Here is a 72,089-nt window from a genome sequence, read left to right on the forward strand (position 1 = left end):
CTTACATGTCTTGTTAGTGTTCTACAGCTTTGCGTTTTGGTCTATTAAGGTATTTTTAGATTAAAGCCATAAAGGGACATGGTTTAGACAGAATCCATAGTGAATGCTATCAAGAAATATTTAAAGTTCCCATGTCCCTTATGGTTACACATTTCTCTCCCACACCTTAGGGTTTGGATTAATACAATGGATTCCTTGGACCCCATAATTCGACATGGATATCACATTTTAAAAATATACCCATGCTTGAACACATAAACCAAGTCCAAACTTTTATTGTTTTCTTTGTTTTTTACGTTTTCAATTCTCCCTCAACTTTATGTTTATTTGTTTAACAATGTGCCTCATTTCCTGTACACCTTCCCCGCTGCCTTATTAAAAACCAGTCTTTCAATAAGGATAAAAAATAAAACCATAAATAAAAGAGTAGATAGACGAGCACGTTGTAGGATAGGTATACCTTTTGCACGGTCTTTACTTCCACCGATAGAGTTAAGAGCGTAGTTTTACGTAGGCATGGTGTTATGAAAAACTTTTGGGGTTGTTCATTAATAGAGGAGAATTACTCTAAAAGAGACTAAAAGCTGCAACTACACTATTCTATCAGACTAATTCTTCATTCATTCATTCATTCATTCATTCATTTGATAATAATTACAATGACCAGCCCATTATTTATAGCATTGACATTCCAATGACTCATCACAAATGATCTTTCTAGATCCTTCTAGAAAACCCTGACTCATACCCTAAAATGGACTTGAACCTAATAATCATACTATTGGACTCATCTTAATCATTCGTTACACATGGGGTAACTTTGACTATCCCAAACAATATTTTTTATTTAGCTACCTTAATGATATCATGCTTAGCTACCCAAATAAATTTGTTTATCAACAATTAGTAGAAAAAATGTAAAAGATTGCAACTTGTTTTACATATTAACTTTTTCTTATTTTGACACTTTTGGTGTCTCAATTAATTATATATAAAAAATAAAGCTCTGTTAGCAATAAAAATTGTCAAGACAATACTCAAAAATAAATTGGATGAGAAGTTTCTTGCAAATGTCCTAATTTTTTACATTGAAGGCCACAAAGTTATAGATAAATTTGACTCTTTAAAGGATCATAGAACTCAATTTATTAAATAGCTACTGTGAGTTTTCTTTTAATGTCGTTATAATTTACACTTTATTTAAGTAAAATTATTGTAAATTATATCTTGATAAACTAAATTTAATATACTAATTTTCAAATTTTACTATTTTTCTTGTCAAAAATAAGTTTACTTCATTTTATTTCTTTATATTTAGTCCTTTTATACAAAATTTGCTAGCTTCGCCGTTGGATAGAACGGAAGATAAAACTTTATTTTTTTTAAGGAAGATTAGAAGGTAAAACTTATATTTATGTTTTCTGAAAGAAGATAATTTTTAGGGTTAATTATGTTTCTAGTCCCTATAAAATAGCGACCTTGTAAGTTTAGTCCATACTTAATTTTAATAGCATTTTTAGTCCCTATAAAAAAAAAATTACTTATAATTTTAGTCCCTGCTAAAACAAAGTTTGATTAATTATCCTTAAACTCTTAAATTTTTGAACGATTTTTTTGAGACAAGATTAGAACACTATGAAAGGTTCGTTTACTAAAATTTAGAATTTTCTGACATGAAATGAATTAAATATGAATTTTTTAAAACGACAAAAGTTAAAGATAAAAAGTAATAAAATCTGGATGTAGAAATCAAATTTTGCGATAATTTTTTGCGGACGAACTTTTAGTAATGTTCTAAACATGTCTGCAAAAAATTGTTCAAAAATTTAAGAGTTTAAGCATAAATTAAACAAATTTGAATTGAGTAGGGACTAATACTCAGTGCAAAAAAACAAAATTAGGGACTAAAAATGCTATTAAAATTAAGTAGGGACTAAACTTACAAGGTCGCTATTTTATAGGGACTAGAAACATAATTAACCCTAATTTTTATATATAAGAAAGAAGATGAATTAGACAAACAGAAGCTGCTATTCTGAGTGACATGGGTGGAGCACAAGACACAACATATTGAGATTGTGATTGTCGTTAAAGTTGCGATAAGCCTTAATTAAATATTATAATAAGCAATGGCCGGGTTTAAAGAAGTCACTAAGAATGAATTCGCAGCAAGTATTCTATCCCTTTCATACACTAAGCCATAATCTGGAAGCAGGGGAAAATAGGGTAAGAGATGCAAATATGAATGACAAAATAAATTAGAACGATAGAAAGAACAAAATATGAATGACAAAATACTTGTTTTTTTTAAACCAGATATCATCTACGCGCAACTTGCATAGACTAATCATCAAGTTTTGTAGGACCTAAATAGATGGCAAACTCTCTCTGAGAGTTTTAACACTGCTGCATGCATAAGACTGGATTCGAACCCATGACCTTGTTTAAGCTAAAAGAAACATGTATAAATCTTTTTTTTTTTGAGAGAAAACATGTAGGTGTATAAATCTAAGCGCTATTGGGTAATAACAAAATAAATTAGAACAATAGAAAGAAAAAAAAATCATTAAATTTATTAGATTTCTCCTATAAAAATTGACATAGATGATTTGATATTTGAACAATTTTTGCATAGGCACAACACTAAATAAAATTTGGTTGGACACTCATACATGAATGATAAAATTTAGGGTTAATTAAGTTTAAGGTCCCTACAAATAAGCGAGCTTCCAACATTGGTCCCTATTTAAATTTTATTAAATTTTTCATCCCCAACGTTTTTTTCCGTTTGTAAGTTTGGTCCTTGCCGTCAAACTATGCTGACTGGGCTAACAGAATGCTGACTCAGACATGCCACATGGACATTTCAAGTGACATGGCTGCCATGTGGTAAATGACTTCATATGTTTTTGGTCCCTATAAAATTGGGACCTTTTAATTTTAGTCCTTACTTAATTTTAATAGTGCTTTTAGTCCATATAAAAAATTATGCACTTAGTTTTAGTCCCTACTATATCTAAATTTGTTTAATTATGTTTAAACTTTTTAGATTTTGAACAATTTTTTGCACAAGTGTTAAGAACATCACGAAAAGTTTATCTACAAAAAATTATCTCAAAATTTTATTTATGCGTCCGGATTTTTGTTACTTTTATTTTGAACTTTTGTCTTTTAAAAAAATTCATATTTAATTTATTTCATGTTAAAAAATTCTAAATTTTAGTAAACGAACCTTTTGTAATGTTCTACTTGTATCAAAAAAATCATTGAAAAATTTAAGAGTTTTTAGAAGAGTGTCGTCGGCGTGAACGAGGTGGTGAAAAATCCAAACTCTTTCCTCCTACTCTTTTCACCACCTCGTTCACGCCGACGACGCTCTTCTAACCTTCGCTTGCAAATTCATCTAAGACATCAATTTCAACAATTTAATCTCACGTCAACTTCAACATACAAAAACTCAACAATCTTCACTATTGAAAAATTCAGCAACAACCTTTTCGAGAGAGAAGCGGAACCAGTCGATTTTCAAGGTTCGGATCGGGAAACAAAGAGTGGGAGCGTTTACTATTAAATTTTTCAATGATTTTTTTTTTATACAAGTTTAGAACATTACAAACGGCTCGTTTACTAAATTTACAATTTTTTAATATGAAATAAATTAAATATGAATTTTTTTTAAAAGATAAAAGTTCAAAATAAAAGTAACAAAATCTGGACGCAGAAATAAAATTCTGAGATAATTTTTTGCAGATAAACTTTTTGTGATGTTCTTAACACTTGTGCAAAAAATTCAAAATCTTAAAAGTTTAAACATAATTAAACAAATTTAGATATAGTAGGGACTAAAACTAAGTGCATAATTTTTTTATATGGACTAAAAGCACTATTAAAATTAAGTAAGGACTAAACTTAAAAGGTCCCAATTTTATAGGGACCAAAAACATATGAAGTCATTTACCACATGGCAGCCATGTCACTTGAAATGTCCATGTGGCATGTCTGAGTCAACATTCTGTTAACCTAGTCAGCATAGTTTGACGGCAAGGACCAAACTTACGAACGGAAAAAAACGTTGGGGATGAAAAATTTAATAAAATTTAAATAGGGACCAATGTTGGAAGCTCGCTTATTTGTAGGGACCTTAAACATAATTAACCCTAAAATTTAAAAGAGAAATAATTTAGTCACATTACTTAATATCATTTCCATTTTAAATTTTATCAATCATGTATGTGCGTCTAAATATTTTTGATTTGGGGTTGTGTTCAACGGAGTATTTCTCTTGATATTCAGCTTGCATCCTTTATAACCTAGGTTTAAGTTTGAATTCTCATGTTATATGCATTATGTTTTTTTAAGAGGAAGATGTATGTAGGGTCATGCTAACTAGTGTCATTGAGACATTAGTTAAAAAAAAAACAAAATATGTAAGTTTTGTATTGAAAACAACATTTTCTATACTTCTAAATATTTGATTATACAAGTTCTAAAAAATTCTTACTATACCTGTTTCTTTAACTAGTGCCCAAAAACAAGTTAACATTTTCTTGGCTGTATATTTTCACTAGCTTGTAAATCTTTCTATTCTAACATAAATATGAATCTCTCTCTTAACATAAATTGACTTTTATGCGTAAAAAATATACCTTACATTTCCCCATCTTAAAATGTTATGGATTTACTTAATTATAAACAAAATTTTACAAATGTTTTTGACCATATTTTAAATATTTTAACATTAATTTTTTTGATGTAATCACAACTACATCATAGTTACTTAAAAAAAAAATCATAGTAATTACTTTTGAGATTACATGGGTACAAAATGAAAAATGACATTGTCAGAAATTATTTTCTTCTTCACAATGAAAAATGAAATTGTCAGAATGTAGTCATTGGCACACGATTAAGCACATTAAGCCATAACTCGTGGAGCCAGAAACCATACATTTTACATTTATACTCTAATGTCCTTTAAGATAACCTTATCTGACACACACATGTCTGTATATCACATATTAGAAATCACATGCCTAACTTTGACTATTAGCCTGTGTTACAGTTTTGGGACAATCTATAATGCATCATAGAAGAAAGTTGGCATATGTTAATTTTGCCATGGAAGCCTAAGAAATTTTAATTTTAGGGTAGGAAAATGGGTGAGACCAAAGCAACACATCGATTCAGCTTTTCACCTAACATTTGTACTAACACTATCCGGTGTAAAAAACTAACAACTAAGCTAAGCATACATCAAAAACTTTAACCTAATCTGAAGGGGAAATTGCACATGAGATTGGTGTGAATTAAATTGGTAAACCTATATAGTTAAACAACGTGATAATTATGATAAGATTGCTAAAATGTATTCTTTTGATAATTTTGTTTTAGAATTTCACATGTGAAGTAAATTAGAGAGGAAATTTATTATTTTCATCATTGATTTTAGTTATTCTAGTACTGTTACACATGTTTATAGAGAAAATGAGAGATGCATTGACAATGTAAATAGTTTTACATTGACGTTTAATAAGAACTCAATATTTGTTTGTTTAATAAGAACTCAAATTTACAAGAGTATATATGTGTCATTAATTTTGTTTCAAAGAAACTAACAGCAAAATTCACGCATATTAAATGACGAGAAAAAGGTATTGCAAATTCAAACTTATATTTCAACATATCAATCTTTTATCATATGAGTTGTACTTATAAGATGTGTGTTATTAAAGAATTAGTTATATAAATTTAACAATGTCAATCAATTAATCGTTTCTATTTTCAAATTTAACAACATAATAATAGGTTTTATGTTTATCTATATACATCATGATATAATGAGACAATTCAAATCAATATAAGTTTTTCTTTGATTTTGATGGATATTCACTAAAGAGATATGTTAATTGAGCGACTAAATTGATTGGTGTTGTTGAACTTGAGTGACTAATTTACTAACTCTATAATTAATGGATCAAATTGTTCAACCCTTATAATTTTTGAAGATCGAAATGTTGATTTGCTAAATTAAGTTGATATAGAACTTTAATTTGAAAATTTAGTACATATTAGGAAGCTTCATCATGTCTAGCTCAAATTATGGGTTCTTATAACATGGTCAAGAAACCATGGAAAGCCCAAATATCAAGGATAACAATGGCTTTTTATTAAGGTCACACTAATTAGTAATTAACTTAAACATTGTTGTTTAGCTCAATGGCCGACCACTTATCTTGGTGGTTGATGTCACATAAATGTTGGTGCAGAGAGAATGGGGCTTGGAATCTGCATTGGGGGGCCCTATAGACATTTTATTTTGTACCATGGACCACATTTCTTTTCTCTATATAAGAACCCCTTTTGGAGCCCCCATCAACAACACTTCTTCAAGGAGTTCCAACTTTTCAACAATATTCAACACACACTCACACATTGGTCCATCACTCTCTAGTCTCTCCAAACTACAAAAAAGAGTTTGAAGTCTTTTCTTTTTGCTATAATATTCAAAGATGAGGAGGAGTAGTGATTCAAACATGAGAGGTTCAAAGAAGAAGGTGTCATCCAAAAAGCTAGGAGGCTATCTCAAAGAGCAAAAAGGAAGATTATACATAATTAGAAGATGTGTTGTTATGCTTCTTTGTTGGCATGACTAAATCATTGTTGATAGAGCAAATGCACTCAAGGATCCTCATGAGCATGGAGTCTTAGGGATTATGTAATATTCCTAGCTAGTTCAAGCTTATGCTGATGATGAGAAATTAAGGGCTATGCATTTTGCTTTGTCACTACTCCCTTTTGTAAATAGCATAGAAAGAAATGTTTGAGACAATTTTCCTTCACATCAGCCTCAACAGTTAATGTACGGTTTCTTAGTTTAAATCAATTAAAGTTTGTTAGACAATTTTGTTTGTACTTTTTTTTTTTCCAATAGGAATTGAACTTGCCTTCATCAAGTTCTGACTCACACCAAGCATTTGCTCAAAACTTCCTTGGTTATCTTGTTTTTGAATGGTTTTGTTATTTAAGTGTATAAGAAGATTGAACTTCCATTAAGAACGATTATCTAATATGCATAAATAAATTAGTTTTGTAACATGTACCAATTTATTTTCTACCATTAGATCAATAAATCACTTCGTATCATACCAGCATTTAGAGCACCTCAGCCTCAAATAAAATTCTAATAATAAAATTTATTGATGCAATAATAAAAACAAGTTCGATAGTGTAAAACTTGTTTCACATGTGGACCACAAAATTAACCATTAAGAAATAATTTTTCTATCGATAAAGATCAAACTCGGTAACTCTAGATTTACAATACACATAATTAACCATTTGTGCTAGCATTCAAAATTTTCTAATGATAATATTCTACAGTTTTTTAATTAAGCTAAGGTTAAATTTTAGATTTGTTGTGATGTAGTAAAGCAGAAAAAAGTCAAAGAATTGAAAATTTGTTCACCGATTAGATAGAGGAGAATGTTACCTTTAAAGGGCTAAAGTGAAAGTTAAAAATGAAAAGCAAAAATTCATAAGGCCTATATGTATAAACCTACAAAAGGACATAAATGGGTGCTTATGAGCTCACAAGTATGTTGTGTCTTTTACGTATAGGCTTTCTGTGTTGAGGTCTTGTCAACTCAAAATTTCATTATATTGCATTTGAAAAAAGTTTTATGAATCACATGTGTGTGCCCCGAGTGATATGACCCTTCCCATTTTTTCCACTGTTTCTTGCACACATGGTTTGTATGTCTTACTCTCTCTCTGTTTTTTTTTCTTTTTCTTTTGCACTTCTTTGATTTTGCTGCCTTCACTATTTCACAAGAACTCCATGTTATTTACAAATTTTTTGTTTTTCATTTTTATAATTTAATTTTTTTTAGTATTAGTTCCATATTATGTTTTATTGACAATTTTAGCCCCTACAAAGTCAAAACAAATCGAGGCCTTATTAGAATTTTATTTGTTGTGAATTCGAACAAAACACATCAAGACAATGTATGGGACGAACAATCAATGACAAATAAACTAAACAGTCCAAATAATAAATATTTACCTTACATCAAATCTAGCAACATATATTTTTTTTTGATAGGCAAAGAGATAAGTTAGACATCAAGGCGATCTGAAGGACAGATACCCCCATCGTATGCCGCCTACTCATCTATACTATATATCTATACTATATACAAAGAAAACTCCCCCTTTCAGCACACTTTTGGGTTGGACTTTTCTTTCCAAAAATACCCTTAATTTTAATTTAAATTTTATTTTAAATACAAGTAACACATGTAACAAATAGATAAGAATAAATTTAATTTAAGAAGAAAACTTACGCACAATTTCTTATGAACTATTCTTACTGTCAGCCAATTATAAAATAACACGTGGATTACTAATTCATGTCACAAATCGTCCTCCTTAACCCTCTTTTACCTCCGTTAACCACAGATCAAACTCTTAAAAAACTAGCACAAAACAAAAACTCACGTTACTTTTTTATCAGCCGATTTTATGTTGTACATCTGTGTTGTTCCCTTCAATACAACCGACAAAGATTGCCAAGTATTTTCATATCCCTTCCACAAAAAATAATATTTCCATATTATTTTATTACTTCCACAAAAAACAGTATTTCCATATTATTTTATTATTTTATTAATATAAGTTACTCTTTCTTAGCCTTTGATCAATTGTAACAAACGTGAGCAAAAAATGTCCTCGTGAGCTTAGCTCAGTTGGTATGGACAATGCATAAAATATGCAAGGTCCGGGGTTCGAACCCCGGCCACCACCAAAAAAAACATGAGCAAAAAATAATGGTAAAGATTAGACTTTAAATCCTCTAAAAAAAGATTAGTAACAAACGTGAGGAAACAATAATGTTAAAGATTGGACTTTAAATCCTCTAAAAAAAATATTAGTAACAAACGTGAGCAAAAAATAATGTTAAAGATTGGACTTTAAATCCTCTAAAAAAAGATTAGTAACAAACGCGAGCAAAAAATATTGATAAAGATTGGACTTTAAATCCTCTAAAAAAATATTAGTAACAAACATGACCAAAAAATAATGTTAAAGATTGGACTTTAAATCCTCTAAAAAAATATTAGTAAAAAACGTGAGCAAAAAATAATAATGTTAAAGATTGGACTTTAAATACTCTAAAAAAATATTAGTAACAAACGTGAGCAAAAAATAATGTTAAAGATTAGACTTTAAATCTTCTGATAAAAAGATTAGTAACAAATGTGAGCAAAATATAATGTTAAAGATTAGACTTTAAATCAAAAAGATTAGTAACAAATGTGAGCAAAAAATAATGTTAAAGATTGAACTTTAAATCCTCTAAAAAAATATTAGGACTCAAAATATTTTAGAAAAAGTTTTGTTAGCACTATAATAAATATTAATAAGTAGGGTTTTCACAGTTAATAGTTCGTTCCCACATTGTTTAGTTTTTCTCAACCACTCTCAACCCTCTGCATCAAAATTCAGAATTAACATGTTTAGTTTTTTTCTTTTTCTTTCATGTTACAGTAAATCAAAGTCCATTAATTTTTTGGATTATATATTTGACTTTGCTGGTTTATAACAGATTATGATTTAAATTGTTTATGATTAATTCTAAGAATTATTTGACTTTGCTGGTTTATAATTGCTTATACAAACTATGATAGTGTGACTTTTTTTATATAAAGAGAACCGTGGTTTTTTTTAATTATTAAATAAATGGAAAATAAGCAATAACATCCCCTGTCGTTAAGCTCCTTCCACAGCCGTTTAAAGGAATAAAAACATTGCTTTTTTCTTTGTGATTTCAAACGTTCTGCATGTATACAATTGATAAACTGCTCCCATGGCCCCCATCCAATACCCAACAAAATATAGTGAAATCAAAGTGTTAAAACCATTTAAACAATTCAAAATTGTTAAACGATAATCACACTCATGTTACCAACAACTAAAAACAGAAACACTAGAAAGCTTCAAACCACCATCTTTTGTTTTTGGTTACATTCAAACACCATTTGAAAGGCCATAAAAAGAGAGGATCGCTAAGAAGTATGGATATGAACACCGACACCAGATACAACACAGATACTGACACGCCAATAGCGTTGATAATTTGAGAAAATCACATAATTTAGGGTAATTAAATTTGTGGATGCGGATGCAACACGTGTTCAGACACATCTAATATGAGGAGTGCATGTGATTCATAGGCGAGGAGTAATATCATAATTCATATATGGTTGAAAGAGCCATAATTATACCTACAAATGATGATGTTCAAAAATTGAATGACATAATTATCAATTAGTTTCCAAGAGAATAACATAATTTGTTGTCATTTAATGAGGTTGAAGGGGATACTCATAACTTATATCAACAAGAATTCCTAAACTCAACTGCTCAAGGAAGTATCCCACCACATATTTTAAAGGTAAAAAAAGGTGCACCTTTGATGTTGTTGCGAAACATAGATCCTAAATATGGCCTGTGTAATGGAACACAATTGTTATGTCATGGTTTATTTAAGAATATGTTGAATGTGGAAATCCTAACAGGAAGCAATGCTGGAAAAAGAGCATTCTTGCACAGAATTAAATTAAAAACAAATGCAAGTTCATGACTTCTCTTTGTGCTTAGTAGAAAACAGTTTTCCGTTAGACTAAGTTTTGCTATTACCATAAATAAGTCACAAGGGAAGACCATTTCCAATGTCGGAATCTTTCTTCCACAGCATGTTTTCAGCCATGGTCAATTATATGTAGCTTTATCAAGAGCAGTTTCTCAAAATTCAACAAAAGTTCTCATTAAAGAATGGAAAATAGAAGGAGAAGATACAAACTTTACGAAAAATGTGATTTTTAATGATATTCTTTTATTGCAATCATATACAATGTTTCTTTTACATAACATGTCATTTATACATTTATGTTATGATGTTACTAATTACTATTAGAATAAACAATAAATGATCATTATTTTACCTTAATTTTATATGCAGGTAAACTAAAATATGTTGAGTTCAAAAATAATTTTGTTATATGTCTTGACAATATTTGGTTTATAAATCAATATATCAATAATTTTCATAATATTTTAAAATTTAAAATTTTTAATCAAAATTATACAAACAAACATAATAAAATAATCACATGCGTTAGTGCAGTAGAAAGAGTGGACAGACAGGCACAATAGTGTCCGTCTTTCCGCTAGTAATAATTATTAAAAAAAAGGGAAAATATATATACAAGAGGGGGGGCCAAACCAAAACCCTCAAAAATCAAGAAAAAAACGAAATTAAAATTAAATAAGAAAAAAATGGCCCAAAAAGAGAAGGTGCTGCTCAACCGCCCTTAAGTTCACACTTTGAACGAGTGTTGTAGGAATTGAGTTTACTTATATTTTTCTTCTGCTTCTTCGTCAGATAAGGTGTAAAGGGGACGTCAGCATCTTTGCCTTGAATAAGATATTCGCTAACAATATCGATTTCCTTCTGAAGTTGTGGATCAATATGCGTAGCTACCTTTATCTGTGCAGCCATAGTACGTGGAGTTAGTTGAACATCCTTTGTCAAAGGCAGTGGATTTGTTGCCAAAGTGAGAACCGGTTGCTGCAATTCAACCACCTCATCATTTGCAATATGCTATAAAACTGTGCTATTCAGTGGTGACTGTGACTGTGACACCCTATTTTTTTATGCATTATTTAGTGTGTTTTTGCGGTATTTTACTCTGAATTAACTGATAATTAAATTCTTTTCTAGAGAGTGAATTTAGGAAAAATAATGTTATATATTAGTACTATAATATCATAACAAGCTATGATAAAAATTGCAGCTTAAAATTCTACCGAATTTTGGACAGCGATTTGCTCGACTGTATAAATTTTATTACCGAAATAAATAAATAAATATATTTTTGAAACCAGAAAAAGATATATGATAGAATTATATGATTAGTATATTATTTATAATTTTTTTAAAATAACAATATTGGATAAGAATGTACAGTAATATTGATAAGAATTAGTAACGTGGTGAAATGGCGTGGCACTATATGCATGAATTTTACTGAATTTGAAACATGAGTATATCTCTTACATTCATTTAACCAGAAAACGTGGCACTCTTTGCACCACAAAAGACTTCACTTGTTTTGCTATAAATAGGCACCTTGCACTCTTTGTTAATCACAAGCCTGCAAACACACAACTATCATTATCTATCATTATCAGAGAAGTGAAAACTCAAGGTTTATACTCTCTTTCCTTCTCTTTCTATTCTTTGTTTTTGTTTTTGTTTTTACTAGTTTATTCCTTGTCAAACCTTTGACTACTTAGAAGACTACAAGTCCTATTCAATATCACATTCAATAACTTATTTTAGTTTGGTTTGCTTTTATTAGATCTAAAACAAGAACTTTCACCAACTTAAGTCCTTTATTTGTTCCTGAAAAATGATTTCATAGGCACATATACACTGTTGAATACCAATCTGTACCTTACATGAGTAATCTCTACATAAACCAGTTTTATTTTTTAGCGTGAAAAACCCATGTAAAAAGAGGGCTATCTATAAAATGATGTTTTGGAACTCCAAAAGATTAGTGATCATGTTTGACATACTAATTTCTATTAAAATGAAAACATACAGTGCATGTTAATATATATAGAAGAGTAGTTATTTTCTGCATGGCTATAAATGAAATGAAATAAAATAAGATATTTCCTTATAGCTACAACAACACAGTAGAGTATTATCACTTGATTCACTAATTTAGTCAAGTTAAGATGCCTATATTTCTAGTAATAAATTGGAGCTACAGATATGACTTATATATATTTAATTTTTCTTTTAACTAGGAGGTACTCATGTGTTTGTAAAACAAGATTAATAAATCTAAGTTAGAAATAAGTTTAAACTGTTTAGAATATTTGTTAACATAGTAGTAGCTATTAGAAGTTATTTTTTTAAAAGTTTTATTAACTCATAATTATTTATGGAAGTTTTGGTTAAAACTAGTAGAAATTCATCATGTTAAAATTTCTAAAGTTATTCTTTTAGAATAAGAAAGAAAGAATAAACTGATATCACCACTTGTATTAACTAGTTCATTGTAGCTATTGGAAAAATTGTCTTTAGAATTTTTTTCAATGTTCATGCTGTTACGTTCCAAATATATAGTTAACTCTATAATTCTTAAATATTTAGCATTTAATAATTAGTGTTTATTACAATGATAGCTAGTTAAGAGATAGTTATTTTGATGAGTAATTAGGTGTTGAAGAAGGTGATTATTCAAGATTTGAAAAGCTCAAAGGTAAGGGGATATACTTTAGAGAACGCCCAAGATATATATGTATATTATCACATGAGATTAAGAAAATTTGTGTATTTAATTGTAGTATTAATCTGTTTTAAATATATATTATTAATGAGCAAATTTGATTATTTATATTATTTATTGAAATGGACAGTAAGTAGAAAGAAGAAATTCTAGAAAACATTCTAAATATTATGCATACATATATATATGATAAGTAATCAGTTAAATGTGGTATTGTAAGTATATATAATATAAGTATATATAATATATTTTTCTTAATTTATTTATCTTATAACTAACTCACAGTTATTATTATTAATTTTATTTGAAGAAATTTCTCTTAAGGTACATTTATGACTTTTGACAATTAAATTGTTAAGTTGATTGTTGATGAAAACAGTTGTGTTGAAGATTTACAAAAATAATAATTTTTGTAAAGAGTAATACAGGTTGTTTCTTATAATACGATAACGTATATAAGACTGAGGATAGGTTCGGTTGGGTCGACTACAGACCTTCTGGGGATCACAGGCGTTTTGAACTCCTACCAATAGTTAGTGATAGCTTCTCTAACTGGAGGAAATCATAATACCCGACGTAGTGATACCTGACTGTGCAGGACTATCTATAATAAGGTGCAGCGATCAGGCCAGAATGATTGGAGTAGAGATTATATATCTACTCATTGCAAACAATCATGTTATGGCAGTTGAGACGGCCTTACACTCATAATAGAGGTCTCCATGGAGTAGGTTTAGCCAAGATGCTACTAACAAGTCAAAACTATAACCTTTGTATTGATTATGATAAAGTGTTAAGTGATCTTTGTTTTGACTAACTTTGATGTGTGTGGTTGCCATAAATTTTTGTGTTCTCAATTGATTTATATTTTCTTGTGATTATTTAATTTCTATGTGGTTATATTAATTTTTGAAGGATTTTATAGTGAAAGAAATTACATGTATAATTTTGTTATATATTTCTTTATTTGAAAAACATTACATGTAACTATAAAATATTATATATCATCATGTAATATTATTAGCATTTAGTTAACCTTGTGTGCGAGTATTTCACCCTTACAATTTGCAGATGATGCCGGGAGAGTCACTGAATCACTCGGGAACCCGCAAGATTGAGTGTTTGGAGGAACAGGGTGACGCGGTTTGGGAGTTAGATATGTCATCCCAAACACTGACTTTCACAGGGCTGGTTAGGACAACCGAAGGAATAGGAGGTTTATTAGTGTCATCTGTCATTCATCATATTACCTTGGAGATAGTATTGCCATTAGAGAGGATGATTAGTACTTTGGGTCTTGATAGAGCTAGGGAGGATTCGACCTCTGAGAGGGCTAGGGGACCAAGGCCTCGTTTTCGCCATACCGCTCGCATTAGTGTGCGTCCCCCGGTTGTTTATCATTTTGAGGATGATCCCGAGGAGGATGGAGCAGACATGACCGTGACTGATGTGGGTGTGAGTGGACGTGGTGAAGATGAAACGGATCCCTCCGAAGACCTTGGTGTTGGTGGTGCTAATGGAGATCTCCCAAATGGTCGTTAGAAGATTTTGTCCAAATATGTAAATATTAACTTTTAGTGGGTTAGAGTTGTGGAGCTAATTCTAGTACTTAGTAAACTAAATAACTCTACGTTCATGTGACCTCCTCTTTTATGGTAGTGGCTTCTAGGTGTCAAGAAGTATGACAGATGATTATGTTTAATTAGGTTGACTTAAGTAGGAAGTACTAACTTGCAGGTGTTGTAAAATATTTAACTACCTTGACAAGCCTGAGTATGTAAGCCTAAGGGCAAGATAATTAACGTCGTGTAGAATATATTGATGCATATTTTATATCCTTGTGTTTTATTTATTTTTATGTAATATGATCAAGAGCTAAGATTTTTATTTAAAAAAAAAATGCAAGAAAGATATTTATTTAAATTAAATTTTTAGTAACCAAATTAATTTACTAGTAAAAGTAAGATTTATGAACTTAATATCTTTTTAGACACTCAAGTATTAAGACGTAACACCATTTTCTATCGTTACGGAAAATGGGGCGTTACATTAGTGGTATCAGAGCACGGTTGATTCTTTCGGGAACGTTAGAGGATGTCTGTACTAATTACGTTTGTTTGTACTAACTTTGTATAGATTATTATATTATTTAATAATTAGGTTCTAACCAATCATGACTTTTAGGAACCCAATGACTCGTAGAAATAATCATATAGAAGCCGAAAATGGAGAAGCAAGCAATACCGAAGGAGGTATGGGAAGAGCTATTCAAGCTATGGCAGAAATGGCAGCAACCATTGCAGAACAAACTGCTGCAAAGGCTGAAAGGGATATTCGAAAGCAACAAAGGGAAGAAAGAAATGCTGAAAATAAAGGATTGGTAGATTTCAGACGTCACGATCCTCCACAATTTCTTGGAGAGACCGAACCAGAGAAAGCTGACTTATGGATCCAAGAGATAGAAAAGATATTCACTGTGTTGAGGTGTCCTGACGAAGTAAAGGTAACATATGCATCTTACTTACTATTGGGAGATGCCGAATACTGGTGGAAAGGAACTCGCAAGATGATTGAAGCTAACAATCAAGATATTACTTGGGAAATATTTCGTACGAAATTTCTCGACAAGTATTTTCCTAGAAGTGCTAGGACTGCAAAGGAACAAGAATTTCTGACCCTGAAACAAGGAGGAATGACGATTGGAGAATATGCAGCAAAGTTTGAGTCGTTGGCAAAATATTTTCGTTTCTTTCAGGACCAAGTGGATGAAGATTGGCTATGTGAACGATTTGAAGGTGGACTGAAGCATAGCATCAAAGAATCTGTCTTGCCATTAGAAATTCGTCAATTCCAACCACTTGTAGAAAAATGCAGGAAGATAGAAGCAATGAAGGAAGGTGGAATCAATCGAGGAAGTGTGGGCGGACCATCTAGGTCTAAATATCCAACTCAAGGGTGGAATCATAAAGGAAAGCAGCAGTATAAAAAGCCTTACTCTCGAACTGCGAGTAATAATCAGAATCAGCGACCCTATCGTCCAGTTACATCAGCCATTGGAAATGGATCAAACCAAAACCAGAATCAAGAACTCACTCGAAGGTGCTACAAATGTGGAAAACAAGATCATTTGGCTAACACTTGTCCCGAAACAGGAATAAAGTGTTTCAAATGTGGAGATATAGGACACATGGCCAGGGAATGCAGGAACCAAAAAGTTTCACCTGTGGTGAACAATGTGAGAGCTACAAGGCCAAAGGAGAAAGGAAGGGTTTATACTCTAAGTGGTGTTGAGGCTTCTCAATCTGAAAATCTTATACAAGGTAGTTGCGATATGACGGGTAATCTTTTAACTGTACTATTCGATTCAGGAGCAACTCATTCTTTTATCTCAATAGATCGTGTGAAACAATTGAGTTTGTTTATAACACCACTGCCTTTTGATTTAATCATTTCTACTGCAACTGCTAAACCCATAGTTGCAAACACTGTTTGTTTAAAATGTCCTCTTGTCATCCACAATAGGAAATTTCTTGTTGACTTGATATGTTTGCCTTTAACACAATTAGATGTGATTTTAGGCATGGATTGGTTATCTTTCAACCATATCTTTTTAGACTGTGCACGTAAAACTGTAGTGTTTCCTGATTCCGAGAATTCTGAGCTTATATCTGCTAATCATGATATAACTTCTTCAAAAGAAGGAGCTCAAGGGTACCTGTTATTATCTTCTGTAGAAGCTGCGAGAGAAAATGTTTTGAACCAAGTCCCAATAGTGAATGATTTTCCGGAAGTATTTCCAGAAGACGTTCCTGGTTTACCACCGGTAAGGGATATCGAGTTTTCGATCGATCTAATCCCTGGATCAGGTCCGATCTCCATCGCACCATATAGAATGTCACCTACTGAGCTGGCGGAATTAAAAACCCAACTTGAAGATCTGTTGTCAAAACAGTTCATTAGACCAAGCGTATCACCTTGGGGAGCTCCAGTACTGTTAGTGAAGAAAAAGGATGGAGGCTCAAGACTTTGTGTGGACTATCGCCAACTGAACAAAGTGACAATCAAGAACAAGTATCCATTACCACGAATTGATGATTTGATGGACCAACTTCGTGGAGCTGTTGTCTTCTCAAAGATAGATCTGAGGACGGGATATCACCAAATCAGAGTAAAAGCCGAAGATGTACCCAAAACTGCATTTCGAACTCGCTATGGACATTATGAATATCTTGTGATGCCTTTTGGAGTGACGAATGCACCTGCTATCTTCATGGACTACATGAACCGGATTTTTAATCCATTCCTCGATAAGTTTGTCGTAGTTTTTATCGATGACATTCTCATATATTCTAAGAGCTACGAGGAGCATAAAGAGCATTTGCGTCAAGTTTTGCAAATCTTACACGATAAGAAGTTGTATGCGAAAATGTCAAAATGCGAATTTTGGCTTGAGGAGGTTAAGTTCTTGGGGCACGTGATTACAAAGGATGGTATAGCTGTGGACCCTGCAAAAGTGGAGACGATACTTTCATGGGAACAACCACGAACGGTGACCGAGATTCGTAGTTTTGTTGGTTTAGCTGGATATTATCGAAGGTTTATTGAAGGATTCTCAAAGATAGTAGCACCATTAACTCAACTCACAAGAAAGAATCAACCATTTGTATGGACCAAAGAATGCGAAGAAAGTTTTCAAACAATGAAGAGACTTTTGACAACATCACCCGTGTTAGTTTTACCACAACCAGATGAACCATATGAAGTGTACTGTGATGCTTCACATCAAGGGTTAGGTTGTGTACTTATGCAACAAAAGAGAGTTGTAGCTTACGCCTCAAGACAATTGAAGACTCACGAGAGGAACTACCCTACACATGATTTGGAGCTAGCTGCAGTGGTATTTGCCTTGAAAATTTGGAGACATCATTTGTATGGATCTAAATTTGAAGTTTTTAGTGACCATAAAAGTTTGAAGTATCTTTTCGATCAAAAGGAGCTTAACATGAGGCAGAGACGCTGGATTGAATTTCTCAAAGATTATGATTTTACTTTACTTTATCATCCCGGAAAAGCAAACGTTGTAGCTGACGCATTGAGTCGGAAGGCAATTCACATTTCTGCAATGATGGCGAAAGAGCTAGAATTGATAGAAAATTTTCGAGATTTGAATCTTGATGTGAAATTGTCAGATGGAAAGATTTTCTTAGGAATGATCAAAGTGTCAAGTGGACTCATGGAAGATATTCGCCAACAACAAGAAAGTGATGAGCATTTGCAAGAGAAAAGAAAATTGATAGGAGAAGAAAGAGCAGCAGAATTCAGTTTGGAAACTGATGGGATTTTGAGATGTAATGGGAGAGTTTGTGTCCCAAATAATTTAGAAATGAGGAAACTAATTTTAGACGAAGCACATAAGAGTACATTGAGTATTCATCCAGGAGCAACCAAAATGTACCAAGATTTGAAGCTAAGGTTTTGGTGGCCCGGAATGAAAAAGCAAGTGGCGGAGTATGTTGCTTCATGTCTAACATGCCAAAAAGCAAAAGTGGAACATCAAAGACCAGCCGGTATGCTTCAATCGTTGGACATTCCAGAATGGAAGTGGGAGAGTATTTCGATGGATTTTGTTGTGGGATTACCGAGAACCAGACATAATTTTGATTCAATTTGGGTTATCATAGACAGATTGACCAAATCAGCACATTTCTTACCAGTAAATATTAACTACAATGTGGAGAAGTTAACTGAGGTTTATATCAAGGAAATCATCAGATTACATGGGGTACCTTCAAGTATTGTTTCAGACCGAGATCCAAAATTTACATCTCACTTTTGGCAGAGTTTACAAAAAGCATTGGGGACAAAATTAAGATTAAGTTCAGCTTATCACCCTCAGACAGATGGACAAACTGAAAGAACAATTCAATCTCTAGAAGACTTGTTGAGAGCATGTGTTCTAGACAATAGAGGAAGTTGGGACGATCTACTACCATTGATCGAGTTTACATACAATAATAGTTTCCACTCAAGCATAGGAATGGCATCTTATGAAGCTTTGTATGGGAGAAAATGTCAGACACCGTTGTGTTGGTATCAAGATGGAGAGAGCATCATGTTTGGACCAGAAATTGTTCAACAGACAACTGAGAAAGTTAAACAAATTCGCGAGAAGATGAAGGTTGCACAAAGCAGACAGAAAAGCTATTCTGATCGGAGAAGAAGACCACTTGAATTTCAGGAAGGAGAACATGTATTTTTGAGAGTCACATCAACGACTGGGGTAGGTAGAGCTATTAAGGCCAGAAAACTCACTCCAAAATTCATTGGGCCATACCAAATTATTCGTCGCATTGGTCCAGTAGCCTATCAAATTGCTTTACCTCCTTTTCTTTCAAATATTCACAATGTGTTGCATGTTTCACAATTAAGGAAGTATGTCCCTGATCCATCTCACATAATTGAACCCGATAAAGTCCCGTTAAAAGAGAACTTGTCATACGAGACGTCTCCTGTAAGGATCGAAGATAGAAGAATCAAACAACTAAGAGGGAAGCAGATTTTCTTGGTCAAAGTTCTATGGGATCAAGTAACCGGAGATTCAACATGGGAGTTAGAGGATAATATGAGATTGCAATATCCATATTTATTTCGAGGTATACAATTTCGAGGACGAAATTTTTTAAGTGGGGTAGTAATGTGACACCCTATTTTTTTATGCATTATTTAGTGTGTTTTTGCGGTATTTTACTCTGAATTAACTGATAATTAAATTCTTTTCTAGAGAGTGAATTTAGGAAAAATAATGTTATATATTAGTACTATAATATCATAACAAGCTATGATAAAAATTGCAGCTTAAAATTCTACCGAATTTTGGACAGCGATTTGCTCGACTGTATAAATTTTATTACCGAAATAAATAAATAAATATATTTTTGAAACCAGAAAAAGATATATGATAGAATTATATGATTAGTATATTATTTATAATTTTTTTAAAATAACAATATTGGATAAGAATGTACAGTAATATTGATAAGAATTAGTAACGTGGTGAAATGGCGTGGCACTATATGCATGAATTTTACTGAATTTGAAACATGAGTATATCTCTTACATTCATTTAACCAGAAAACGTGGCACTCTTTGCACCACAAAAGACTTCACTTGTTTTGCTATAAATAGGCACCTTGCACTCTTTGTTAATCACAAGCCTGCAAACACACAACTATCATTATCTATCATTATCAGAGAAGTGAAAACTCAAGGTTTATACTCTCTTTCCTTCTCTTTCTATTCTTTGTTTTTGTTTTTGTTTTTACTAGTTTATTCCTTGTCAAACCTTTGACTACTTAGAAGACTACAAGTCCTATTCAATATCACATTCAATAACTTATTTTAGTTTGGTTTGCTTTTATTAGATCTAAAACAAGAACTTTCACCAACTTAAGTCCTTTATTTGTTCCTGAAAAATGATTTCATAGGCACATATACACTGTTGAATACCAATCTGTACCTTACATGAGTAATCTCTACATAAACCAGTTTTATTTTTTAGCGTGAAAAACCCATGTAAAAAGAGGGCTATCTATAAAATGATGTTTTGGAACTCCAAAAGATTAGTGATCATGTTTGACATACTAATTTCTATTAAAATGAAAACATACAGTGCATGTTAATATATATAGAAGAGTAGTTATTTTCTGCATGGCTATAAATGAAATGAAATAAAATAAGATATTTCCTTATAGCTACAACAACACAGTAGAGTATTATCACTTGATTCACTAATTTAGTCAAGTTAAGATGCCTATATTTCTAGTAATAAATTGGAGCTACAGATATGACTTATATATATTTAATTTTTCTTTTAACTAGGAGGTACTCATGTGTTTGTAAAACAAGATTAATAAATCTAAGTTAGAAATAAGTTTAAACTGTTTAGAATATTTGTTAACATAGTAGTAGCTATTAGAAGTTATTTTTTTAAAAGTTTTATTAACTCATAATTATTTATGGAAGTTTTGGTTAAAACTAGTAGAAATTCATCATGTTAAAATTTCTAAAGTTATTCTTTTAGAATAAGAAAGAAAGAATAAACTGATATCACCACTTGTATTAACTAGTTCATTGTAGCTATTGGAAAAATTGTCTTTAGAATTTTTTTCAATGTTCATGCTGTTACGTTCCAAATATATAGTTAACTCTATAATTCTTAAATATTTAGCATTTAATAATTAGTGTTTATTACAATGATAGCTAGTTAAGAGATAGTTATTTTGATGAGTAATTAGGTGTTGAAGAAGGTGATTATTCAAGATTTGAAAAGCTCAAAGGTAAGGGGATATACTTTAGAGAACGCCCAAGATATATATGTATATTATCACATGAGATTAAGAAAATTTGTGTATTTAATTGTAGTATTAATCTGTTTTAAATATATATTATTAATGAGCAAATTTGATTATTTATATTATTTATTGAAATGGACAGTAAGTAGAAAGAAGAAATTCTAGAAAACATTCTAAATATTATGCATACATATATATATGATAAGTAATCAGTTAAATGTGGTATTGTAAGTATATATAATATAAGTATATATAATATATTTTTCTTAATTTATTTATCTTATAACTAACTCACAGTTATTATTATTAATTTTATTTGAAGAAATTTCTCTTAAGGTACATTTATGACTTTTGACAATTAAATTGTTAAGTTGATTGTTGATGAAAACAGTTGTGTTGAAGATTTACAAAAATAATAATTTTTGTAAAGAGTAATACAGGTTGTTTCTTATAATACGATAACGTATATAAGACTGAGGATAGGTTCGGTTGGGTCGACTACAGACCTTCTGGGGATCACAGGCGTTTTGAACTCCTACCAATAGTTAGTGATAGCTTCTCTAACTGGAGGAAATCATAATACCCGACGTAGTGATACCTGACTGTGCAGGACTATCTATAATAAGGTGCAGCGATCAGGCCAGAATGATTGGAGTAGAGATTATATATCTACTCATTGCAAACAATCATGTTATGGCAGTTGAGACGGCCTTACACTCATAATAGAGGTCTCCATGGAGTAGGTTTAGCCAAGATGCTACTAACAAGTCAAAACTATAACCTTTGTATTGATTATGATAAAGTGTTAAGTGATCTTTGTTTTGACTAACTTTGATGTGTGTGGTTGCCATAAATTTTTGTGTTCTCAATTGATTTATATTTTCTTGTGATTATTTAATTTCTATGTGGTTATATTAATTTTTGAAGGATTTTATAGTGAAAGAAATTACATGTATAATTTTGTTATATATTTCTTTATTTGAAAAACATTACATGTAACTATAAAATATTATATATCATCATGTAATATTATTAGCATTTAGTTAACCTTGTGTGCGAGTATTTCACCCTTACAATTTGCAGATGATGCCGGGAGAGTCACTGAATCACTCGGGAACCCGCAAGATTGAGTGTTTGGAGGAACAGGGTGACGCGGTTTGGGAGTTAGATATGTCATCCCAAACACTGACTTTCACAGGGCTGGTTAGGACAACCGAAGGAATAGGAGGTTTATTAGTGTCATCTGTCATTCATCATATTACCTTGGAGATAGTATTGCCATTAGAGAGGATGATTAGTACTTTGGGTCTTGATAGAGCTAGGGAGGATTCGACCTCTGAGAGGGCTAGGGGACCAAGGCCTCGTTTTCGCCATACCGCTCGCATTAGTGTGCGTCCCCCGGTTGTTTATCATTTTGAGGATGATCCCGAGGAGGATGGAGCAGACATGACCGTGACTGATGTGGGTGTGAGTGGACGTGGTGAAGATGAAACGGATCCCTCCGAAGACCTTGGTGTTGGTGGTGCTAATGGAGATCTCCCAAATGGTCGTTAGAAGATTTTGTCCAAATATGTAAATATTAACTTTTAGTGGGTTAGAGTTGTGGAGCTAATTCTAGTACTTAGTAAACTAAATAACTCTACGTTCATGTGACCTCCTCTTTTATGGTAGTGGCTTCTAGGTGTCAAGAAGTATGACAGATGATTATGTTTAATTAGGTTGACTTAAGTAGGAAGTACTAACTTGCAGGTGTTGTAAAATATTTAACTACCTTGACAAGCCTGAGTATGTAAGCCTAAGGGCAAGATAATTAACGTCGTGTAGAATATATTGATGCATATTTTATATCCTTGTGTTTTATTTATTTTTATGTAATATGATCAAGAGCTAAGATTTTTATTTAAAAAAAAAATGCAAGAAAGATATTTATTTAAATTAAATTTTTAGTAACCAAATTAATTTACTAGTAAAAGTAAGATTTATGAACTTAATATCTTTTTAGACACTCAAGTATTAAGACGTAACACCATTTTCTATCGTTACGGAAAATGGGGCGTTACAGTGACCGGTGCCTAACTATCTCATCGGTGACGTTGTGCAACGGCATGTGAAACGAAGTCTGAGACTTTTCAATGGTGACTTTTCTATACAATGGTTAACATTCTCTTGTTATGATGTGGACTTGTATTTCTATTCATATTAACATTCTCTTGTTATGATGTTCTCTAAGCCTAGTCAGATTAAGTATCTTCTGTTTATCAATTTCCTGCCAAATAAAATAAAGGCTTAAATATGCATCTCGTCCCTGTAATTTGGGCGAGTTTTGATTTTCGTCCCTGTAAAAAAAAAAATTAAAAACATCCCTGTAAAAAAAAAATTTGTTTTAAAAAGGTCCCTAGCCCCACTTTTTTGCTGACATGGGATGGTTTTGGCCACGTGGCAGTTGCTGACTGTGCAACTTTTGCCACGTGGCACTGACGTGGAAGTCCACGTCATTAAAAAATTTAATTTTTTTTAAAAATTTCTGTAAATTATTTTTAAAAATTTAAAAAAACTGAAAATAAATTTTACAAAATCATAAAAAATTCCAATTTTTTTTAAAAATGAAGAAAAAAATTGGAAAATGCTTTTTCGGAAAAATGTAATATATAATTTTCAAATTAAAAAAATTAATTTTTGAAAATTTAATTTTAACTTTTTTTCAAAATTTTAAATTTTAACAGTTTTTTTCCGAAATTTTTTTCCAGATTTTTAAATTTATTTTCAGATTTTTTTTAATTTAACAAAGAATTTTCGAAATTTTGGAAAAAATAATTTTTTTAATTTATACATTCAAATTTTTTAACCGCATTATGATTTGTTATGAAAATATATAATCAGATTATTTTTACATAATTTTAAAAAATATATCATCAGATTTTTTCAAAATTAATATTATGATTTTTAAAAAAAATCAGTTTTTTTAATAATTTTCGAAATTATATATTCTGATTTTAAAAAATTATAAAATTTTCCATTTTTTTCATATTTCAAAAAATTATATTTTTTAAAATTATATTATCGGAAATTTTTTTAAATTTTTTTTAGGATTTTTTTATTTTTTAAAATTATTTTCAGATTTTTTAATTTAAAAAGCATTTTTCAGAATTTTTAAAATATTTTTTAAAATTTAATATCATGTGGCAAGCCACGTCAGCGCCACGTGCCAAAAGTTGCACAATCAGCAACTGCCACGTGGCCAAAACCATGCCACTTCAACGTTTGGGTGGGGCCAGGGACCTTTTTAAAACAAAAAAAAATTTACAGGGATGTTTTTAAATTTTTTTTTTACAGGGACAAAAATCAAAACTCGCCCAAATTACAGGGACGGTTTGCATATTTAAGCCTAAAATAAATTAATTGAACGCATCGATGTAATTGATTTTCATTGCAAACCATTCAAAAAATCTTTAACTAAATATATTTTGACCTTTTGAAATATTTAAAAAAAAACGATAATTTTAGCCCTTATACAAAATAATTGATACATAATTACCGATATATAAATTTTTTTTGTTAAAGTTTTTTTTGTTATCATGAGATTCATATAAAGTTTTCACGGTCACTTAGCAACGACTAATATTTGTCGGTGAACCTATATGACAGAGAATGTGGATTCACATCCCAACAAGAATTTTTCTATACGCAAGAACCAAGAATCAAACTCATGACAACTAACTTAATGGGTGCAAGTCCTTTATCATTCGGACCAATCCATTTTTATTATAAAATATTTTGAATTCTGCTCTTTACCCAAATGGTTATGCTCATTCCCAAAGTAAATGACCAAATTGCCCCTACGTAAGTTAACTTGCGCTGCGTGAGTTAAGTCACGTAGCGTGAGTTAACTCACGCTAAGTACTATTTTCATTAAAACCCAGCAGGCAAGCACAAAGTGCCATTTTTTCTTTCCCTCCACCTCCAAAAATCCAAAAAGTGTGAATTTTTGGGTCAAAATCTACACTCCAAATCATTGCAAATTGTCAGGAAACAAGTTTCTACGCTCATCAAGCATCAAAGAATAGGTAATGTACCGTCAAAACTCTTTCATTTTTGCTAGTTTTACTGGTAGTTTTGTTGTTCATTGCAGTAGGCGTAGGGCTCAGCGTGAGTTAACTCACGCTAGTTGTTAGGGCTGCATGAGTTAACTCACGCAGAAGGTTAACACTAGAGTGAGTTAACTCACGCTACTATGATGCCCATTGAAATTTTGCGCCACTTTTTTTACTTGCTTTGCTTGCCGCACAAGTCATTTATTTATTTTTTCTTTGTTTTTTTTATTGAGTAGACATTGAGTGGCATGGTTGAAAATGTGGCGGAGGATGGTGTTGAGCCGAAACCGGGCAAAGACAAAGCCTCCAGCGAAGCCTTCGGTGTAGGCGTAGGTTCCGGTGAAGGCAAACCAACCAATGATGTGAAGTTTAAAGTGAAAATTCCTTTTCAAGTTGAAGCTCACATAGTTCACAATCAAGCAAAATCGGTATCTACCGGTAACTTTGAAGAGAAGCCTAAACCGGCACCTACCGGTGTTCGTGTTATTCAAGTAAACACCAGGTCATTTTTTACAACAAATGAAAGATGGAAAGATCGAGAAGAATTACTTGGTTGGGTTCGTCGACAAGCGGCTAGGGCGGGATTTACTATTTCTATAGATAAATTTAGTACAATAGTGTCATACATGACGATGCAATGTGAGAGGAGTGGTGAATACAAGCCACCTAAGACGAGGAAGAAACTGAAGCTTGAAGGCACGGGTTCAAGGAAGTGTAATTGTCCGTTTAGGTTGAAATGCTTCTTTGAAAAAAAAACACAAGAATGGTGGATTGCAATGCTTGTGGAGTTCACAACCATGACTTGGCGCCAAAGTTATCCGGCCACCTTCTTGCTGGTCGACTAAAAGGGGAGGAGAAGCAAAGAGTTATCGACATGACAAAGAGCTTGGCAAAGCCTAGGAATATTCTCACGGATTTGATGGAAAAAAAAAAGAAAGTGTGACACTCTTCAAGCAAGTGTATAATGCACGAACTAGATGACGCAAGGGGCAAAGAAAGGACAAGACCGAGTTGCAATACTTGATTACAAAGTTGGAGAAGCATCAGTATGTCTATTTCACAAGAGCAAATAGCGAGGAAACCACTCTTGAAGATTTATTCTTTGCTCATCCGAATTCAATTGATATGCTTAACACTTTTTCCACCGTTTTGGTCATGGACTCCACCTACAAAACCAATACATACCGAATGCCTTTATTTGAGATTGTTGGTGTCACCTCTACCAAATTGACCTATTCGGTTGCGTTTGCCTTTCTTTCCTTTGAAAGAGAGAATAACTTCATATGGACACTTGAGATGTTGGTTGGTATTTTGACCTCAAAACACAACATGCCTAAGGTGATTGTCACCGATAGGGACCCCCCTTTGATGAAAGCCGTTGCCGAAGTTCTCCCTAAAATGGACCATGTACTTTGCTATTTTCATATTGAGAAGAATGTCAAATTTAGGTGCATCACGGATTGTAAAGTCAATGTCAAGCCTTCGAAAGGAAAAGGAAAATTTGTTGGAAAAGATGCAAAGGAAGCGGATGATGACAAGCAATGTGAGCTTGTTAAGAAAATAGTGAGGGCTTGGAGAGATGTGGTTAACTCTCCTACGGAGGATTCATTTGCAATTTCATGGTTGACATTCAAAGATGAGGTATGCAGACCGTTTCCATTGTTTGTTAAATGTGTTGAGGAAACCGTTGTTTTATCTTGGTTTTCGGGTGTCAAACATTGATTACGTTTGAACCTTTTAAACCGGTGATATCTTATTTTTTCTTGGGAAGGGAAAAAGTAAGCAAAACCCTTGAGAATCGAGGTCCGGGAGTTGTTTTCGCTACGGGAAGGTGTTAGGCACCCATAACGACTATAGTATCCTATAAGAACCGTCTTTAATTTCTACGCGCGCGCTTTATTTTTAAATGCTATTTTGAAAGATGTTATTTAAACCTAAGAGTTTCTAAGTGAAGAATTGGAGGGAGAAGAATGTTTTTGGATTTTTATTTTATTTGAATTGAAGGAATTGTGTTCCTTGCCTACGTACCCGTTTAAGGGATCAAATCCACCGTAGTTCTCTTCCAAAAATGTTTTTGTTTTTGTTGGTTGATTTTAAGTTTGAAAATGGGATTTTGGAAGAATAGAAAGAGAGGCCTTAAAGGCATGAGAATTTGAGGAAAGTGTGAGGTTGAATTAGTCATTTGCAAAAACAAGTCAAAGTATGATTAAAATTTGTTTGAAGTTTGATTAAGAAAATGAAAAGGAAAATCAATGGGGGTTTTGACCCCAAGGTTTATTGTAAAAAATGCTTGAGTGAAGTTGTTCACGTTTGTTTGGAAAATTGGTTTTTTCTAAGTATAAGTCCTAGGCATTCATCTAAACATACAATCCTAAACATACATCTAAACATGCATACTCTAGCTATATTATAGTGATGTGTGTGCATGTGTCGGTGTTTGTGTCGGTGTACATCATTAAAGTCCATTGTCCTTATTACATCATACCCTAGATACATTCTATGGCCTCTTTGCCAAGAAATTAAAATGACATGAAGTAAAATATTACAAAAGCTCCTAAGTATTACATTCTAATTTTTGCATGAAATTGAAACTTAAAGTGCAAGAAATAAGATGGAGAGGAAGATGAAGTGTGAATGCTTATGAAATGGTGAACAAATTGGTTAGTAATATAAGGCACAAAATGATAGAAGAGATAGGCAAGGAAATTTTACACAAATCAATGAGAATTAGCACTAAAAAGTGTCAAAGACATGCCTAAAATTTACTATGATATGAAAGCAAGATCATGACCTATAATTTTCATATCCTTTGCAAATTTCCAAAGGGTGTTATTTCAGCATATGACATGAAAATCACAAGGCCACATCAAGCTTCCAAAGTTTTGGCATACTTTAGACCTATTTTTGCACTAATTTTGCACATAGTAATATTCAAACAAATCACAACACAAGAAAGTAACATCATACACTACAAACAGCACCAAATATTTCAGATTAATAACAAATAATGCCCCAAAATTACTCTTCAAGCACCAATTACCATGAGCCAAAATATTGGAATTAAAATGTGCAAAAAGACTTCACAAAATATGATAAAAAACAACACAAATCACTCACAACTTCACATGTATGCTTTCTAACAATTTTCAACATGCAAAAGGTCACAAGAAACAAGTCTTAATCACTCAAAACAAATGTAAAAGAAATCGCAAGGTTTTTACAAGTTTTTCATCAAGACTTTCAACAAAAATTAAAGAAAAAACAATAAACCAAAGTAAAAATAATTCTCCAGTATTTCTTGATCAATCTTGACATGCAACATGTCAAAATTGATCAAAAAGTACAAAGAAAATTATAGGAATTTTTCCAGAATTTTTAAAGGACTTTTTGAACATGCAGGGGTGCAGTTAGCAAAAAATTAACTAAAACGTACAGAAAAGGGGGGTGTAAACAGCATACTGGAAAAAAAATGAAGCATTTTGGGCTGCAAGATGGGACCAAGGGAGGTTGGACCGGTTCAGGAACGGGTCGGTTCAACCGAACCGGTCCAACAAGAATAGCATACAAGCAGCAGCGCTGCACTTCTCTTCTCCCTTCATTCATTCTTTTTTTTTTCACCAAAAACATGTTCATGCTCAAAGTTCCCACAACACATAGATCCAAACATTCAAATTCAGCACTTTTGAAAACAAATTCTTGAATGAAAATCACAACAAGGAAAGGATTAACATGGTTACCTCTTACACTAATTGGAGAATACTTCTTGCTTGCTTTGCCGGTTCTCCCTTCTTCTTCGTATGGTCCGATTCATTCTTCTTCCCCCTTCACGTTTTATTCCTCTTCGAAAATGGCTTATGTGTTGCTGTTCTTGATTTGTTCTTGCTGCACCATTCTTTCTTCTTCCTTTTTCACTTCAATTTCGGTCTTGGAATGGATGTGTTGGTGATGATGATGATTGTGATTGTGTTGAGGGTTGAATGCAGATTTTGAAGATGTTGTTGATGCCAAAAGATGAATCCAGAATTGAAATGATGAAGGTTGTTGTTAGTTGTTGAAGGTTTGGTTATGGAGAATTGGTGAAGGTTGAAGATGAAGTTGTAATGATTTTGTGGTTGTTTATGGTGGTTATGGAGGTTAGAGGAGTTAGTTAGGGTGGAGGAGAAAGTTTGTTGTGGTGGTTGAAAGTTGGTTGTGGTGGTGGAAGTGGTGGAGAAAAAAAAAAGTGGTTGTGGTGATGGTGAAAAATTGCCACGTGATTGAAGAGAGGAGAGGGAAAAGAAAAAGAAAATTTTGTGACTTTTTTGTGGAATTTGTAAAAAATGATTGAATGTGTGGACTTTGACTTGACTTTGACCCATTTATAGATGATGTGGTAAGCCTTGGACCAATAGGATAGAGACATGTGGCATTGGACTTGTAACAAACTTTTGTGGACCAATAGCATTTGGACACATGGCACTTGGACTCTAACAAACTTAAAAAGGATTAAAATGTAAATAACAAAAGTGCGCGGACTAAAATGAAAATTAAAACAAAAATTGAATTGAAAAAGTAAAATGAAAATTAACGTAAAACGAGACGATTAAAAACAACAAAGCAGATTAAAACGAATCAGAAATATTATGTGAAATGACCAAAACGCCCCTAGGGACTAAAACGACTAAAAATGACTCAGATGCAATTTTAAAATGGATTTTTAACAGGGAATTAAAGCAAGAACTTATACAAGACTTAGAGACAATTTTTAGAATTTAAACAGGGTTTTGACACATGAAAAGACTAAAATGCCCCTAGGGGCAAAACTGACTCAAAATGACTTCAAATGCAATTTTTGGAAAGGGTTTTGACATAGAATGAAACAAAGACTTATTCAAACTACTTGAAAAGACTCAAACAAAATTTTAAAAGACTGAAAGAACTTTTGACATAGGAAATGACTAAAATGCCCTTTTTCATGAATTTTGCAAATAACATTGAAATAAAATGCAGAGAAAGATGCAATTGATCAGAGACATATCAAATGACTTATAATGCAAGAAAAGAAGAATTGAACAAGTATTTTTAGGTCCAAAATTAGGGTATAACAGCTGCCCCTATTTAAGTTTCTTTGTCCGGGGAGTCAAGAGACGAAGTCTTAGAGTTGACGGGACGAAGATACTTAAATATTAACATTTGCACTGCTTTTGGACATAAAAATACGTTTTCAGATTTTCAAAAACATGAATGCCATGCAACATTTCATTTATGAATGCAAGACAATCGAACCGGAATCTACGGGCTGTGTCACACCACCAAGGGATTTATAGACATCAAGGTAGAAAGAACGGGCAACAAATAGACAGGTACAAGCTGTTCTTTGGATCGAACTTGCCACTTGACCGAGAGATACAAACAAGAGATGGGTACAAGCTGTTCTTTGGATCGAACTTGCCACTTGACCGAGAGAATACAAACAAAAAATAGGTACAAGCTGTTCTTTGGATCGAACTTGCCACTTGACCGAGGAAATACAAACAAGAAACGGGTACAAGCTGTTCTTTGGATCGAACTTGCCACTTGACCGGAAATATAGACAAAAGGTAGATACAAGCTGTTCTTTGGATCGAACTTGCCGCTTGATCAATATCACAACATGTAAGTTGGTGCAAACTGTTCTTTGGATCGAACTTGCCGTTTGACCGGAAACAAAACATAAGCAAAGGGTACAAACTGTTCTTTGGATCGAACTTGCCGTTTGACCGGAAACATAGACATATAAGCAGGTACAAGTGGTTCTTTTTGGATTGAACCTTGCACTTGACCAGTAACAAGATACAAATTGAAAGTCTGGTTTAACAAGATACCAATTGAGGGTAAATTGTCATTGACTTGATTTGAAAATAGACATGACCATTTTTTGTTGGCCCAAGGATAAATTGAGAGTAAATTGACATTGATTTGAACTGAATTGACAGTTGAAATTGACATCAACATTGACATTGACATTGACATTGGCATTGACATTGACATTGGCTTGGAAATTGAAATTGACATTGACATTGACATTGGCATTGACATTGATATTGACATTGACATTGACATTTGACATTAACATTGACATTGACATTGGCATTTGACATTAACATTGACATTGACATTGGATATTGACATTGACATTTGACATTGACATTGGCATTTGACATTAACATTGACATTGACATTGGCATTTGACATTAACATTGACATTGACATTGGATATTGACATTGACATTTGACATTGACATTGGCATTTGACATTAACATTGACATTAACATTGACATTGACATTTGACATTAACATTGACATTGACATTGAAATTGACATTGGCATTTGACATTAACATTGACATTGACATTGACATTGACATTGGCATTTGACATTGACATTGAAATTTGACATTGACATTGAATATTGACATTGATATTGACATTTGACATTGACAGTTGGATATGCAACATGTATGCATGGTATAGCAAGATTATTGGATGTATGAGCACATAAAATGCATGATTATGCATGTATGAATGCTTGAAATGCATGATTGGTTGGCAATTTGGCAGAAAAGTTTCACAAAGGCAGACAAGACATTGGAAGATTGGGCACGTAGTGGCTCGTGCTGCGACATATTCACAGGGGAAAACCTCTTTGGAGAGACCGTCGTTGAGAGACGTATCGAAACCATGGCTGAGGGCAATAAAACTTGTAAAGGAGGACCCTTGGAAGGTTCTTGGATACAGGTCGCCGTTGCTAGGCGTGTCAGTGCTGGGTAAACATTGGATGTTCGCATCTGTGGTCAATGCTTTTTCAATATTTCATTCTTTCATTTTTCATTTTTCAATCCCATTTTTGCCTGAACCGCCCTTTCGGGTTTTCGATTCACCGGGGAGTAAGATTCTTTTCATTGCCCCATTTTTGCCTGAATTGCCTTCATAGGTTGTCAATCAGCGGGGTGCTCATTTTTGCCTAAGCCGCCCTTTCGGGTTTTCAACTTAGCGAGCTCTTTATTTGTATTCTTTTCATTTTTCTTTTCATTCTGTTTTTTCATTCTTGCCATTGACCACAGATCATCCTGGGGAATAACCTGCTTGTAACACGTATTGAAATAGACATTGACACTCATTCATTCATGCATGTTTCATTGAAATGTACCCTGTTGCTCAGGTTTGCTTCCAAAATAGACAGAAAAAGATTTTTCAATTTTCAAAAATGTTTGTTTCAGATATTGACATTATCAAATAGAAAGAAAATATTTTGTATAAAGCATTGAAAGTAGAAAGAAAAACAGAGTTTCAAACAAAAGCACAGGCTCAAATTGATGTAGAAGAGTGAGAGTCAGCCAAAGGCATGACTTCACGGATTTACAAAGCTTGGAAAATGGTAATTTTATTGGTTGGTGATACATTGAACACGATGACCGCTACATTTCACAGAAATTTTGAATTCACAAGTACAGAAGCCTCTGATGAAGACGATCATTGACAGTTGCAGATGTCCCAAGGGGTGATGGTGATTTGCCAGAGATAGTTACTTGTCTTTTATTGTCAACCTCATTTTTGCATGAACCGCCCTTTCGGGTTTTCGGCTCATCGAGGCGCTCATTCTTGCCTGAGTTGCGTACAATCTCAGCGAGCTATTTCATATTCATTTTTTTTTGTCCCTAACTTTTGCCTGGATCGCCCTTTCGGGTTTTCGATCCACCGGGAAGCGCATTTTTGCCTAGGCCGCCCTTTCGGGTTTTCGACCTACCACGCTGTTCTTTTCTTTCTAGACAAAGTATTTCTTGACTATATCGGCATTAACAGGATTTGGAAGCTCAACACCATCCATGTGTGTAAGAATCAAAGCACCACCAGAGAAAGCCTTCTTGACAACATAAGGACCTTCGTAGTTAGGTGTCCACTTGCCCCTTGGGTCGGGTTGCTGACTTATCCTTCTTTTCAATACAAGTTCGCCTTCCTTGAATTCTCGAGGTCGGACTTTCTTGTCAAAAGCATTCTTCATTCGCACTTGATACAACTGTCCATGAGCCATAGCATCCATACGTTTCTCTTCAATCAGATTCAATTGATCATACCTACTTTGGCACCATTCAGCCTCAGTCAACTTTGCTTCCATGATCACTCGAAGAGATGGAATCTCCACTTCCAGAGGGAGAACTGCTTCCATACCATATACCAGAGAGAAGGGGGTTGCCCCGGTTGAGCTGCGCACTGTAGTACGATAACCATGCGAGGCAAAAGGTAGCATTTCATGCCAGTCTTTGTAAGTAGTGACCATCTTCTGAACAATCTTCTTGATGTTCTTGTTAGCGGCCTCAACTGCACCATTCATCTGAGGTCTGTAAGGAGAAGAGTTGTGATGCTCAATTTTGAATTCTTCACATAAAGCTTGCATCATGCTATTGTTCAGATTGGAACCGTTGTCAGTGATGATCTTGTTGGAAACACCATATCGACAGATGATGTTATTCTTGATGAACTTGACAACCACTTGCTTGGTCACATTGGCATAGGAGGCAGCCTCAACCCACTTGGTGAAGTAATCAATTGCCACTAGAATGAAACGATGTCCATTGGAGGCCTTTGGTTCAATCCTTCCGATCATATCAATGCCCCACATAGAGAAAGGCCATGGGGAAGAGATAACATTGAGGGCATGTGGAGGCACATGAATCTTGTCAGCATAAATTTGACATTTGTGGCATCTTTTAGCATGTTTGTGGCAGTCACGCTCCATGGTTATCCAGTAATAGCCGGCTCTTAACAGTTTTCTTGACATGGTGTGGCCCGAAGCATGGGTCCCAAAAGTACCATCATGTACATCATGCATCAATTTCTCAGCTTCTTGTTTGTCAACACATCTCAGCAAGACCATGTCATAGTTCCTCTTGTATAGGATTTCTCCGTCCAGAAAGAATCTACTAGCCCATCGTCTCAAAGTCTTTTTATCCCTGTTGGAAGCACCAGGTGGATATTCACGATTCTGCAAGAATTGTTTGAGGTTGTAATACCAAGGCTTTTTATCATTCACATCTCTATCAGCTTGATCTGGCATATTTTCAATAGTAAACACATGAGCGGGTCTATCAAGACGCTGCACCTTGATCACAGGCACATCATTCCAGTGATTCACACGAAACATGGAAGACAAAGTAGCGAGAGCATCAGCCATTTGATTTTCGTCCCGAGTGATGTGGTGCAGTTCAACCTTGGTAAAGTATGTCAATAGACGTCTTGCATAGTCACGATAAGGGATCAGCTTCTCATGATGAGTTTCCCATTCACCTTTTATCTGATTAATAACAAGTGCAGAATCTCCATAGATGTCAAGGTGTTTGATTCTCAGGTCAAGGGCTTCTTCAATGCCCAAGATGCATGCTTCATATTCAGCTATGTTGTTTGTGCATTCAAAAGTTATTCGAGCAGTGAAAGGAATGTGGTGCCCCTGTGGAGTTACAATGATGGCTCCAATTCCTTTACCATAAGCATTAACGGCACCATCAAACACCAATCCCCACTTGCTATTGGGATCCGGCCCTTCATTGATCAGTGGTTCTTCACAGTCTTTCGCTTTCAAGTACATAATCTCTTCATCAGGGAAATCAAACTTAATTGGCTGGTAATCATCAAGGGGTTGACAAGCAAGATGCTCTGCAAGGACGCTTCCTTTGATTGCTTTCTGAGCTTTGTACACAATATCATATTCAGACAACAACATTTGCCAACGTGCAATCTTTCCAGTAACAGCAGGCTTTTCAAAGATGTACTTGATTGGATCCATTCGGGATATCAACCAAGTCGTATGATTCACCATATAATGACGCAGGCGTTTGGCAGCCCAAGCTAAAGCACAACAGGTCTTTTCAAGCATTGTATACCGAGTCTCACAGTCGGTGAATTTCTTGCTCAGATAGTAGATGGCATGTTCTTTCTTACCAGTCTCATCTTGCTGACCGAGAACACAACCCACTGAATCATCTAACACTGACAGATACATAATCAAAGGCCTCCCTTCCACTGGCGGGACAAGGATAGGTGGTTCCAACAGGTATTCTTTGATGCTATCAAAAGCTTCCTGACATTCATCATTCCATACGACAGGCTGATTCTTTCTGAGCAATTTGAAAATTGGACCACAAGTAGTAGTCATGTGAGATATGAATCTTGAAATGTAATTCAAACGTCCGAGGAAACCTCTGACTTGCTTTTCAGTTTGAGGAGCTGGCATCTCTCTGATGGCTCGGACTTTATCAGGATCAACTTCGATGCCTCTCTGGCTGACAATGAAGCCTAGCAACTTTCCAGATCGTACACCGAATGTGCATTTGTTAGGATTCAACCGCAGCTTGTACTTTCTTAATCTTTCAAACATCTTTTTCAAATACACAACATGCTGCTCTTCATCACTTGATTTCACAATCATATCATCAACATATACTTCAATCTCTTTGTGAATCATATCATGAAACAGAGTGGTCATACCCCTTTGATAGGTAGCACCAGCATTTATCAAGCCAAACGGCATCACTTTATAACAGAACGTTCCCCACGGAGTGATGAAGGACGTCTTTTCTCTATCTTCAGGAGACATTCGTATTTGATTATAACCAGAGAAACCATCCATAAAGGAGAACACTTTGGATTTAGCAGTACTGTCAACAAGCACATCAATATGAGGCAATGGGAAGTTATCTTTTGGACTGGCTTTATTCAGGTCTCTGTAATCAACACACATTCGAACTTTCCCATCTTTCTTTGGTACTGGTACGATGTTGGCAATCCACTCAGGGTATTCAGCTGTCATGAGGAAACCCGCATCAATTTGCTTTTGTACTTCAGCCTTGATCTTAAGAGCCATGTCTGGACGAGACCTTCTCAATTTCTGTTTGACAGGAGGACATTCAGGTCTTGTCGGTATCCGATGTTCCACAATCTTGGGATCTAGACCCGACATATCTTCATAGGACCATGCAAAGACATCTGGATAATCATGGAGAAGCTGAGTGATCTTCTTTTTCACTTCTGGCTCAAGTGCAGCACCAATCTTAATCTCTCGCTTGTTTTCTTCAGTACCCAGGTTGATGAGTTCAATCTCTTCCTGGTGAGGCTGAATGGCTCTTCTTTCCTGCTCAAGCAGTCGAGTGATCTCATACGGTATCTCTTCATCATCATCCTCATCTTCAGCTTCATATACAGGGAATTCAAAATTTGGAGGAACCATAGGGTCACTGTGTTCAACGGGTTTATTATGGTTCAATCTGCATAATATGATTGGGATGATTTTAGAAAAAGTTTTTCATGCAGATTTTTGAAATTAATAAGAAAATACAGATGTTTTGGTTTTTTCTGGCATTACCATTATTTCCAAGAAAAAGGCACTAAAAAGTAAAAAAACAAAGAGTCGGGAGAAAAACGACAACTTTTATTGATAACGGCAATGCCGAAACAAACACGCCCTTACAATGATATCACTTTCGCCTTGGGCAGAGCGAAAGGATTGTTATTTTGAAAACAAGAAAACACGAGCAACACGACACATTACATGGAAGCATGCATGACTAAAGGAACATCGATGGCTTCCCAATTTCTCACAGTGCCTCCTGGTATAACAAATGTAGGTACATGACCTCTTTCAGCAGCATCTTCAGCAACAGCATTGATGAACCCAGCACTGTAGAAAGTTCCCTTTGAAACACCAGAGGTTGGGGAGAATCCAAGGCCCTCTTTACGCTTGTTTTCCAGAATCTGAATCACTTTGCCCCAGCCAGCAGCTTGCCCTGCTTGAACAGCCTTCTGGGCGTCTTTCAGTGAAGCCATGCTAGCACCAGCCCTCCGGGGCTCTGTACCCTCAACAGTCAAGCCTTGAAACGACGTACCTTCAGCGGACCCTGCTTCAACACAAGAGAATGATGATACCTGGCTAACTAGATATGCTTCCTCACCATGCACAGTGACAATCTTACCATTCCTCATGAACTTGAGCTTCTGATGCAAAGTGGAAGTTACCGCTCCAGCGTCATGGATCCACGGTCTTCCGAGGAGACAGCTGTAAGAGGCATTGATATCCATGACTTGGAAAGTTATTTGAAATGTCTCGGGACCAACGGTGATTGGCAAGTCCACTTCCCCGAGAACATCCTTGCGGGATCCATCAAAAGCTTTAACCAGATAGCTGCTACCCCTCAGGGAAATTCCATGATGGCTCAATTGTCTTAGCGTGGATTCGGGCATTACATTCAGAGATGATCCAGTGTCTACCAATACGTTGGATATCAGGTCAGATCCACAATGTACTGAGATATGTAGAGCCAAGTTGTGGCGTTTCCCTGCTTCGGGAAGCTCATCGTCACCGAACCCCAAGTTGTTGCAGGCAGTAATATTACTCACTATCCCATCAAACTGATCCACAGAGACTTTGTGGTCAACATAAGCTTGCTCGAGTATCTTCATTAACACTTTCCTGTGAGCTTCTGAGCTCATGAGCAGAGACAGGATGGATATCTTTGAAGGAGTTTGTAGCAGCTGGTCAACAATCTTATAGTCACTTTCTTTTGAAACAAGGGTGGACGGACTTTTCCACTTCTCAGAGTTGTAACTTCACCAGCAACATTATCAACTGTAGCTGGGGATACGAGAGGCACCTCCACTCCATTCTCAATCATGGTTGCATTGTATTTGTAGGGAATTGCTTTGGTAGAGGTATAAGATACCGGACCAGGTAGCCTGATTACCAAAGGCTCAACATTCTTTACCTGAGATACACTTTCAACAGGAGAGTCATGGAACACTGGCACAATCACACATACATCACTGGCAATCAAGTACTTGTCATCCATCAGGCTCTGGATATCATTTTGCACAACACAACAGCCCATAGGATTTTGCAGACATTCTGAACAAGAATCATGATCATGTTTGAACAGAGAAGCCTGGCAAAGCTTGACATGTAATGGCACCAAGGGAGTAACGACATTGCGGACATCCAGCATGGGATCCTCTTGAGGAACGGGAACCCTTTCAAAGGCCTCAATCATGTTAACAGCAGCATGGTTTGGAAGCGGATTGTCAAGGACATGAGGAACGCTATTCTCAAAAGTCAAACGTCCTTTTTCTATCAGATCTTTCACAATATATTTCAGGGCAAATCAACCTTCGACATCATGGCCTTGAGCACCCTGATGGAACTCACATGTCAGATCCTGTCGGAACCTGGGAGGCAATGGGTTAGGCGGAGGCTTGCCTGGTCTGGTGACGCAGTGTCCCTTGGCCAGTAGAGTTGGGAGTAGCTCACCGTACCGCATTGGTATTGTTGGAAAAGAGGGTTTGGGTCGGGGACCCTGTTGTTGCTGCCGTTGCTGTTGAGCAGGAGGCTGTTGTTGTGTTTGCTGAGAGATAGCATTGACGGGCATTGGTGGTTGACCCGGTGGCAGAGGATATTGTTGGTAGAATGGTGGGAAGAAAGGATGTTGAGAGTATTGCATGTATTGATAGGGCAAAGGTAGTTGCATGGCTGCTGCAGACGGGTTACCAGACACCATCCCTACATCAGATTCTTTCCTCTTGTGGTGACCATTACCATACTTCTTTGGCGCACTATTTGAAGATTCACCTTTCTCGAGGACAATAATACCATCTCGGACAGCCTCTTCTAGACGGGTTCCCATTGTAACCATATCAGAGAAGTTGTTAGGAGCAGAGACTATCATTCTCTCCTTATATTCCTTCTTCAGAGTCTTCAGGAATGTCTGTGTTAACTCTTCCTCATCAAGTCGAGGAGAAACACGGGCAGCTGCCCCTCTCCACCTTTGAGCATATTCACGGAAGGTCTCATCTGATTTCTGAGATAGGGCTTTGAGAGAGTCCCTGTTTGGTCTCAGACGGGTGTTGAATTCATATTGACTTTCAAAAGCAGCAGCGAGTTCCTCAAAAGTATGGATGTTATCTTTGCTCAGACTAGTGTACCAATCTGCTGCATCATCTGTCAAGCTACTCTGAAAGCAGTGGATCATCAGTGCATCATTGTCGGCATAGTTAGCCATCTTTCGGACATACCGGATAACATGGTTATGTGGGCAAGAAGTCCCATTGTATTTGTCAAATTCTGGCTCTTTGAATTTCTTAGGAACCTCAAATCGGGATACCAAGCATAGATCACGAGCTTTAGCAGGAGCACCATTGTTTCCTCGGCTAGCCTTGACCTCACGGAGTTCTCCAGCCAACTCCCTTAACTGTCTCTTCATAGCTTCCATTGCGGGATCTTGTCCACGCGGAGTATCAACATCAATTACCTGTTGCACAGTGTGTACAATAGGGTCGGTAACAACAGTGGTTACTTGAGGCATAGCAGTAGACACAGGAATCTGTCCTTGACCAGCAAAACCAGAGACACCAGCAGCAGTATTAGGAGAGTAGTAAGCTGAGAGGCCATAAGGACGGCCATTGGGCATAACAAAACGAGCATCAGTAGCCACAGTAGATAGTGGGATAGAGGGAACCACCTCAGTAGTAACTGGAATAGAAGTGGCTGGCTGTTCTTGTGAAGCCATCATAGCGGACATAGCGTCATGAGCCTTGGCCAAATCTTCTTTCATAGCAGCCAATTCGGCACGGAGCTGAGCATTTTCTTCTTCAAAGTTAGCCATTATCCTTCTCTTGTGAAATCTTGTTTGATGAATTCTATCTGGTTGGTAGACTTTGCGAACACGAGCCACTTTTCAGACTGCGGCGGACAAAACCAGGAGGCAATGAGCACGAGAGAAGTTTTCGTGACCAATGAATGCATATGATGCATGAAATGCGTTAATGCATATGCAAAAAAGACTCTTTTTGTGTTATCGAAGGGTTTTAGACAAATTATGAACTTGTAAACATTACCAAACAACAATTAACGTAAACGGGAAACAAACAACAACATGTAGTTTTACAAGACAATTTTAACATAAACAAAAGGAAATAACAACAGGAAATGGAAATCCTCAAGCATAGGAAGTGGAAGCGTCGTCCTCAGAGTCGGACTCATAGCTGCAGTATCGTGCGTAGAAGTCACGGGCACTCCTAGCCCTCTTGGAGTCCCTCATAAGCAACCTATCTTTCTCTTCAATCTCTCTCCTAGCCTTAGCTAACTCTTTCTTCAGTGTCAAGACCTCATGAGTCTGCTGCTCACCCTTTCCATCCAAAGTCATGATCAAGTTCTCAGCCTCATAGTATCTAGCTCTCCACTGATGCTTCTCCCGACTCTCCATAGCTAGGTGCTCCTGATACATCTCCTGGGTAGGTGGGAGTAGAGGCAAAGGCATGGTAGGGACAGATGCAGACACATATCTCATAGAGGGGTAAGGCGTACCAGCCTCCTCAGCTCGGTTTATCACCCACTGTGTATAGGCCTCATGAGCGATACCGGACCTCACACCCATATGCTTTACCTCTTTCTTCCGAAGTTTGGTCCAAGCTTGCATGAAATCTTCTCTAATGCCTGTGGGAGCATTGGAGTAGTGAAAGAAGTAAGGAGCTGTAGCAAGATTGATGGGCTTATCTTTCATCGGAAAACCAAATTGTCGCAAAGCAAGCTCCGGGTTGTAGTTGATTCCACCCCGGATACCAAGAAGAGGTACATTAAGAAACTTTCCACCACCAAAGATGATTTCCTTGACCCTAGAAGCGGGAGTGAGCCAAACCACTTCATTAGGAGTGAGAGCCATAATCCTCTGTGAAATAGACCAATTCCTCGGATTGTCGTGGAAAGACTGCGGAAGGTGCGAAATAAACCACCTATAGAGGAGAGGCACACAACAAAGAATGTATCCACGACCTTTGCTGGAACGATCGTGAATAGCATGGTATGTGTCAGCTAGCAAAGTAGGAACCAGATTCTTGGAGTGGAAGATCATAATAGCATTCATGTCCACGAAGCCATCAAGATTCGGAAAGAGAATAAGCCCATAGATGAGAAGTGCAAGAATAGCCTCAAGAGTGTCCTGACAAGTGGTATTGAGGTTGGCTTTCCCAAGAAGATACTCTGAAGTGAACCCTCGGATGCGTGCCCTAGTGACAAGATTCTTGGAGACATCGGTGGTCTTGAGATGGAGATCTTTAGCAATAACCAATGGAGGAGGAGGATCTTCAGGTCCCGAGAAAGGTATCCCCTTAGCAATAGATAGACCTGTCAAGGAAGAATAAGCCTCTAGAGTAGGCACCAACTGAAAGTCTGGAAAAGTGAAGCACCGATACCCCGGATCATAGAATTGCACTAGAGTGTGCACAAGCTTCTCATCCACATTAGTATGGAGAATAGGAAGTAAAGCCCCGTAACGGCGTCGGAAACCAGTCGGATCCTCAATCTTGAGTGCCAAATCCCTCAAACTAGCCAAATCCACTTCCTTGAACTTGTAGGATTTAGTCATCTTCATCCCTACAATGTTTACAATTTCAACTTGTCTAAGCCCTTCGATAACAATGCATGACAAAAAGTTTACGCATGTATGCATGTATGCATGAATGCATGATTATGTTCAAGTTCGGAGAAAACATGGTGGGTTTGAAGTTCAAAGTCGAGGAGTCATGGGTGGACACGGTGTCCGGTGAAACTAGGGTTTTAGGATAATAGTAACCGGGTTCTAAAAAGGCTCCCAAGTTGCAACCTCTCCGACGTATCTCATGGTGTCACGAGACAACACTCGCTCCATGATTATACGTGGAAGGTCTAACTTGAGTGTAGTATCGCGTGACGACTAAAACTCGAGACAACACCCGGTTTAGCCTCCGCACTACATCCTAGAAAATGGCCATGGATGGGTTTGGTTATCTACGGTTCATAGCGTCATAGAACAATTAGAAGCAAAGTGCCTAAACGCGACAACTCGCGCCGACAACATCACCCCCAAAATGCCTCAGCTATGTGGGATTGATCGCGTAATCCAAAACACGAGGCAACCCCCGGAATGAATTGTCGATTATATCCCTCCTAAATCCTAAGTTCACTCAGCCCGGGTGTAGGACTTTTGATATTCTCACCCCACACGTTTGCAAGAAATTAAACATTTATTCACATAAGAAAGCAAGTAAAAGAAGCAAGTAAAAATACAAGCGCAAACGTGGAAATAAAAACTAGGCGTAACTCTCGAATCTCCCCAGTGAAGTCGCCAGCTGTTTTATCTTGGTTTTCGGGTGTCAAACATTGATTACGTTTGAACCTTTTAAACCGGTGATATCTTATTTTTTCTTGGGAAGGGAAAAAGTAAGCAAAACCCTTGAGAATCGAGGTCCGGGAGTTGTTTTCGCTACGGGAAGGTGTTAGGCACCCATAACGACTATAGTATCCTATAGGAACCGTCTTTAATTTCTACGCGCGCGCTTTATTTTTAAATGCTATTTTGAAAGATGTTATTTAAACCTAAGAGTTTCTAAGTGAAGAATTGGAGGGAGAAGAATGTTTTTGGATTTTTATTTTATTTGAATTGAAGGAATTGTGTTCCTTGCCTACGTACCCGTTTAAGGGATCAAATCCACCGTAGTTCTCTTCCAAAAATGTTTTTGTTTTTGTTGGTTGATTTTAAGTTTGAAAATGGGATTTTGGAAGAATAGAAAGAGAGGCCTTAAAGGCATGAGAATTTGAGGAAAGTGTGAGGTTGAATTAGTCATTTGCAAAAACAAGTCAAAGTATGATTAAAATTTGTTTGAAGTTTGATTAAGAAAATGAAAAGGAAAATCAATGGGGGTTTTGACCCCAAGGTTTATTGTAAAAAATGCTTGAGTGAAGTTGTTCACGTTTGTTTGGAAAATTGGTTTTTTCTAAGTATAAGTCCTAGGCATTCATCTAAACATACAATCCTAAACATACATCTAAACATGCATACTCTAGCTATATTATAGTGATGTGTGTGCATGTGTCGGTGTTTGTGTCGGTGTACATCATTAAAGTCCATTGTCCTTATTACATCATACCCTAGATACATTCTATGGCCTCTTTGCCAAGAAATTAAAATGACATGAAGTAAAATATTACAAAAGCTCCTAAGTATTACATTCTAATTTTTGCATGAAATTGAAACTTAAAGTGCAAGAAATAAGATGGAGAGGAAGATGAAGTGTGAATGCTTATGAAATGGTGAACAAATTGGTTAGTAATATAAGGCACAAAATGATAGAAGAGATAGGCAAGGAAATTTTACACAAATCAATGAGAATTAGCACTAAAAAGTGTCAAAGACATGCCTAAAATTTACTATGATATGAAAGCAAGATCATGACCTATAATTTTCATATCCTTTGCAAATTTCCAAAGGGTGTTATTTCAGCATATGACATGAAAATCACAAGGCCACATCAAGCTTCCAAAGTTTTGGCATACTTTAGACCTATTTTTGCACTAATTTTGCACATAGTAATATTCAAACAAATCACAACACAAGAAAGTAACATCATACACTACAAACAGCACCAAATATTTCAGATTAATAACAAATAATGCCCCAAAATTACTCTTCAAGCACCAATTACCATGAGCCAAAATATTGGAATTAAAATGTGCAAAAAGACTTCACAAAATATGATAAAAAACAACACAAATCACTCACAACTTCACATGTATGCTTTCTAACAATTTTCAACATGCAAAAGGTCACAAGAAACAAGTCTTAATCACTCAAAACAAATGTAAAAGAAATCGCAAGGTTTTTACAAGTTTTTCATCAAGACTTTCAACAAAAATTAAAGAAAAAACAATAAACCAAAGTAAAAATAATTCTCCAGTATTTCTTGATCAATCTTGACATGCAACATGTCAAAATTGATCAAAAAGTACAAAGAAAATTATAGGAATTTTTCCAGAATTTTTAAAGGACTTTTTGAACATGCAGGGGTGCAGTTAGCAAAAAATTAACTAAAACGTACAGAAAAGGGGGGTGTAAACAGCATACTGGAAAAAAAATGAAGCATTTTGGGCTGCAAGATGGGACCAAGGGAGGTTGGACCGGTTCAGGAACGGGTCGGTTCAACCGAACCGGTCCAACAAGAATAGCATACAAGCAGCAGCGCTGCACTTCTCTTCTCCCTTCATTCATTCTTTTTTTTTTCACCAAAAACATGTTCATGCTCAAAGTTCCCACAACACATAGATCCAAACATTCAAATTCAGCACTTTTGAAAACAAATTCTTGAATGAAAATCACAACAAGGAAAGGATTAACATGGTTACCTCTTACACTAATTGGAGAATACTTCTTGCTTGCTTTGCCGGTTCTCCCTTCTTCTTCGTATGGTCCGATTCATTCTTCTTCCCCCTTCACGTTTTATTCCTCTTCGAAAATGGCTTATGTGTTGCTGTTCTTGATTTGTTCTTGCTGCACCATTCTTTCTTCTTCCTTTTTCACTTCAATTTCGGTCTTGGAATGGATGTGTTGGTGATGATGATGATTGTGATTGTGTTGAGGGTTGAATGCAGATTTTGAAGATGTTGTTGATGCCAAAAGATGAATCCAGAATTGAAATGATGAAGGTTGTTGTTAGTTGTTGAAGGTTTGGTTATGGAGAATTGGTGAAGGTTGAAGATGAAGTTGTAATGATTTTGTGGTTGTTTATGGTGGTTATGGAGGTTAGAGGAGTTAGTTAGGGTGGAGGAGAAAGTTTGTTGTGGTGGTTGAAAGTTGGTTGTGGTGGTGGAAGTGGTGGAGAAAAAAAAAAGTGGTTGTGGTGATGGTGAAAAATTGCCACGTGATTGAAGAGAGGAGAGGGAAAAGAAAAAGAAAATTTTGTGACTTTTTTGTGGAATTTGTAAAAAATGATTGAATGTGTGGACTTTGACTTGACTTTGACCCATTTATAGATGATGTGGTAAGCCTTGGACCAATAGGATAGAGACATGTGGCATTGGACTTGTAACAAACTTTTGTGGACCAATAGCATTTGGACACATGGCACTTGGACTCTAACAAACTTAAAAAGGATTAAAATGTAAATAACAAAAGTGCGCGGACTAAAATGAAAATTAAAACAAAAATTGAATTGAAAAAGTAAAATTAAAATTAACGTAAAACGAGACGATTAAAAACAACAAAGCAGATTAAAACGAATCAGAAATATTATGTGAAATGACCAAAACGCCCCTAGGGACTAAAACGACTAAAAATGACTCAGATGCAATTTTAAAATGGATTTTTAACAGGGAATTAAAGCAAGAACTTATACAAGACTTAGAGACAATTTTTAGAATTTAAACAGGGTTTTGACACATGAAAAGACTAAAATGCCCCTAGGGGCAAAACTGACTCAAAATGACTTCAAATGCAATTTTTGGAAAGGGTTTTGACATAGAATGAAACAAAGACTTATTCAAACTACTTGAAAAGACTCAAACAAAATTTTAAAAGACTGAAAGAACTTTTGACATAGGAAATGACTAAAATGCCCTTTTTCATGAATTTTGCAAATAACATTGAAATAAAATGCAGAGAAAGATGCAATTGATCAGAGACATATCAAATGACTTATAATGCAAGAAAAGAAGAATTGAACAAGTATTTTTAGGTCCAAAATTAGGGTATAACAACCGTTTTTCCCCTTAAGAAGCATTTTGTGAGGGCATGGACGAATAAATACTTGCATCTAGGGTGTAGGACCACCAACATTGTTGAATCGGCTCATGCATAATTGAAAAGATACTTTTGGAGTAGTGTGGGAGATTTGGCATCATGTTGGGATGAAATTGACAAAATGTTGAAAAACCAATTCGGTGAGATACAAGGGAGTTTTGGGAGGAGCATAACCGTCATGGTGCACAAATACAAAAAAAACAAGTTATTCTCCGAGTTGGAGGGGTATGTCTCTAAGGCCGCTTTGGGTTTCATCGATGAAGAATTTGAAAGGTCTAGGAGATTCAGATTTGCTAAAGAAGATTGTGGTTGTGTGCAAATGGCAACGTTCAGGTTGCCTTGTGCTTGTATTCTTGCCGAGAAGAGAAAGAAAAAATTGCCTATTCTTTTGGATGAAATACACCCTCATTGGCGAAGGTTAAGTGTAATTGGAGAAGAGGTTGATGCCAATTTTTCCGTTACGGAGGAATGGGACGCCATTCAAGAACGTATCAAGAGGGCCCCTTACAAGATGAAACTCTTCATCAAATACAAGTTGCGTGAACTAGGATTTTCGGAGGAAACAATGTTGAAGCCACCTCCAAGAAAAATGGCCACCAAGGGGGCACCTAAAAGGGTGAAGTCTACATCAAAAACGAGGTCCACCGGTCAAATCCCCTCTAGGTGGGAGACTATTGATGCTCAAAATCCCGATAGTCAATGCTCACATGCCAAGAGTAATGCTCAAAAGACTAAAGGTTCACGTCTTGGCACTTGCTCCTGCTCACAAACTTCGACTCCTACTTCAAAAAAACAACCTTATTTGCAAATACCATACATTTCACAAATTCCAAATCTCATGAGACCTTACGTTGAAGATATTGTGAATGTTAGAGGGGATGGTAATTGTGGTTTCCAGGTCGTAGCTAGGCACATGGGATTTAATGAGGAAGATCATGTTTTTGTTCGTCATGCACTTATTAATGAGTTGAAAACTTACAAGAGTGACTACTTGCTGATATATGCTACCGAGAGCCGTTACAAACTTATCTTGGATGGTTTACACCCTCCAACAAGTAAAAGTGGTATTGCACCTCCAGAGAAGTGGTTGACCACTCCGGGTATGGGTCACATTATTGCTAGTTGCTACAATAGAGCGGCTGTTATATTGACTTTGCCCGAAATGGGTGGTTCATGTGAGACATATTTTCCAATCCGGAGTACTCCACCAGTTAAGCCACATTCCAACATAATGTGCCTTTGCTTGATTCCCGACCACTTTCTTCATGTGAAGTTGAAATAAAATTGTCCGCTACCACCTCCTCCTAAGGAGTGGATGACTCACAAGATTGGTGAGGCGGAGCAATGGCTTTTTGAGTTTTTGGATAGAAACACCGCCTTCGATCATGTCTAAGGAGCCGAAGCCGCCAAAGAAACCAACAAATGAGCACAATCATATTACTTTGGACACTCCAGAAAAGCCAAAGCAATAGATCGAAGTCATGGATGAAGACGAAGATTATGCACTATCACTAGTCTAGTTAGATATGTTATGACACTTTTGGGTCGGTCGGTGTTCGTCCTATTTTTTGGTGGTATTACACCCCGACATATTTTTTGGTGGCCGGTTGTATAATTTTGATATTTATGGTCAATATGTAACTAATATTATATAAATATATGAAATGAATTATTTTGGATCGTTTACGTGTCATTAAGTGTGTTTAAATTATTACGGGTCATTACCGGCGAATTTGTAAAATTTGGACAGTTTGGATCGTTTATGTGTGATTACGTGATTGTGAGAAAAACGATGTTTTTAAGTAATTTTGATCGATTATGTCGTATTATTCGATAATCTTCTTAAACTGGCGTAATTCGGTTAAGTTATGAATGTGGCGTGATTACGGGTCTTTCTAGACTTTTCAAAAGTCTGTTCTGTTACTGCATCGCATTAATGCAGTTTATGTTCTTTGTTATGAACGTGAGTTAACTCACGCTAGTGCAAATGGCAATGTGAGTTAACTCACGTTACACGTTACACTAGCGCATGTTAACATACGCTAAGTTTTCTACAAATAACACTTGCGCATGTTAACTTACGCAACGTATGTTAACTTACGTAGTCATTTGCACTAGCGTGAGTTAACATATGTAGGGGTATATTCGTCATTTACTTTGTGAATGAGCATTTCCATTTGGGTAAAGAGCAGAATTCAAATATTTTTCTATCATGTGCAAGCTTAATATGCTTATGGACTTGCAAATATTTTCATACCTTTATTTATGGGCTTGAATGTGGTATCTATACATTTAATAAAGGCTTAATTCAACACTCGGTCCCTTAACTTATTTCTTTTTTTTTCTTTTCATTTTGGTCTCACAACTCTTAAAAGTTTCATTTTGGTCATGTAAGTCCTCCTTCGTTTACCCTTGTGGTCCCTTATGTTAGTTTTTTAAAAAAAAAAACATTAATTATGTACATATGTGACGTTGTTACATGGCATTTCTTTTCCAAATATGTGAACGTAGAGAGAGAAAGCAAACCATAAAGAGAGGAGGCGATTGACAGAAGACGAAGCAACAAACACTGGAAGAAAGGGAGTAGATCAACGAACCGATATATCAAACAAAGGTACCAAGGAAAACAAACGAACAAAGGTGTGTTATTGTTTCTTCATATTATTCACGAGTTTTTGTTGTTGTTGTTGTTGTTTGTTCTAACTAGGGTTTCCAAATGTGTATAGGGTTTATCTTTTTTGTTGTTGTTTGTTCTTAGTATGGTACTGTATCAATGGATGTGAAAGTTCTAGAGTTGCTATCCTCACAAAAAGGTGATTTTTGTTTGTATGTGTGTCAAAAGTGGTTTTATACGTTTATTTTGTATGTGGTCTGTTATTTCAAAATATGTGCATTATTTTTTATTAGGGTTTTTGGTTTTTTAAATGAATCCAAACATACAGAGGGAAAATTTGAGTGTGTGATACATCATGCTAGGGAATTTAACAATTTCCTCCATCCTGAATACCAAGGTCCAAAGGAAATAATTGAATGTGACCCAGATTATTGGTGTTATTTTAAAATCTTACAAAAGTTAAGAAAGTTAGGTTAGTGACTGATTGAATGTCACTGGTATCATGATCCTGATTTGGTTGGTGGAATGATAGTGTTGAGAGATGATTTAGGTAGTAGAAGGATGAAAAATAATGATAGAATGTTTGAAAGGGTCCATCTTTATGTTTTATATCCTTTATCACAACCTGAAATAGTCGAGCATAACCCATTGGTTGAGTATCCAGATGTGGGGCCCACTGTTGTGGAGGAAAATCAAGAAGGTCCCACTGTTGAAGGTGGTGTAGAAAATGTTGTCAGTGGACCTAATGTTGCTGATAGCGGGGTACGAGAATCAGGGCCTAACTTGGACGTGAATAATAATGGGCCTAGCTTAGACTTAAAATATAATGGGCCTAGATCAGATGAGAATGTTAATGGGCTTAGGAAATGACTTATGGATAATTATGTTAGTGGGATTGGGGATGGACATGTGGAGGATGATGTGGACAATGATGACAGTGAAGATAATGTTTTTGAACATCCAATTTGATAACTTAGGAGATAAGGTGCGTATAGGAGGTAATTTGGATAGTGAGGTAGGTAGGTATGGAGTTAATGAAGACTTTTGAAGCAAACCATGTTGACTTAAATGATGAACCTGTTAGGGATATTGCTGATGAGGTTGAGCAAATGGTTTACGGTGAAGATACTGTTGAGAGATGTGAAGCTGATAAGGGTAATTATGACAAGGGAAACAAGAAAGTTGGTTCTAAGAATAAACGGAAAAAGACTAACACTACTAAGGGGAAAAAGAGGAAAGGAAGACCCAAGAAAAACAAAACTTAGAAGATCTTGTTTTTGAAGATGAAATAATTGCACAACTTCAGAGGTCTATTACAATTAAGGACATACATGTCAATCAAGTGTAGTTGGGGACATATGTATAAGTGATGTGGATGAATATAATACTGATGAGTTGGATACTGGAGCTGGTAGTGATGAAGATGGTGTTGAGAAAACCAAATTCCCCACTTTCAAAATGCGAGATAAGACAGTGGATTATAATTGGAGCTTGGTTTTTTTCTTTGGGTCAAATTCAGAGGTTCAAGAAGCTATGAGAACTTATGTTATATAAAATTTAAAAAAGAATGATATGCAGAGAATAAGGATTGTGTACAAGACTGGTTGTTTATGAGAGGCATATTGTGCTAAAATATTAAGTGAAGAGACATGGAAATTGGGAAACGTTGCAAGCAAGCATTCATGTAGTAGGGAGTATAGGGTGATGATGATGAATTGTAAATGGTTAGGTTCTAATCCACACACAAGGGTTATGGAGAATCGTGACTTCAAGATTTCATTCATAATGGAAAGGACTTAACAAAAGTGAAATGTTGGTATCTGCAGAAGCAAAGCATATAGAGAACAAAGTTATGTAGTTGATTTAGTTGATGTGAGTTTTAAAGATCAATTTACAAGGATGTATGATTATTATCATGAATTATTGAGGTCCATTGCGGGTTCTACTATCAAGGTTACTACAACCTTTTATCATGGAACTGAGGCTGATTTGAAAAACCCTAATGCAATGGTTTGTCGTCACTTTCATATAGTATATGTATATTTTAAGGGATGCAGTGATATTTTCTTCAAGTGCAGGCCTATCATTGGTCTTGATGGGCGTTTCCTTAAGGGTTATTATGGTGGAACGTTGTTAGCTGCCATTGGAAGGGACCCCAGTGAATAAATGCTTCCAATTGCATTTGTAGACGGAGAAACTAAAGATTCATAGACCTAGTTTTTGAAGCTCCTTATAGATGATTTGGGTGGCACAAGACTATGCCAAACTTACATTATCATTAATGATCAACATAAGGTAATATTACTAGCATAACTTCCCATTTAATTATAAAGCATGTTTATTATTTCTAATGTATGTTTATTACTTCTGTCAAACAGTGTTTTGTACCAGCAATTGATGAATTTCTTTCAGGGGTTGATCAAAGGTTTTTTGTAAGACACCTTTACAACAACTTTATGAAGAAACTCACTGAGAAAAAATTGAAAAAATTGATGTGGAGAGCTGCAAAGTCAACATACATAAATGCTTGGGACATGGAAATGAAGGAGATAAAGGTTATTAGTGAAGAAGCATTCAACTATTTGATCCAAATCCGACCTAAAGATTGGACTAGGGAAATGTTTAAAGCTGACGCAAAATGTGACACACTAATCAACAACATGTCAGAAGCATTTAACTATGTCATTGTCATTCTAAGGACCAAACCAGTTGTCACTATCTTGGGGGACATTAGAGTTTGTCTGATGGAAAGATGAATAGACAGAAAATTGCTAAGTATGAAGATGTTGTTTTGCCAAATATTAATAAAAGACTTGAAAAGGAATCATCTTATACCAATAACTAGCTAGTAAGGTATAATACATTCTTTTAATACTTTATAATATATAATTCATTTCTTATGTGTAAGTTTGTTAAATGTTTCTTTAATGATATAGGTAAGATGGAGATCATGACTTTCAAATTACATATATCTCATCATATGGAGATAAATATGTTGTTAATATATTGAAAATGGTGTGTGATTGTAGGAAATGGCTGTTAACAGGACTGTCATGTTGTCATGCCATTTCTTGCATGAAACACAAAAATTACAATATCTTTGACTATGTCCCATCACACTACAAGAAAGAGCAATATGTTGCATGTTATTCTAGCATGATATATCCTGCTCATGACCTGGACTTATGGGTTAAGACTGAATTTGGTGATCTCCAACAACCACCTATAAAAACACAACCTGGAAGACCTTAAATAATAGGAGATTGGAAATTGGTGAGCTAATGAAAGATGACACACAGATGAGGAGAGCTTGATATAATATCAAGTGTAGTAAGTGCAAAGCAAGTGGTCACAACAAGTCTACATGCTAACTTCCTCTACCACCTTCATCTGAGACACCCCGGAATCAAGTAAGCCATAACCCACCATCTCAGACCCAAACAATCAGAACCCACCAAGTCAGAACCAAAGTTGGTTGTTTGGGTTTAAGAAGCTTGATTTTGACTTGGTGGATTCTGAGTTGTTTGGGTTTAAGAACCTTCCATTTTTAAACATCAACAATTACATTAACTTCATAACAGTGGTACATTGATTGAAACCATTACATTCATTCATCATATTCAAACTAAATTACAACTGGAACAAACAATTCAGCAAACTACCATTTCCTATTTCTAATAAAATCCACTCCAAATGGACGTGGTTTTGCAAACTAACACCGTCCTTGACAGCAAAACTATCCCAAAACATAAAAAACCAAAAATGGGAGCCATCATCAACCATTTTTTTTTGTTTTTGCTAACTCCGTCTTCAATTTCATATTCTTTTTCTTCTTCTTCTCAATGTTCAAATCCCTTTCATCTATAACATCATCATCAACTAGCTTAAAAAAGCTACAACCTTTGTCACTAGAATTCCTATAGTTTCTGCAACCCAAAAATTTCTTCCCACAATTTGGATTTGATGTATCAGTTATAGTTCGAATTACAAGTGATTCTCCAGACCTATTGTTCAGATTTGATCTTCTTCTCATAATAGATCCAACAAAACCAAATAAATGTTCATGTACCCACTGTCATGACTGGATTTTTGATGACTGGTTTGACATTTCAGAGAAGATGAAGGTCGAAAAAAGAGGAAGAAGAAGAAGAAGAAGAAACAATGGGGAAGAAGGGCTACGATAAGGAGGATAAGAAGGGTCGAAGAATCCTAATTTTTCTCAATACATCTCCTTTTATATTGCTGACACACCAATGTTGTGTAATCAAGTGATTTTGCCACATAACATCACCATCCGTACAGAGTTAACGGTTTTTTTTTTTTTTTTTAAAAAAAAGTTAACATAAGGGACCACAAGGGTAAATTTGTGAGGACTTATGGGACCAAAATGAAACTTTTAAAAGTTATGACACCAACATAAATAAATAAATAAAAGAAATAAGTTAAAGGATCGTGTGTTCATTTAAGTCTTTAATAAACATTTATATATCATGTGGTCCCTTAACTTAATTCTTTTTTTTAAATTGGTCCCTTAACTATTAAACGTTTCAATTTGGTCCTTTATCTTTGTTTTCCTCAATCAATTGGTCCTATTTCATTAATTTTAATCTGCTTGAAAACAAGACCATTGGATAAAGGAGGTCCATAAGATTTAACGGTGCATCACCAACACCTGATTAATTTTAATTTTATTCATCATCTTCATCTAACCTTCTTCATCAACATTCATCATCTTAAACAACAAAAAAAACCCAATTTTTTTTCTTTCAAAAAATTCATCATTTCAACTTCAACACATTCAAACTCTTAAATCCACACAATCAACTTCAACACAAAAACCACACAATCAATCAAACTTCAACACAAAAAATTCCAAAAAGTGAAGAGGAAAATGAGGTGAATCTGATGTGCTTTTGGTTGAATCTTAGATTAAAAAAAGGGTTAATGGTGTTTTACCCCCCGCCCCTGGTAATATAGAGCACTTTTGGTTTTGCCCCCTGTAAAATTTCTTTTTTAGATTCCATCCTTGTAAAATAAAGATTCTTCAGGATTGGCCCCTGACCCCTATGACTCAGCAGAATCTCTTACGTGGCGCTGATGTGGATATCTCTTTTAATTTTTCATTGGCCACATGTATAATCCATTTAACATATCATATTTAACTAAAAAACAAAATAATTTAAAAATCTAAAAATTAATTTTCAAAAATTTTACAAAATCGAAAAAAATTAATTTTCAAATAAAAAAGTTCAGTTTTTTTTTCTCAAAAAAATAAAAAAATTTGGAACTTAATTTTCAAAATAAAAAAATTAGAAAATATATTTCGTAAATTAGAAAAACAGATTTGATATTAAAAAAAGTTCAAATTTCTTTTCAATATAAAAAGTCGAAAAAACTTTTTTCAAAATAAAACTATTCCAAATTTTTTTTTAAAATATATTTTATTTTCTAGAATTTTTCTTTTTAAAAAAAGAAAGTCATAAAAAATAAATTTTATTTTCCAGAATATTTAATTTTTTTACAAAAAAAAATTTAATTTAAAAAAATAAATAAAAACTTATCTTATTTTCCAGAATTCTATTTTTTTAGTAAAAATAAAAAGTTCTATTTCGAAAAAAATATTTATTTTACTAGAATATTTAATTTTTTATAAAAATAGAAATTTATCTTTTTTTTGACAAGAAATAGAAATTTATCTTATTTTCCGGAATTTTTAACTTTTTTAGAAAAAGTAAACAAAAATTTTATTTAAAAAATATTTTCCAATTTTTATTTTTTTTATTTTGAAAATTAAGTTCCAGATTTTTTTATTGTATTAGAAGTATAATCTTAATTTTTTTCTATTTTTTTTGGTTTTTTATTAATTTTCAGAAATATCCACATCAGCGCCACATAGAAGATTATGCTGAGTCATAGGGGTCAGGGGGCAATCCTGAAGAATCTTTATTTACAAGGACGGAATCTAATTTTTTTTTTACAGGGGGCAAAACCAAAAGTGCCCTATATTACAGGGGGTAAAACACTATTAACCCTTAATAAAAAAAACTCAGAAAGGGACTTTTCACATATTTGTTTTAACACCTTTCATAGCCACTTTAGCAATGGAACTCTAGTTCATTTCTCTAGGATGGAAACCCATGGTAAGTGACGAAAGCTCCTTAGACTCTCTCTCAATCTTAAAGCACACAATTCCACTTGTCCTTGTAACACTGATTGTATGAAAGGAAAGATTGGAAAGGATTACGGAAAGTATAATGATGTAAATGGGTGAAAAACACCAGCCTAACAACGCGTTTGACTCTCTCTGTTAACCCAAACAACCTATTCCTCTTCCCAACAATGGGAAGATAAAAACTCAGAGATAAAAAAACTCAACAACTTCTTCAAATAACTCATAATCCTTTCGAAATGCAAAGCCAGAAGCGTCTCTCCCCCTTTCTTGAATTTGATTCTGACCCTGTAATTTTCACAAACCCCAAACCAATTGATACTCACCCTGCAATTTTGTACCTTTTTTATTATGGTTTTTTTTTTATGAGAAGAAGACGTGGGTTTTTTTTTTCCAGTTTAATAACCAATATAAAGGGGATTGAAATTGAGATCTAGATTAAGGTTAGGTGTCGGAATCATGGAGGAAGAAGGTGAAAGACATGATAAGTGGGAATTGAGAGACAAAATAAACTGGGTTTTGGTTTGTGGGTGACGAAGATTGATTATTGTTGTTGTTGATGAATAAAAAAATTTGAGTGGAAAGATGATGGTCAAGATCATAATTTTGTTGAAGATGATGAATGTTGATGAAGAAGAATAAAATTAAAATTAATTAGGTGTTGGTGATACACCGTTAGATCTTATGGACCTCCTTTATCCAATGGTCTCCTTTTCGAGTAGATTAAAATTAATGAAATATGACCAAATTGATTGAAGAAAACAAAGATAAGGGACCAAATTGAAACGTTTAATAGTTAGGGGACCAATTTAAAAAAAAGAATTAAGATAAGAGACCAAATGATGCATTAAGCCAACATTTATATAAAAGTGATCTCGTTCGAATTAAAATTTTAAATAATTTCAACTAAATATATTTTAAGAAGTTTTTTAAAATAATTGAAAAAAAATGCAATGTAAACTTTCAAAAACTAACAAAAATATTTATATCACTTTCGGTCAAACTGAGATATGTTTATAGAGTCAAACTATTATAGTACAACTATGGGAGTGTCTTTCTTTTCCCTTTATCTCTTTGCGAGCCGTCGTGAAAATCTTAGTTTCTTTTCTTTCATGCATTAAAAAGCGATGATTTAGGTTTAATTTTGACCCAAAATCAACCTCTAACTTGTTTTTCTCTTTCCTTTTTATTGAAATATGTGATTTCCGCATCTTTTTCATTTTTTATTTTGTGATTTCGTCGTCTTAAAACGACGTTGGTTTGTTCGTCATCTTTGTGTAGTGTTGTTTGTCTTTGTTGTTTTGTTCATATATTTGTTCAGTTCAGATTGTCAGATCAGCTTCGTTCTAGTGCAGATTCAATCATTGACTTTGACGTCGTCCACGTTGTTGATCTGGAGACATAGGCATTTCAGAGATTTGAATATAGTCATGTGCAAACTTTTGTACTTTGCCGTTTTATGCTATTAATATGGATGTTGTGAGTTTGTTTGCAGATTCATCTTTTTTATTTTTAACGAATTTGAATTGTATCGATGTACTCTATCATTTTAAATGAATAAATATCATTTATTGTTGTAAAGAAAAATAAAAATGAAGTTAGTTTTAATATTTTCCACCTTTATATCAAACACACACATTTGATAAGATATACTCCCTCCGTCCCAATTTAATTGACACAATTTTGTTTTTCACACATATTAAGAAAAATGTATAAATAAAAGGGAAAGTGGAATATGTTGTATTGGGAATGATAAAAGTAGTACTATTATTTAGTGTTATATTGTATTGAGAATGATGAAAGTTGTATTGAAAATTGAAATGAGTCAGTTATTTTGGAACATTTTTTTTAGAAAATATGTCAGTTATTCCGAGACGGAGGGAGTACTAATTTGACTTTTCTTTCCTGTTTGTACAAATTCAAACTGATTTGATGGACACCAAATAACACATGGCTCTGCAGGGGAAAGAGAAGGGAAATAAACTTTATTAAAACATCAAAACTTTTGCACTCGTGTGCATCATCATTATGAGAAATATATATATCCAGTTCAAACATTGTTTCGCTTCATTCTTTGCTTTACTTTTTTAACGAGGAAGAAAAATATAAAATTTGATTGTTTTAAATTAAGAATTAATGTATTCATTTTTAAATCTAAGAGTGTATCTAGATGAGATAATTGAGAAATTTTAAAGAATTTAGAAGCAATTTAAATAATTTAACTAAATTGCCTTTATTTTTAAATATTCTTGTTTTGATGGAGTAATAATATATTGCATTATCATCATTTTTGGCCAACTTTTATAAATTTTAATTTTTTAGGCCAAATTTGAAAATTAAAATTAGGGGTCAATTTACAAGTTTCGAAAATATTGAGGGGTCAATTTATAATTTTGAAAAATTTAAGGAGTAGTTTTGTAATTTAAAAAATTAGGGGCTATGTTGCAATTATTTGGAAATTTATTGGGGTAAATTTGAAAAGTTTGAGGAACAAAATGCAAAATTTGTAAAATTATAAGAAAGAATAAATTTGAAATTCTTAGCTTTTAGGTGTCATTTGAAATTCTCTAAATTTATGTTGAACAAAATACTTCATAAATTTCTATCATTTTCAAAATTTTCAAAATTATCATTCAACCAATGGAATTCACATAAAAATATTTGAATTCTCTCAAAACATTGCATTACCTCAAAACATTCTTTCATCTAAACACACTTTAAAGGTGTTTCAATGAGATGAGTCGAGTCACTTCACATATCATAGGATTTTTTATTTTTTTTTGCTTACATCATAGGATGTTTTGAGTTTGAATTAAACTTTAAAATGCAGCAAGGTTCATACACTCTTAAATGATAACTTTGTTGTCAACTATAGTCCTACTTGACTTGAAAAATTAATTTCAACCCTTTTGCATGGAGAATTCTCAAAGATTATGGTTGAACCTAATTTCAGCCTACAAAATTAACTTATAATATGAAAATTAATTTCGTTTATAAACTCATCTCCATCTCTCGTTTAATGTGAGACTTTTGAGAAGAATATAAAAATGTATTCATTCTAAATTTCAGCAGCTCAGATGAAATTTATTTTCAAATTAACTAAGAATAAACTATATCCATTTTCTCTCAAGTAAGTTTCTTTGGTGAAATAAGAGACACTGCAAGAATTTTATGCAGAAGATCTAAAGTTCTAGAAACAAAAGACTAACGTGTTCAAAAATAAACACTAAAGATTAATATACTCACTTGATTCACTAGAAAAACTTAATATGATTACTCTTCATTTGTAAGAGAAATCGATTCTATGAGATAGGACTAAACAAAGGGCATCTCACCTTATGGTTCAGTTAATTTGTAGGAAAAGGTTTGGTTGGTCAAAGTGGCAGCTTTATCATGCACACATGCACTCCCATAGCCACGTGCTCCACTCAGCATTCACATAAACATTGACCCTCACACATTTGAGAAGGTTGAGATACACATGTAAAATACGCTTTTGCCTCTTCGGTAGTTAACTGTCGAAGAATTTAAAATCCGGCTGCAGTTAACTGCCGAGGAAAACCTCGGCAGTTAACTGCCGAGGAAAAGCAATTTGATTCACAAACCCACAAGAAGCTCGTACCAAGCTACCATTTTGACTGTGTATTCTTTATACTTTTGACTGTGTATTCTTTATACTTTTTTTGTTCCACAAGATGCTCTTCTTTGTCAATTTTTGTTCCTTCTTCATCTTCCAATTCTTGTTCTTCAATATATTTTTTTCTTCTTGCATGCTCACCAGATCCAAACACACATTACACCAATAAAAAATAATTGAAAATCTTAAGTTGAAGTGGGATAAAAATTCTCCTTTTTTCCCACTTATCCCCTTCAATTGTTCTTCTCTGTAACAAATTATCATTTTGGCAACAGCATGGAAGGAGAATCCAATTTGGAAAATCATTTAATCCAGCTCGGTAATCACCAAATTCAGATCCATTACATCAGATCGGATCATGAGTGTTCTCACAGCTTGTAACAGTGACATCAGGTTTCATAGATATCCTTCCAACCATCACCCACCCTTATTGTGTACAAAGTCACCTTTTTAAATAAACAAATCTGACATCTAAGAGTTTTCTTTAAAATAGAAAGGAAGATTAGATATATAAACAAATGGTGACTCTTAGATTAACATTGTGGGATCTAAGGTCAATTAAATATCAGATTCTCCTTCATGGGTTGTGTGTTTGTTGAAGCTTGGTACGAGCTTCTTGTGGGTTTGTGAATCAAACTGCTTTTCCTCGGCAGTTAATTGCCGAAGTTTTCCTTGGCAGCTAACTGCAGCTGGATTTTAAATTCCTCGGCACCGAGGGGGCAAAAGCGTATTTTACATGTGTGTTTCAGCCTTCTCAAACGTGTGAACAACAATTTTCTCTTTCCTAATAGTAACTATTTCCCATTACTCTCTGTTTTTTCTACAATACATGTGGCTAGTTGGGTCCACTCTTTAAAGTTGTTGGCCCCATCTCTAGCCCAATCAAACCCCTTTTATCTCTGTAAAGCATGCACACATGAATGGCTCACCTTTTGACCAAAATAAAATGAAGGCTATTATTTTTTTTTCTTCTCGTTAACGAGTGCTTCCGAGCACTCTTTAAATATACTAAATTAAGTAACTATTTTTTAATAATACTCCCTTCATCCCATATTATTTGACACGATTGACTCTGACACACATATTAATGCATGTTTTTTATTTTCAATATCTTTAATTCTCTATTAAAAAAAATTATGAAAATTTAATATTTTAAAAATACACATTGAGACGAATCCAACAACATCTTATATGATACTCCCTCCGTCCCGGAATATCTGACCCATTTTCTAAAAAAAAGTGTCCCAAAATAACTGAGCCATTTCAATTTTCAATACAACTTTCATCATTCTCAATACAATATAACACTAAATAATATTACTTTTATCATTCTCAATACAATATATTCCACTTTCCCCTTTATTTATACATTTTTCTTAATCTGTGTGAAATGAGCCAAGGGGTCAAATAAATTGGGACGGAGGGAGTACTGTTTTTCTTTGTATGTTGATAGAAAAATACGGTCAAAACATGTTAAGTCAATATTGTAAATTGTCAAATAGGTCGGGATGGAGGGAGTATCAAAGTTTTTAGTTTTCAATACATTGATTACACAAACTTCTATAAAAAAATTATCATTTAAGGTCTTTAATTAATGCTCCGGGAGCACCAGTTATCATTTCCCTATTTTTTTTTATCTTCTATCTTTCTCGCGTCTTGTAATTTTTATGAAAATACATTTTGTTTGAAATATATAATATGAAATATATTTTAGATTATATAGAAGTTGGGTATACGTAGAGTGATTTGTAAGAAAAAAAATGGTTTAGTAAAAACTTTATTGCTTGGTTTTGCTTCATGTATATTGGAAATTCATCATCATCCTATACAGAGTAATCTTCTCCAAAGATTTTTGCCTCCTTTAAATTTTTTCCCTTAATATATTGTTCCTCAATTTCGTTGTGTTCTTCTCTGTGTTTTGTTGGATATTATTTGAATCTCACTTTTCGGTTTGGTTTTCTTAGTTTCCCTTATTATAGTATATTTCCAGTTTCTTCATTATTTGCTTTTACTCTGACTTGGGTTGCTTTTAACGGGGTAAGAACGATGCCGGTGGTGACAGAAAGATGAACGACGACGTGGAAGCGGGTGGCGGTGGACGGTGGGTGGTGGGTTGAACTGGAGAAAGAAAGAGAGAAAGAGAGGAAGGTGAAGAAAGCGCTATCACTCTTCCACGTTTAATCAACTTTTTTTTTATTAAAAATAAAGGACCAGCACAGCTGGCACAACCTGATTTGTTCAAAGGCAGGTGCCTTGGGCGCCATAAAGGACTGAAGTGCAACCCGAGCTTTGGCCAATGAAGCTTGGTTTATAGTTATTCCCTCTGACCAAGCTATACAATTTGGTGGCTCCAACATCATACTCGCTCCGTCCTGGAATAACTGACCCATTTTCTAAAAAAAAGTGTCCCAAAATAACTGACCCATTTCAATTTTCAATACAACGTTCATCATTCCCAATACAATATAATATTAAATAATACTACCTCCGTTCCTTTTTAAGCGTCACTTTTTAACATTTTACACAAACCAAGACACTCAATAAATGTTACTTTTTCTTATACAATAATCTATACTTTTACTATAATAGTCTTAATCATTTAATATCTTATTTCATATATTTCTCTCTCCACAATGAATAACTAAGGGTAATGTTGGTAAAACAACATTTATTGTTGCATTGAACTTTGAAAGTGACAGTTAAATAGGAACAAAAAATTTCTCAAAAAATGACACTTAAAAAGGAACGGAGGGAGTACTACTTTTATCATTTCCAATACAATATATTCCACTTTCCCCTTTATTTATACACTTTTCTTAATCTGTGTGAAAAACCAAAGTAGGTCAATTATACCGGGACGGAGGTAGTATCATTATCCCATTTTGACGATGTTACTGGTATTGATAATTGTAAAATGAACACCAGTGTCACTACTATTAATAATAATTTTTTCTTTCCTTTTTTTTTTTTTAAAAAAAAACTAGAGATTAATTTTTATTTATAGGAAAATCCCAAGTTACTTTGTGTTTATTTAAAATTACATAACAAAAATTCTACTCTATCTTAAACAAACGCACACTTTATTTCCCGACAAAATGTTTTTTTAGGGGTTCTCCTCAAAATGTTAGCAGCTTTGCTCTATAAAATGAAATTTACCTGTTCTTAATATATTTCTCATAAAGTTGAATGTAATTTTTTTTGGGCAATGAAGCTTTTTGCGGGTGGTAATAAGGTTTAGTGTAATAATAGCCATTCCATTAATATCCAATAATGTTAGCATTTCAAAAATTAATTATATTTTCAAACGACTGTTTCACCCCAAAAATAAATATTTTCAAAAGGACTATAATATTGGGTAGGTTGAGCCTTTGATATAAAGATTTTGCACATCCAATATAGGGAAATAAACCATCAAATTACTTCATAAATTATCACTATTAATAAATTTAGCTCTTAAATTATATAAATATAATAAGTAGTTTTTAAATTATATAAAATTTGCCAATTTAATCCATGTTGTTAAGATCTATAGGGACTAAATTGGTAGATTTTTGTTTATTTTATGGACTCAATTAAAGAATTTTTTATATAATTTAAGGAGTACTTATTTTATTTATATAGTTTAAGAACTAAATTAAAGAGAGGGTGATAGTTAAGTTATTAAATTGATGATTTTTTCTTGACAGAGACAATATATTGTTATATGTAGAGATTGAAGTTTGAACTTAAACACTCTATTTATTCATCTTATAGGATGAATTATAGACACTACAATGTGACAAAAAAATTGATGGTTTATTCACTATAGCATTTTTAGTCGCAATCAATTTCAATTTTTATATTAAAGTTGTCAGCATACATTATTATCCTTATTTAACTGCTTATTCTGTCGTAAATTATTTACCTGCTCTACTTTGATTAGCACATGGAAGATATATTATTTCGTGGTCCAAACTGAAGTTTTGCCAGCATTTAATAAACTGCTCATATATTTGTCTGCAGTTTTGTGGTAGTGGTCTAGTAGAAATCCTCTCCCTAATGAACTAGCTAGACTAGCATTTTTTATTTGTCCAGGTGCTATGCTAAAGTAGTGCTAAGTGTATAGAAAATTACAAGTACTTAGACCATCCACAATGGTAGGGTCTTAACTATTTAAGACCCGATATCTAATAGGTACCTCCATTGTGGAGAAATTTTTTGGGGGTCTTCTAAGATCCAGGGTCTCACTTAAGACCTCAATGCTTAAATGGGTCCACATTACTTTTGCTTAAAATAATCAATGTCATTGTACTATTGCTTTTCAATTGCAATTTACCTTGGTTTTTAATGTTATTGGTAGGTCCTATTTAGACCTTTTGTTGGAAGATCTCCATTGTAGTGGTTGAGTACTGATAAGTGTCATAAAAGTGTTAAATTCATGTTATATTTTAAGCACATTTTGTTGCTTGCTTTGCAAGTAATTGAAGGAAAAGCCGAGAAATAAGCGTTAAATGCCTTATTACGCTTTACTTATCATTACTCTATCCTTTTGTGCAGTAATTAGCCTCAAGACACTGATCAAAGTCCAATTCATCATGAAAAAGTACAAAATGGTAAAAGTTGTCCAGCAAGCTTGAAGAAATGGCGCTAATAGCGTGTTCTACGCTATTAGCGTGTTCAAAGAAGTGTCAAAGTCCAGAGAGATACGCTATTGGCGTATCTGGAGCTTAAAGAAATTTCGCTATTAGCGATTTTGGCGCTATTAGCGTAAGTTAGGCGGTTTGCTCAATTCAAGTGGCCCACTTGCTATTCTTGGAAGATATTATGTTAGATATTATTTAGATATTATGTTAGATATTATGTTAGATATTATTTAGATATTTTGGGCTTGATATATTATATATTATTAGAATTTCATTAGAGAGATATATAGTTCATATTAGTCTTAGTAACTTAGTTAGTTTTTCATAGCTTTTCTCTTAGTTTTCATTGTAATATCTTAGAGAGAAAATAGGGTAGATCATATGAAGTGAGAGTGATTTTGGAAGTTGGATCCTTATTCCTTTGTTGAGACATCACAAGTGTAATGGTTCCTTCCTTTTCAATCCATCCTTGCAAGGCTTCCATGATGATGTGTAGCTAAACACTCTTTGTTGGGATGAGAGGTACTTGATTCTTGCTAACATGTAATCTTTTGATCTTGCAAAATATGATTCTACCAATTTATATTCAATATTGTTGTTATTCTTGTGTTAATGCTTTCAATGAGATTCAAGATGATTTGGACACAAACTCTTGAATCTAGAGCTAGAGTAGCAATATATCTTAGGTTATATCATTCTTGACAAGTTTGTTAATCTTGTGATAATCACCATAATCAAGAGTTAAATGCTTTCGGATACTTAATCAGGCTGGACACGGTCGATTAGGTTATTCGATCGACTTTGTTATCGTTTAAGGGATTTGGACACGAATGTTTAAACGATACCTTAGAATTAATTATATCGCTTTGGACACGAAGGATAGTTTAGAATTGATTGTGATAATGTTGTTTATAAAGCTAGAATTCGTATGGATCATTAGTTTACGTGTGACGCTTGGTTAAGGAACGCTACTCCTAACAAGTTTCAATCCTTATTAATCTCATCTTTTACTTTTTGCATTTAGTTAACATAGTTGTAAATTCAAACAAACAATCAATCACCCTTTTTACTTAGAATGATATTTGATGTTGAAATATCCGTGATGTTGCACTAATCCCTGTGGAGACGATACAAATACTTATCTTGTTTTTGATGCAAAACTACTTCATCAAAATGGCGTCGTTGCCGGGGATTGGTGTTTAGATATCATAGATAGAACGATTGATTTATTGTTTTAAGTATTCGTACATATTCCGTAAATATTTTTTTTTACTTAATAGTTGTTACCACTAACCCCTCTTTGATAAACAAAGAAAAGTTTCTTGTTAGTTGTTTCAATTTCAGATCATCACCTAGACAAAATCATGGCTGATCATGGTTATAACAACTTCTACACTCCACCCGAGTATGAACCATATCAACAGCATCAGCAATATCCTTTTGAAGATGAACGAATGACCAATGTGGAAAATACTTTGAATATCTTCATGCAACAATCCATGATAAACATGCAAAATACCAACCAAAGATTGAGGAATTTATCAATTCAGTTGGAGATGATTCAAGCTAAAATCATGGATAATCAAGTCAACATTCAATCCACTCATGACGGAGAGATTGTTGGAGAAGGTGTTGTTGAACTTGAGGAAGATGCAATAGTAGAGGAATGTGGTCCACCACATGAAATCGAACTTCCTCAAGAAAGGTCATTTGCTGAAGAGGACAAAACTGTTGATAGCGGAGAAGTGATAGAGGTGGTAGAGAGAAAGGAACGGTTACTTAGCAAGGAAGAAACATTTGAACAAAAGGGGAAGAAAGTGAGCAAGGCTGAAATTGACCGGGTCATTGATGAAATTTTCGCCTTGTTCAAATCAAAGTTAAGGAGGACATGGACTCCACATCATCTGTACTTAAAGTTCATGGAATTCCTCCCACAGAGAAGGAACACAAAGGATGATGTGTTGTCCGTCTCATTTTGGCCACCCTAACGAAAAAGGCGTCGAGTTAACGACGTTAAACAAGCGCTTGTTGGGAGGCAACCCAATTCATTTACTGTTTTAATGCATAATAAGTCTAGGAGTCATGTGCATGCATCAAAACAGCAAAAACAGAAGTTAAACAGAGAGCAGAATCCTGAACTGACACAACTCGCAATGGCGAGTAAAAACAGCTCGCAATTGCGAGCAAGCATAGTTGGGTTTTTTGTTTTCTTTCTTGATACCTTTAAACACTAGTTTGCTTCTGTTGTTTGTTTCATTTTGGCACATGAACTCGTATTTTGTTTTATTAGTACTATGTTTTATGTTGAATAATGTGTTAGCATTTTTTGTTGATTAAGTACTTCATTTTGTTTTGAGAATCATGGAAGCTTCATTTGTATCACTCTTGCTTAATTTTAAATCGCAGATGATTGATAATGATTCATAGTTGTGATTAAAGCACAAAGCCAAGGTACAAGTTTCCAGTTTTTCTAGGTTTTTACTCGAATATGGAACGAGTACTTTGTGCAAATTTCATTTCATTTAGTTCTTTACAATAATTTATTTGTTTGTGAACCACGTAGTACTAGCCTAAAAGTGAGGAAACCTCAAATGTTTGTACATATGCAAGGAGACCGGATTCATTGTTTAACTCAATTGTGTTATTTTAAATCCGATATTTGTTTTAAAATTGTGTGAAGGCATGAAAGTGATCAAGGCATATTTTTGTTAATGAGAGAAACGTATTTGACCACAAATAGCCTACCTTGTGAGAAGAGCGAGTATTTGCTAACCCACTTGAGCCAAATGAATCGGAGTCCTCAATTATGAACTGTCAATTCATAAGCACAATGCTTGATGAATTTGCCTTTAAAACTTTTCAATATCCAGTTCATTTTTGACGCACTTTAGGACTCTGAGTTGTTTTTAATTGTTGAACCCTAAACTTTCATTGTTATTTGTCCCTTTTGCCTTAGAGTAAAGGAACATTCAAATAGGGTGTATTTTGATTCAAGTTGGGGAGAGAAGGTAGATGTAAATCTTATGTCAAGTACAATGGTGTAATTTTATCTTTGATCAAGACAACATGGTGTTGTAAATACAAAAGAAAAGAAAACAATGTGTACATGAAAAGAAAAAATAGAAAAAGAGGAAAAGAAAGAAAAATCCAAAAAGAGAATAAGTTGTCAAGATCAAAGTGTATCTCATGTGAACACCAAGGGTTTGTAATAATTGGTAGGGAAGATTGTGGACTTTAATGGTTGATACAAGGAATGTTCCTAGTTGTTAGGCTTTTTGATTTCAATTGCCCCACATATGACATTTCTTTTGTAGCCAAGCCAAGTTATAACCCTCAAAGACCTTTTGATCCATGTTTTTATGCCTTTTGAAATGATATTTGGATGGACACATAACTTGATTGGAATGTTAACTTGATTTCCGGATGTGTGTTCATAACCCTCACTTATTTGTTGTCAATTGTTTATCTACTTTCAAAGAAGTGTGTTAGGTGTGGTTCGTGAATATATGTATTATTGTTTTGAACTATTTGGCATGAGCTTTGTACATAGGACTCATCTCATATTAGTAGTAGAATTCTAAATTAGTTGGAAACTTAGCCTTGCACGCGCATTCATTTTGAATCATTCATCTGAGAAAGTTTTCAAAGCCTTTTGTACTTGTGTCTTGTCATTAACTTGTTTGATTTTCAATCCTTTGTTTGAGGATAATCAAAGAGTTAAGTTGGGGAGAGTGATAAGTGTCATAAAAGTGTTAAATTCATGTTATATTTTAAGCACATTTTGTTGCTTGCTTTGCAAGTAATTGAAGGAAAAGCCGAGAAATAAGCGTTAAATGCCTTATTACGCTTTACTTATCTTATTCTATCCTTTTGTGCAGTAATTAGCCTCAAGACACTGATCAAAGTCCAATTCATCATGAAAAAGTACAAAATGGTAAAAGCTGTCCAGCAAGCTTGAAGAAATGGCGCTAATAACGTGTTCTACGCTATTAGCGTGTTCAAAGAAGTGTCAAAGTCCAGAGAGATACGCTATTGGCGTATCTGGAGCTTAAAGAAATTTCGCTATTAGCGATTTTGGCGCTATTAGCGTAAGTTAGGCGGTTTGCTCAATTCAAGTGGCCCACTTGCTATTCTTGGAAGATATTATGTTAGATATTATTTAGATATTATGTTAGATATTATGTTAGATATTATTTAGATATTTTGGGCTTGATATATTATATATTATTAGAATTTCATTAGAGAGATATATAGTTCATATTAGTCTTAGTAACTTAGTTAGTTTTTCATAGCTTTTCTCTTAGTTTTCATTGTAATATCTTAGAGAGAAAATAGGGTAGATCATATGAAGTGAGAGTGATTTTGGAAGTTGGATCCTTATTCCTTTGTTGAGACATCACAAGTGTAATGGTTCCTTCCTTTTCAATCCATCCTTGCAAGGCTTCCATGATGATGTGTAGCTAAACACTCTTTGTTGGGATGAGAGGTACTTGATTCTTGCTAACATGTAATCTTTTGATCTTGCAAAATATGATTCTAGCAATTTATATTCAATATTGTTGTTATTCTTGTGTTAATGCTTTCAATGAGATTCAAGATGATTTGGACACAAACTCTTGAATCTAGAGCTAGAGTAGCAATATATCTTAGGTTATATCATTCTTGACAAGTTTGTTAATCTTGTGATAATCACCATAATCAAGAGTTAAATGCTTTCGGATACTTAATCAGGATGGACACGGTCGATTAGGTTATTCGATCGACTTTGTTATCGTTTAAGGGATTTGGACACGAATATTTAAACGATACCTTAGAATTAATTATATCGCTTTGGACACGAAGGATAGTTTAGAATTGATTGTGATAATGTTGTTTATAAAGCTAGAATTCGTATGGATCATTAGTTTACGTGTGACGCTTGGTTAAGGAACGCTACTCCTAACAAGTTTCAATCCTTATTAATCTCATCTTTTACTTTTTGCATTTAGTTAACATAGTTGTAAATTCAAACAAACAATCACCCTTTTTACTTAGAATGATATTTGATGTTGAAATATCCGTGATGTCGCACTAATCCCTGTGGAGACGATACAAATACTTATCTTGTTTTTGATGCAAAACTACTTCATCAAGTACCTATTAGGTACTATTATTAAAAAATAATAAAAAAGTGATGTGTCAATGTGGGACCCATTTAAGACCTCAAAGTTGAGGGTCTCCATTGTGGATGCTCTTATCAATTTCTTTTTGCCATAAATGCACTTTTGACCTCCAATCTTTATGATGTCAAGGTTTGCTTTCGATCAATTTTTAGGGTTTCAGATCTTGTATAATTCTCATCTAATTTCTAATTGTGTATATATCTGTGTACTGTGTTTTTTTGGGTTCGAATTTTTAATGAGTAAATGGGTGAGGTCGAGGCAAATTTTTCCTGAGTCTTATTCTCTTGTTGATTCATTGGTGCCGAAGAAGTTGAGATAATACTGCAAAATCAAGTTTCGCAAAGATAGGAGGTCAAAAATGCATTTATGATTTTTATAGTCTACTTTCCATTGTCACAGGAAATAAATGATACTCTTGTTTCACTATATATATATATATATATATATATATATATATATATATATATATATATATATATATATATATATATATATATATACACATATAGGGATTTGCTAGAACACACCCACTAGTTTTTATGTGGGAGTGTTTTAGCAAGCTACACCTTAAGGTGTATTTAACTACTTTTTAGTTATAACTTGCTAAAACACACCTTCTTAAAAATAAGTGGGTGTATCTTAGCAAATGCCTATAGGAGTTGCTAACATACACCCACTTATTTTTTAGAAGGTGTGTTTTAGCAACATTCACCTTAAGGTGTATTTAACAACTTTTTAGGTATATCTTTGCTAAAACACACCTTAATAAAAACTAGTGGGTGTATCCTAGCAAACCCCATATATATATATATATATATATATATATATATATATATATATATATATATATATATATATATATATATATGTAGACCAAGATTTTCGGGTGTCAAGCCATTGATTGGACTTGAACCTTCAATCTACCGGACTTGCTCGGTTTTATTCTTGGGAAGGGAAAAAGAGATTGAAAAACCCTTTTTGGATCCGGGGGTCGGTTACGATTCGGGAAGGTGTTAGGCACCCGCGTCGTTCACGGTACTCCGTGAGAACCTCTTTCTAACTTCATTTTTATTTGGAAATTTATTGTTTAAAGTTGTAGTGAAAGAATGGAGGGAGGAGAAGTTGGAGTTTTGATTATTTTTATTTGATTGATTTGAAAGGAATAAAGCCTCTGCCTACGTACCCTTAAAAGGGATCAAAACCACCGTAGTTCACTCTTATAAAAATATTTTTTGTGGGTTAGGTTGATTTTAATTTGATTTTGAAAATGATTTTGAGAAGGATTGCGAGACCTCAAGGTATAGAAGAATAAAATGGAAGTGAGGTTGTTTCATTTTATTTGAGAAATTTAGTCTAAGTTTAATTAAAGTTCAATTAGGAATTTGATTAAGAAAATAAAGGGAAAATCACTTGGATTTGGATCCAAGGTTTATTAAGAAAATAATTTGACTTTGGCTTATTTGATTTTTTTTGAGATGAAAATGATTTTTCTAACTAACGGAAAGCTAGCGTAATAGCGTGAAACATAAAGCGAGCGTAAAGCGGTAAATAAAGTGATATGGTGTCGGTGCAAGTGTCGGTGCTTGTGTTACCTACGTTATTACAAAAATTCCTAGATACATTCTATGGCCTCTTTGCCAAGCTACAGACCAATGAGAAAAAAATATACATCCATTTCCTAATTATACACACTAATATCATGGAATCTAAATAAATTGCAAGAAGAAAATGCATGAGATTATACTAGAAATAAAGCAATCATAATAAGATGATAAAAAACTTAAAGCATTGCATATGGATTATCAAAAAGAAAGCAAGATGTCAAGATGTTAAAGAAATGCATGAAGTAGAAATTGATATATTAAAGTAAAATTAACAAAAGATATTGTGGAGTAAAAACATTTAAAATGCATGAAATAAATTGCCTTTTAAAACATTAAAGCAAAATAAAAGTGATGGAGATTTAAAGTATTTCAAATGCTTGGAGCAAAGTCACAAAATAGGTTTAAAATGCATGAATTGATAAGATGATTTGAACACACCCAAAAATGCATGATGTAAATTCTTTCAAAAGCCTACATGAACTAAAAAAAGTAAGAATATGCATGAGATGAAAGTATTGTCTCTAACTGAATTAGATAACAAGCATGGGATAAAATTAGGACACTAAATAAGATGCATAGAACAAAGTTAAAACAACAAAGAAATAATATGCACGAAATGATTTTTGTTTAAAACCTATATATACCATAATGCATGTGATGATAAAAAGTGAATTTGATGAACAAAACCTATAACAGTACCATGCATGACATGCTAAACCATTTGAATCACAGAACATGGAAGCATGATTATTATTACTTTTTTAAACCAACACATGAAAGCGTAATTAAAACTATATAATAATGCATGGCATGAAAATTATTTGAATTAAAATGCATGTGATGATTTTTTTTTACAAAATGAGTATGCTAATTAAGATGTTAAATGAAAATGAATGGAAACAAAGAAATAAAAACGAAAGCGTGAACGAAGAAACAAGAAAATACAGGGGGTGCAGCAAGCAGTAACCAACACATTGAACTGATAAGCAAATTGGGCTCAGGGCCAAGAACAGACCGGTTCGGTTTTGAAAATGGAGCGGGTTTATACTTGAACCGGTTTACTGTGAGTTGGTACAAAAACAAGGATTTGATGATTTTGTTCATTTTAGACAAAGAATCCTCTCTCCAAAACAAACAAAATACGTTCTCTCTCTCTACACTCATTTCTGGAAAAACATTTGAACAAGATGAAGACACATCTTCAATCTTTCTCCGGTGCGGTGGCCGGTGGTGCACCACCGTACCGGAGTTTTCGAAACCCTTCTTTTTTTTGAAATTTTTATACCGTAAGCTTCTATTTCTTCTCCTCTATCCGAATTTACGCTTAAAATTTCCAAAAAGCATTTCTCCGACATTCTAGATCTACGAAAATATTTTACAAGCAAAACTTTTCACAAACACGTTTCTGAGCATACACACAAGCATAGATACGGTGCAGAACGAAGGAAGAAAAAAGGATGTAAACGAATGTTACCTCTTGTAGATCGGAAAAGCTTCACGGCAGAAAACTTCTAGACACTTTGTTGACTGTTGTACTCCGATATTGATTATGTTCCTTTGATTTCTTTATCCTTTACTGTTTGTGAATCCTGCTCGGCTTCCTCTCCTTGGTTCTGTTTGATTTAGCTCCTGTGAGGTCCGATTGTTGTTGTTGTACGTTGAAGCTTGGTCCATTTGTTTTCATTGCACTGTCACTGACTCAGATTAAACCTGTGTGTAGGCTGATGTTGAACTCAATTTTGTCATCACTGTTGAATTGTTAAAATCGATTTGAAAATAGTGATTGTGGCGAAATGGATTTGTGGTGTTAGTTTGAAAATAAATCAACTCTGTGTGATGAATTGAGAAATGAATACTGGATTACAGTTTGTA

The 72,089-nt window shown here is 34.2% G+C and overlaps 3 protein-coding genes and 2 pseudogenes across 4 annotated transcripts in view; 4 read left to right on the forward strand and 1 right to left on the reverse strand.

The window, feature by feature from the left end:
- The first annotated feature begins 6,365 nt into the window (after positions 1-6,365).
- LOC146904692 (small polypeptide DEVIL 3-like) lies at positions 6,366-6,901 on the forward strand. Its single transcript, XM_085724520.1, has one exon. The coding sequence runs from the start codon at positions 6,510-6,512 to the stop codon at positions 6,651-6,653; it is 144 nt and encodes a 47-aa protein (XP_085580646.1). The 5' UTR covers positions 6,366-6,509; the 3' UTR covers positions 6,654-6,901.
- A 13,679-nt stretch (positions 6,902-20,580) lies between these two features.
- Positions 20,581-23,562, forward strand: LOC146904693 (uncharacterized). Of its 2 annotated transcripts, XM_085723494.1 has the most exons (3): positions 20,581-20,632; positions 21,659-21,700; positions 22,799-23,562. In XM_085723494.1, exon 3 carries the CDS (start codon positions 22,799-22,801, stop codon positions 23,267-23,269), a length of 471 nt encoding a protein of 156 aa, XP_085579620.1. In that variant the 5' UTR covers positions 20,581-20,632; positions 21,659-21,700; the 3' UTR covers positions 23,270-23,562. The 2 variants fall into 2 exon arrangements, with proteins under 2 accessions (XP_085579620.1, XP_085579621.1); XM_085723495.1 differs by lacking the exon at positions 20,581-20,632 and having other exon boundaries at positions 20,681-21,700.
- A 2,492-nt stretch (positions 23,563-26,054) lies between these two features.
- On the forward strand, positions 26,055-26,771 carry LOC146904694 (uncharacterized; annotated as a pseudogene).
- A 24,151-nt stretch (positions 26,772-50,922) lies between these two features.
- LOC146904695 (uncharacterized) lies at positions 50,923-56,597 on the forward strand (annotated as a pseudogene).
- Positions 56,598-69,741: 13,144 nt separating this feature from the next.
- LOC146904696 (uncharacterized) overlaps positions 69,742-72,089 on the reverse strand; it is a 12,313-nt gene continuing 9,965 nt past the window's right edge. The window contains exon 1 of the mRNA XM_085723496.1: positions 69,742-72,089. This exon is cut by the window's right edge and continues 9,965 nt beyond it. The gene's annotated coding sequence lies outside the window, so the exon portion shown is untranslated.

Source organism: Medicago sativa, chromosome 7 (assembly GCF_051527215.1).
Source record: "Medicago sativa cultivar Bolivia chromosome 7, Bolivia_mono, whole genome shotgun sequence".
NCBI lineage: Eukaryota > Viridiplantae > Streptophyta > Magnoliopsida > Fabales > Fabaceae > Medicago > Medicago sativa.

Bases quoted from the DNA above. Each gene is read 5' to 3' on its own strand.
- LOC146904692 (XM_085724520.1), top strand. From the start codon at position 6,510: ATGAGGAGGAGTAGTGATTCAAACATGAGAGGTTCAAAGAAGAAGGTG.
- LOC146904693 (XM_085723494.1), top strand. From the start codon at position 22,799: ATGATGCCGGGAGAGTCACTGAATCACTCGGGAACCCGCAAGATTGAG.